This window comes from Sturnus vulgaris, chromosome 1 (assembly GCF_052056855.1).
Source record: "Sturnus vulgaris isolate bStuVul1 chromosome 1, bStuVul1.hap1, whole genome shotgun sequence".
Classification (NCBI taxonomy): Eukaryota; Metazoa; Chordata; class Aves; order Passeriformes; family Sturnidae; genus Sturnus; species Sturnus vulgaris.
Window position 1 is genome coordinate 47,527,544 of NC_142243.1, and position 60,948 is coordinate 47,588,491.

The 60,948-nt window shown below is 38.8% G+C and overlaps 1 protein-coding gene and 1 long non-coding RNA gene across 6 annotated transcripts in view; both read left to right on the plus strand.

Moving 5' to 3' along the window:
* The window catches only part of BMPER (BMP binding endothelial regulator), a 313,199-nt gene extending 303,975 nt beyond the window's left edge, over positions 1-9,224 (plus strand). For all 4 annotated transcript variants that reach the window (XM_088166083.1, XM_088166076.1, XM_088166078.1 and 1 more), the window contains 2 exons: positions 1,161-1,291; positions 7,306-9,224. In XM_088166083.1, the coding sequence (XP_088022209.1) occupies positions 1,161-1,291; positions 7,306-7,487 (313 nt within the window). In that variant the 3' untranslated portion in view covers positions 7,488-9,224. The remainder of the gene's footprint in view (positions 1-1,160; positions 1,292-7,305) is intronic.
* Positions 9,225-31,483: 22,259 nt separating this feature from the next.
* On the plus strand, positions 31,484-60,202 carry LOC148225189 (uncharacterized). 2 transcript variants are annotated; one of them, XR_015801600.1, is made up of 5 exons: positions 31,484-31,585; positions 43,794-43,923; positions 46,139-46,226; positions 57,591-57,746; positions 58,621-60,202. It is a non-coding gene; the product is annotated as an uncharacterized LOC148225189 (long non-coding RNA). The 2 variants fall into 2 exon arrangements; XR_015801461.1 differs by having other exon boundaries at positions 57,591-60,202.
* The last annotated feature ends 746 nt before the right edge of the window (positions 60,203-60,948 follow it).

The following is a 60,948-nucleotide window of genomic DNA, read 5'->3' on the forward strand; positions in this document are numbered from 1 at the left end:
TTATGGTCCATAGGAAGAGCAACTAACATGAAGAGCACATTTTTCATTTCAGTCCTTCATCTTTGCAAGTGGATTTCTGCCTTTGTCCTCTCAGAAATGGGAAAGCCCCTGAACATGCGTGGAGCAGGGGGGCCTTGACCATTGACACCCAAGGTTCATGCACAGAGCATCTTCAGTGGAAAGCAGAGGAACTGAGGGCATGAATTTTTTTCCTTCCCTTATCCTTCACCTTATCCCTGTCTTTTAATATTTCTGCTGAGAGCAGTAGATACTCAACATTTCTGAATTCACATTGCTACACATGCAGAAATGTCTAAGCATTTTGCATATGGAGAAACCACCAACTGCAAATCTCTTGGCTCTTGCCAGTTATATTTTAGGTCTGTGCCAAACAGGCACATGTTCTGAAAGAGCTAACTTGAAATATAGTGGTGACATCCACAGTAGTGGTTTCTCATAAGGCCATGTTAGCAGCTTTGCTCTCTATCATTGTGGTACTTCCACATAAGAATCCAATGGAAGAAGAGACTGGGCAGTATGAACCATGCCTGAGGGATTTCCCAGCATGAAACTGCTCAGTTATGCTGCATCAACCCTATTCCTTTGGAGTATCTTGAAGTCTGGCACTTAGTAGTGATGCTGCTGAGAAAACAGGCATACAGCTGTTTTCGCGCCTTGAAAGCAGGAAGAGTCTGGAGGTAACCTGGAGAGAAGGCATCATCTCTTGCACAGAGGGACATGTGTTCATTGCCTACAGAATTTTTACTTTCAACACAACTGTTATGATTGTTAGTAAAATTATTAAATTATTACTTTCTAGGAATAAAAAGTTTTTATCTTATGTTGACACAAAATTATTGCAAAAATGGAGTTTGCCTTCCCCCATTGTGGTCTCAGTCCTCTCTACCTGACATTTCTTGGGTCTTCTCAACTCCCTGTTTCTGTGTGGTTCCCTGGTTTTCTGAAGGCTTCTCTGCATTAAAGTAGCACACCAAAAAAGAGCTGAGTCCTTAGGATGTAACTGCGGGGATGCCTTTAACTTTCTTGCCATTTGGCACAAGTGGCTGTGGCATTGAATGTTATGTGACTGGAGAGTAAACAACTCCAAACCTCAGGCCAAAGCATTCCTTTCTTATTTGTTTTGGGGCTTTGTTCTGCAGGTCCTGTGTGACAGACATGTGTGAGTGTCCAATCCATAAAAACTGCTACTGTGAGTCGTTCCTGGCATACTCTCGAGCCTGTCAGAGGGAAGGGCTGAAAATCCAGTGGGTGCCGGAGCATATCTGTGCAGGTAAGCATTTTGGGACTGCTTCTTTGTAAGCCGTTGCATAGGCTAATAGGCTACGATCATACTATCCTTTTACTGATGGAGTAGGATCAAAAATGATACAGGAATTGTACCAGCTTGGAAGTTCTTGGAATTTTTTCTTTCAGGATATGTAAACTGTTGATTACAGAAAAAGTTTAAACTCCTTTGACCTCCTGTCAAAACATAGTTCTATTTCTGGGGACAACATGCACATATAATTGTAGTAGATTCAATAAGGAAAGAGGAGCAAATGTATTTAGTGGAAATACTAAAATGCAAACTAGCATTAATTATTGCATTTGGTCCATACTCACTGTATGATTGATTCAGACTGCATTAATTGCAAGTAATTGTGAGTAATTGCTTCTGTGAGAAGCAGTGGCCTGTGGCTATGGGCACTTGAACTAAAATGCAATATTGCAGATGAGTATTTCCCCTGATGATGGTCTCATTAATTTAGGACACTCTGTAATTGCATTGGTTTGCCTAGAAATGTATTCAGAGATATGTAAAGCAATTAACAGTAGCTGAAAAAAAACCAAAACAACAAGTAATGAAAGGAGGATGCTCAGTGCTGGTCTAAGAGCTGTCACTCTGTGGTCCATTTTGGTGATTGTGTGTGGTTCAGGGTCGACTCTCTCAACTTCAATTTTCTTTTCTGTTGAAGGCATTTTCGCAGGGATGGGTGAGTGACAGAGCAAATTATGTTTGATTGACTGTTCCCAAAAGATTCACTTTTTTTCTTACAAAGCAACAGGACAATCCAAACAGGGTGTCACTAAGTGAAAACCCTAAAACAAGTGACTGGTCTTAGACAGCACTAGTAATGTGTGTAATTTTAATCTATTGATCTGGTAGCAGATCCATGAAGAACCTGAAACAAGCATCATGATTTTTTTTCCAAAGCACTTCAGACTGAGACCTCACTATGACAGATGCTGTAAAAAGAATAAAAACTCCTTGCTTGCAGCCCCTGCCTTAAGGAGTTTATACAAGTGTTGACATATCATGACTTAACTAATTGAAGCTTCATTTCACGCTATTTTTTCTGGCATCTTACCAAAGAGAAGAAAATTTTCTGAGGCAAAAACAGTCCTTGAGATAACATTATGAAGGAATTTAAACACACAACCTCCATTAAAGCTAATGAAATAAGTTTTTAAGTTATAATGATTTTTTAAACTCTTCTAGAGGGAAAGGGGAAATCTTGTTAGGCAGAAAATATAGATAAGCCGTATAAGGCTAAGTATCCTCCAAACACTTAAATTTAAGTATCCAATATCAGATTTGTAGCACCATCTTCTAAGTAAGTAATACAGTAAGCATTAAATTAAAGTGCATTCACTACTTTCCATATGGTTCCAGTGGCCAGGATCAAGATTTTAATCTTTAACTGACTTTGTTTCTCTCCAAAACAAGTAGTTGCAATTATTGTGTCTCAATTACATCTAAAAGTTCATAGTTGGGAAACAACATTTCTGTGATAAAACTTTAGCATTCTATGACTCATTTCATGCTAGACATTTCATAACTGACGGGATACTTGAAAGAGTTGTGTTCTGATTAAAATGGAGTATACTTATTAGTAATGTCAGGTTTTAATTATACTTTTGTGTTTTTTAAAACTAGATCTTGTGTGGTTGCCAGTTGTTCTACCCTATCTGCAGTGGGCTTACTCATCCTTATGATCCTCAGGAAACTTGTGTTGTCTGGAGGGCCACCCAAATAGGATGCTCAGGAGCCTGAATTGCAGTCCTGTTCCCTACATGCTCTCTCCCCCAGTGCATTAGCTTATCCTCCTTAACATTATGCTGCAAAGCACTGCTGCTCAATGTTTCCTGTCCTATGATGTTGGCTCATTAAAGGGAATGTCAGCTGTCATTTAACTGGAAGAGTGAAAAGTGGAAGATAATGAGTAAGGAAAATGGTTAGGGTAGGAAAAGGTTGGTGAGATCCACATGGGAACTGAGAGGGTTAGAAAAAGGATATGGATTGCCATGGAAAGTAGTGGGGAGTTAGACCTGTTAGGATGGGCATAGGAAAAAACATGGTTTTTGAAGGAGAAATTAAAAAACCAGGAGAGCCAGTATGAGAGAAGGAAGAAATAAGAAAAAGTGATACTTGGAAGAGGGAAAATAAAGGACAGAAATGGAAGGAAGAGATTTGAAAAGGAAAGGAGAAAGAAAACATTTTTTTTTACTCAAGAAAGACTAAACAAGAAGTTTATAAACTACAATTAAGTAAACTGAAGTGGTGACAGGCCTTGGGATATAGTAATGTAACTCTCCGTTTCTCAGGATACCAAGAGAAAGAAGACTCAAGAATGGTAGAAGGCAATAACTCCATGCCATGGGCATGCCTACGCATGCAAAAACCCAATGAGATAAGAGCTATAATATAGTGGAATAATAAGTGCTATAGTAAGGGCTATAATGATGTGCTGACATGCTTCAACAGTTTCATAAAATCTGAACAATTTTCTCTTTTTGTCTGTGATCAGTCAATTGAAGTGGAGGGAGATGAGTGCATATCTGAATTTTACTCTTCTCCTTTGGGTCCCTTTTCTACTGGAGAATCTTCTGGCATGTGTTACTCTTTTTCCCTGCTATATGTTGCTTTCCTTTAACTGCTTTATTCGCTGTGTAAATGTATCAGGGGGACTATTCTGGCTTTTCAGTGGCTCCTTACTGAAAACTGAAAGTTGAAAATATTAATAGGACTTTATCATGGGAAGGTCAGTGTCCAGATCTACCACCTTTAGCTCTGTTAGAAGGAGATTTTGTAAATTGCAAGCCCTATGAGTGAAATGCCATTTGGAAATCTTATAGAAGACCTCCAAACTGTGTAACACTGACAGAAGAAGCCAGAAGAGTCATTGGTGCTCAAATATTAGTTCAGAATTTTCTGTGAAGTCAGATTTACCAGATATCATCAACCAAAGGAATCCTTCAGCAGTTATGCTACGTATTTTGACTTTTGTGTTGGGGAATAAGAGTTCCTCCTAAATAATTACAGCCATGTCTACAAAGACAGGTGCAGAAGCCTCCTCTGTGAAACTGCCAAAGTGGCTGGACTAAACTAGGTCTAGTCTGCAAACTGTAACCTTATTAGGCCGGGTTTATTAGCTCAGACACAGTGCTGTATTTGTGTGACGCTATGGCTTCTGGACTGGAGCTGGCTTTATCCCGCCAGCTCAGAAAGTCTGAGGAAGCTCACATCTGTCATGCCAAACACATGTTCTAGAAGAAGAGTGGAAAAATCCTGCTGGGACTGGTAATGTTTCAAAATGCAGTATTATTAGTAACTTGGGTACGTTGGGTTTGGATTTTTTTTTTTTTTTGCTAGTTTACTAAGGAAGTTATTAGTAACAGAGCTCAGTTCTTTAAGAGAGCAATTTGTCTTAAAAGATGGGTGAAAAGACACTACTTCTGTTTTCCATGTTTACGTGGTAGTGAATCACTTCAGCAGGTCCTGGGAAGCCTTCTGCAGAATGTCTTTATACTTTAAACTGTTGATGAAGTGGAATGTTCTGGATCAATCACACCACATGTTAACAACTGAATCACTCAACAATAAAATCCAGTTTAAGGAGACTTAAACAGCAGCCATTTTACTTTTCTGATTTTTCCCTTGACATCATGTTAATAATGCCATTATAGGCTGTAGCAGAAAATAGTCATCCTATCTTCTTCATGGCATCGGCTGAAGGATAAGGAGGTGTTTTGACATGCCACATCCATGTGTAAAGCAGAATGGGGAGTACTTACAGACGTCATGGCTGCGGAGGGCAGGCTGTAATAAGTTCTCCTTTGCTCTGGGGCAGAGATGAGAAAGTGGAAAGGAGCCCTTGGCCAGCTTTCCTTAAACCTACCAGCTGAGGAACTAAACAGAGCTCAGATGGAAGGAATGGGCCAGCTATTACTGCACTAAAGCTCTGTGGGATGAAACCTGTGTAGCCTTAAAACTGAAGCTCGCATTCCTTTCTATATGGAAACCACATGTGCTAAAGTCTAATGTTTGGTTTTGGTTGGTCAGTTAGAGATCCTACAAAGGGAAGCTCATTTTCAGAGAGGAAGGATAAAAGCTTCCAATAAACAGCTCCTGTAAGATAATTCACATTGAGTATGGACAATCACTAACTGTCCTTGAACATCTTGATCCACTTTTCTAGTCACTTAATGCATTGTTTGCAAAGCTCTGGGGAGATCTGCACATTTTCCCCTCTCACAGAGATTCAATCTCTATTCTTTACACACTATGTAAGTTATGAAACTTAGAGTTTTCTGGGAATCTAATATTTTATTCTATGCTTAATATTGCTTGCATGTTTTTCCCACCTTCTAAATTTCTTATTTCATTAATTTTTTTTAGTTTTTCCTTCTGTTTGTTCCTTCTTAAGTATGCATGGAAGTTATCATGCAGAGCAAGACAGAAATGTAAAGTTGGTAAAATATTCTCAAAAGATCTATGCTCACAAATGCAATGAGCCTATCTTGAACATAGCTGACAGATATTTATTTCCAGCCTATTCTAAAACAATGTTCAATTAAAGATGTCTCATGGAGTTTCTAGGTTGCTCTTGGTACTTTCTTATGCTTAAAGATAGAAAGTTGGATTTTTCTCCCCTGATACCTAATACCCATCTAATATTCAGCATTTAGTGCTCTATAACACCAGGGTAGTTTTCCTCTATCATTTTTTTTTACAGTCTTGTGTTTGTTTATTAATATCTGTGTCCTGAGAACTGTGAGAACTGTGCATAAATTCCATAAAGTGCACAAGACATAAAACTTGAAAGAAGCTGATGCTGTTTTGAAGATTCCCTTTGTGGTGAAAGAAACCCCTTAAATTTATGATGTCTTAGCAATAAGATATCATAAATTCTCTTTGATACACTCATATATATTTAATCAATGTATTTCTTTTCTCTTTATGAATAATAACAGTACTGTAATGGCACTGTAGGCCAATTCTCACAACAAAACAGTGGTTTTTGTCCATAACAGAATTGTCACTTAAAAAAACTTGACCTTCAGTCTTTCTCAAATTGAAGAAACCTTCCTAATACAATTACCTCTCTGAAAATAGCATGAGACAATTCTGGAGAGTCCCTTACCATATATGAACTATTTTATCACTCCTTGTTTTTGCCATCAGCACAGCTGTTAAAAAGAATAACAGACTTTTATTTGCCATCGAACTGTGTATTATTCTCCATACTAAAAAGGCATATAAATATAAAGGATATAAAATGTTGAAAGTTTTAATATTGATCTGGAGCAATTATAGTGCTTTTAGCTGAGCCTTCAGTGATCTTTTATATTTAAAATGCATTGAACTGTCAGCTACACAAAGTAATGAATAGATACTGGAATCATTAAGTACAGGAATCCTTACTGTCAGTGATCCCTTGGTAAAACAGGACAAAGCATGGATACAATTGATTTTTAATTTTCGGGGGTTTTTTTTGTTTTAGAAATGGTGCTTCTGGATTAACAACATTGATTTAGTTTGCCGCAATATCAAATACAGAAAGTATAATCATAGGATCAGAAATTCTAATGGGGTGAATGACTCTCCTTTCTCTTCTTCTTTCTGTAGGACCAGAACTGATAATAACTGTCTGTCCTTGTAAATGTTTCAGAAAACTTTGATAAAACGCATTGTAGTAAATATTGTTAATCCTTTAATATCAAGAGTAGATCTGCGTATAGATAGAAACTTTGCCAAAGCTTTATATACCATTAGCTTTGTTAAAATTATCGGAAAGTTCAATACTGCTGTGGACTTGATAGCTTTTGATAAGGAATTTTGCTACTTTTATATTTACTATGTAATATAGTAGAATCGTTTTACAAGTAATTTTTTTCCTCTGGATAATCATCATGCCAAATATGCTTTTTTATATTTGCAGTAGAAACTAAGCAAACAGATAAGCAAATTTCCTTGTGAAGCTCTGTGTAATATGCATATTTTGTTCTTTTAACTCCTTTCAGCAACCCAGTGTAAACACGGTGCAGTTTATGATACCTGTGGTCCGGGATGTGTCAAAACATGTGACAACTGGAATGAAATTGGACCATGCAACAAGCCCTGTGTTGCAGGGTGTCACTGCCCAGCAAATTTAGTTCTTCACAGAGGAAGATGCATCAAACCAGTCCTCTGCCCACAGCGGTGACATTCATTCTCTTTCCGTGGACACTAATGCAGGTGGTCACTGACCCCTTTCATGCTCACAACCAGTGAAGGACTCCAGCTGTTTGTGTGCAAATTCTGCAAAGTAAACATTTACTCACAGAGTGCAAATATGCTCCTCTGTGCATATTTGTGTGTCTCTAAGAACACACATGTGGCACCTAGAAAGATATATAAATGTATACTGTGTGTATTTGGACACGTGTCCATACACAAGTTCCCTAAACGTAAGTATGACCCATATATTTATATATATGTCCACACAATTATACATAATTTCTATATACTATAGAAGGATGAATTATAATATGTATATTTTTTGCTATAAATTTTATGTATTATTATTTCTAGGACCCTGATCTGTAAGTCGTTGTATAAATAAACCTGGTGTTTTTAATATAATATTGTGGCATGAAAAGATTGGATGACTTTACCATTGCATAAGTTTGTTGTTACCAAGGAAACTTTTCTAGGGCTATAGCACTGCCAGGCTGGATTAGTTTCAACACAGAGCCTGGATTTACAGTTGTACAGGAAACACATTTCTCTGGAGATGGAGGATTTATCTAGGAATATTTCATGTGTGCCTTAGAGCTGCATAGTGATTGGTGACAGTGCTTAATCAGGCAGAGAAAGCTGGGGATTGGCTTTTTTGCTTTACTGAAATAACTGTGCAAAATGGTTTCCAAAGCTGGTTGAACAATGGCCAGGATAGAGATATTTCTTTCTGGAACAGCACCAAAGAGTCAGGGCCAGATTTTTGAAAGTGCTAGGCACCCAACAGCTCACTTTGAAAATCTGACCACTTCCCATTTCATATCCTAATGCCCCATCTCTGTTGTTGTGCTTGGCAGTAACCGTGAATGCACAATGAGGAGCTTGAAGAAAATATTCATGTGCATATTACCCTTTTAACATGTTTGGAACACCTAGGTGTGTTTCATGTCTCCCCCAAATATTTTGCAGAAAGCAAATCCCACACTGAAACATTTGATTTCAGTGTACCGTAAAACATAAAATAATGCCAGGCTTAGTAACTCATTTGTCAGCATGGTTTAGAAGAAAGACAAATTCACCTCACCAAAAACCAGTAGAGAATGTCAAATGCTAATTGGATAACTGCAAATTATTTCCTTAGTGGTCTTTTGGTTGAGGTTTATGAACATGTGCGCTCTGTGAAGTTTGCGTGACTTTTAAAGTCTCCCGGGGAGAAGCAATAATACATGATTTCGTTAGAAACTGTTAAGAAAAGCCATACAACTTTCTCAAGCCTGAAGGGACAGGGCGCTAGTCTTCTTCAATGGAAAGCCTCTTGTAGAGACTGATGGAATGGTCTCTGGAGATGATAGAAATCTTTGTGCACTGATTTAGGTTAACAATGAAGTAATATCCTCCCACACAGCTACTTCCATCATGCCTTGCATTGAAATTGCACATTTTAATGCTTTGAACAACTTTCTCCTTTAATTCTTTTCTATCAAGGAAGTTAAGCAGGGCCCGAGTTTACAGTGAGTGAGTGGATAAACTCACTTGGGTTATACAATCGGTCTATGACTGCACCCTGGAGGAAGATGCTGAGTGAACCTGCCTAACTTAGGCACCACATTATCCAAAATGCTGTACCACCACAGTGTTAAAAAGAGCTGGGCTTATAATGCCAAGAGTGTTGCATGGATGTTCATCCAAATCTTAAATAAACTCAGCTTGATCTTTTTATGTCCCTTTGGTGTTTGTTTTCTTGGAATAATCAAATAATTCAGTTTTACTGGCAGAGAGGATTTTGAAGACTCATACACAAGTGCACTGGGAAGCAGAATTTAAAATGTGCAGATCCCATCAGAGCAGGAAACTAGAAGAGTTTTATGTGGCCCATGTGCTAATTGAATAGCAAAGTTGAAATTTAGAACAATTGCTGTGGGCTGAAAGAGTGAAAATATAAAATAGCAGTCATTAAAATAATTTAAAGTGTCAGACCAAAGAGCTTTTCAGCTTGTGAGCTTTCAGTATTGAGATATGGGGTCTAAACCATTAGAAAGAATGTTTACCTACCTTTAGTTCAGGGCAGATTTTAATTACTTACTGCTCAATGTTTCCACAATAAAAATACAGGCAACTTGAATACATGAACAGTGAATGCACCTGTCTTTCTCTTTTTTCCTGACTTATAAAGGTGAGTGAAAGGTGAAGGGAGAGTCCTCCAGCTCTCTCAGTCCACTGATCACATTCAAGCTATGCTTAATTGATTCTAGGTGAAGAGGTGTGACTCAGTCCTTCTGTAGGATGAACTCTATTTTTAGATCTTAAAATGGTTCAATTTGAAACCTGAGCCAGGTCATCTCAAAATGATTTCTTGGTTTAAGTTTTCATATCTGCCTAATTAATACTAGATCCATACTTTTTAGTTTAGTGATGGAGACTGAGGAAGAGAGGAAAATGGTTTTAACTCTAAGCCAAGTGCTTGTGCCCTTATGATGCTGTAGAGCTTTTTCCTCCAAAATCCACAGTTTTCAAGGCAAGAGTAAGCTATAATCTGTCTGCTCAGTTCACATGTACCATCTAAGAAAAGGTTGTTCTGTTTTTCTAGAAATTTTCCCCAAATTTCCATTGGAAGAAGTTTTACATCTGTATCTGTGGTTACCCTGTGCCTAACTGAACTATTGAGATCATATCAGGCCCAGGTGGGCCTGTTGTTCTCCACTCTTCACTTTGTCTTTCTCCTTCAAGGCCATTCAAAAGTTGAAGGTCTAGCCCAATACTATCAATACCATTATTACCACTGGCTTCACGGAGTTTGGGTTGAAGCCCATCTTCCTCTTGCTGTCTTTCCTCATGGAATATTGCCCCTAGGATGCTAGAGCTGGAAGTTTCCTGTTTATCACTGGGGATTTATTTTTTTATGAAATTCACTGGCAATCCAATTTTAGTATTCTAAATGTGTTTAATGTGGAATAATTTTTTAAATAACATAACATTGATAATTCATATGGCATATGATGTATTCACCATACAAAACGGATGGTTGTGTAAATTTTGATCTTGATAAGGCTTATGTCAATCTGTGCATATAACTTTGTGCCAGTTTGTAAGGTGAAATATATTTGAAGGAGCAGAGGTCCTAATTAAAGAATGATCCAAAAGGGATGTCCAAAAAACACCTCTGTAGTCCAATGGAGCAAGTCAAGTAGAGACCTGGATCAATAGTTTCACACTTAATCTGCTGTGCGTTCTCTGGCACATAGTTTAATATTCTAACTTCATTTGGGAAACAAGGCTCTAGATTTATGCAACTTTTTAAAGTTTATGAATGGAAAATGTTCTAAAATGCCTTACCAGGGTAATGTCAGCTGGTATTTTACCAGTCTACTCAGGTCTGCTTTGCATGAAGTTGTCCCATCTCTCCCAAATCATCATCACTTGGAAATCAGCTTTTAGTTGGCATATGTGGAGGTCAAATGTATTTACTTCCTCCCCATGTATTTGTGTTTTTAAGTTGTGTCTATTTTTGTATATTGAGTTTTATAAACCATGGAGACAAGCCATAGCCAAACAGAGCAATTTGAGTTGTAGCCCAGGAGTCCCACATCTTACAAGAAAACTTTTCTTCTATAGAGTAAGGCTGGTTGCACTTGGACAAAAAAAACACCCCCCCCAAACAAAAAAACAAACAAACAACAAAAAAAGAAAATATTCTTAATGTTTGATCCAAATGCAAACCCATAGCTGTATTACATAAGTAGTTTTTAGCAGATAACCTAAAAGAGATAAGTTCTTATATCTTCTGCTTTTTTTGAACAAAGGATTCAAATACAGTTTGACAGTGCTTGGCTTCTTACTGACAGAACCTGTCAGTTTCAATGGCTGGACTGATCTTGAATAACTGTGCAGGGGTACAGTGGTTTGGGTTTTTTTTGCCTTCATCAAAAGTGGACATGGTGATATCAGAGCTAACAGATATGGTAATTAAAACCCGTGCATTTTCAGCTGGACAGACTGGAAAGAGAGTCAGTCAACAGCATTTAGCACTGAAGTAGTAAGGTGTTCTACTATTTCAGGAGCAGTCCCAGCTAAAGGATATTATTATGCCAAGGTCTCAGTATCTGACAAACAGGAACTTTATATTACATAACACTCATCAAATGATGTTCTTCTAACCTAGATTTTGCCATTTTTTAGAAAGCCCAGTGGCAAGAGAGATGCTTCGGCTCCCTTAAAGAACCTCTTCTAGTCCACAACTGCAAATGTTTCAGGACACGGGCCTTACCAAGCTGCCATAGCAGTATATTCCTTTTCTCTGTATTAAAAAGTTGTTGCACGGATCGACATTTCTAGGCAAAATAACTGTGACACCTCAGCATGAGAATTTCTAACAATAAAGTAAGTTTCTTCTCCTGTGAAAATAAGGTAGCTCTTGATCCCTCACATGCCCATGACAAAAAACCACCCCCCAAACCACTCAAAACCCCAATTCAATGGCAGTGTTGTCATGTCAGTTGAGATCTGATTGGAAGAGACACATTGTTACGTGTAGAAATCCATAATTAAAATAAGATTATGAGTTTATTCCTAGTTTTTTGCAACTATTACATTACCTTTGAAGAAGTCACAAAAGTTGAGGAAAGGGATTTTATTTCTAGGGTTGGACATTTCCTGGCACATATTTCCTAGCACAACAAGCCTGCCTTGGTTTCCTCCAAGATATATATTTTAGTGAACACACATAATCACAACTGTCAGAACAAAAGCTACAAATGTGCTTTTATAACCGGTCTTGTTCCTGGCCTTGAGGTAAAATTGCAAGTTCTCCTTACTGCTGAGAAAGCTTAAGTAATTTTTTTCATAACACCAGTTTTACCAGGCAGCAACATTACTTGTCATCAAGCATCATTTTAGAAGCTTCAAGTGATGATAAATATGACGTGTAGCATTTGCTATTTGCATGACTTTACCCTTTTCATAGTGAGTTGAGTTAATGCCAGCCCTGCACACAGGAGGAAGTTGGCTCTAATGGGGTGCATATGTATGGTGGGAGTGCGATGGCATGATATCATTATCATTATCATTGATAACACTTTCTGTTTCCCAAAGAGATGCTTATACCTGGGCATCAATATAGTTTGGTTTTGCACATGAAAGTGAATTGATGGGAATGTAGGAAATTCCTGCCCAGACAGAGCCACCTTTTTTTTTCCTTATCCAGTGGTGAAGAAATGCTTCAAAGCACACTTCAAAGACCGTCTTTAAGCCTCATAATGGGACAGCTCTGCAACAACCTGCTCATAGCAGCAATTTAGCCTTATACTCTGGCAGTAAGTGGCTGGCACTTTAATGACCCAATCATTCAAAGCACTTATCTGTGCTCAAATTTTGAATAACTTCCTTTGCTTCAATGGGGCAAGATGCATACTGACTTCTAACCACATGCTTAAATGGTTTGCTGGGCTAGGGCCAGAGAGTTCAGCATCTGGCAGGATCAAATATTGAACCTTGTGATATTTTGTATTTCTTCATGATTTCCATGCATAGATCTATTTTAAGATCATGCTGCTATCTGCTGTTAGAAAATCATACCAGTTAAGGCTTTTTGAAACCTTTTGTTTTGAGACTTTAGAAGATTGCGGAATTTCTTTCTATTGATTTTCTATGTCAACGTAATAATTTCTTCCATCACTTTGCAATTTCCTACTCTATTTTATTTGTTGTTATTGTTAAAACAAAGGAATGTAGTGGTTTTGATTATTTTCTTTTGCACTGGTAAAAGTAAGGAACAATTTCAGTGAATGAACTGTTTCTAGCTGTACTAGTTTTAAACTGGGTTGAGTTCATACTAACACCGTTCTGAATTTATAGCTGTGGAGGTAATCCAGAATCCTGCTGTGGCTGCCCTTAGTTGTTAGACTCCCAATTGCTTCTAGCTATAGTTTATTATAAAACTCTGATAACACTGTATTAGAATAAAAGCATCTGTATCCCAAATCAGTATAAATAATTTTCTACAAGAGATCACAGTTTGTAAATGACAGGGAAAAAGTTAATTTGTTTTTGTCTTTTCACAATAGTTTTTATAAGTTGTATTAATAAGGAAAAGGAAATTATGACTCTAGAAAGTGATGAAGAAAGGATAATTAAGAAAATTAATAATTTTTTTTAATATTTAGTGCAAGTATTTAGCTTCTTTAACAAATATCCCTGAATGGCTTTCAAAACCCACAGAAAAAAACTTGATTGAGCTCTACAGAATATGAATCAAAACTCAGAAGTGGATATGTGCTGATGCAGTTCTGAAGTTAAAATTTCGCTGTCTTGAAGTGATTGAAATAAATAAGTAGAATTTGGAGGGAATAATTTATCCCATCTTAGGCATCTGAATGTTTGTTTTGCAGTTTGGGGTGCAAATATGCATGTGTTTGAACTCCACCATATTGAATATACAGACCTGACTTCTTCATGTTGGTATGCATCAAGAATAACTTTAGTGGAACCCATAGGATAATATCTATGTCAAAAAACTTTTGGGGTTTTTTATTTGTTCATTTCAATTAACTGCTACCATGCAAGTTATGAAGGGGAAGAGAAGCTGCAGGGAGAATTGCAGAGTGTATCACATTTATTAGAAGCCATTAATGTCTGGGTGGATTACACGAAAAATTTTATATGCAATTTATGGAGAATTCTCTGTAGCGTCAAGATCATTACTGTGGAATGTTTACATTTTAGTGTTTAGAATTGCTTTGCTTACTCATGCAATTTACTCATAAATTTTTAATAGATTTCACCTGCATTAATGTAAAATGATACCTATTTGAAATTTTACTAAATTTTTGTCTTCATCAGTATGTCTCAGTTTATATTTTTGTTGAATTTAAATTTGTTAGGTATTTTAATGTCTCACAAAATTGCAAACGTGCAGTAACCTTGCCATGGTGTGTCTTTGAGTGTCCATACAGTTTTTGTAAGAATATTATACTAATGCAATTTTGTAAAAGTATAATTGTGATGAGTATGTTTGTAAAGACATTATTTATGCCCCCATAAACTGAATTTTTTTTTTTTGCAGATAAATATTGATGTTTTATTATTTCATAGCTATCAGCAAAACTATTATGGTTTGCATGGTCTGACTCAGAAAAACAACATCTCCCACAAAATAGTTGATACTGTGTTCTCCTAAGAACTTAAATACTGTTATTTCTTGGGATGGGAGGAAGGAGCCATGCAAACTCAGTTCAGCTCGTGAGCCATATATGTGGTACTGCTTGGCCAAGTTACTTCACTGCTATTTGCCTTGTTTTCTCACTGGTGAAACAGAAATGGTGATGCTTTACAAAAATCACAGAAACTATGGGAACAATGAATTTGTTAGAAATCCACTGGTCTGTGTTTAAGCAAGACTCCTGTTAATGCCCATTGAGCTCTAGATCAGTCCTTAAAATTGTCAACTGTTGCTTAGCATTTTTTAAATTATTTTTCTTTGCCAAGAGCAGCCTGATCTGCTTCTGAAAGTGTAAATAGGTCATGAACCCAAACAGCCAGGACTGAGAGCAAGCCTTGCTCTACCCTGAGCAAGAAAACTTTTTTTGATGTGTTACTTCCTCTTGGAGGGAGGGGATGGGAGGATGAGAAAAGCACAGAAGGTAAGAGATTTGGCACTTTGCTGGAAATTCATAGGACTACTAGTGCTGCATCCTCTGTAGCTGTGTGAGTCCTTGCTGTACTAACTAAATTCCATGTAAGGCCCCCAGTGACAGGCTGCTTCAATATCACGAGACACTGAATGTTCATTTTGGGGTGTGCAGGCTCGTCCCTTCAGACTCTGTTCCATCACTGAGGTGTAAGGTCAATGCAGACATGGCAAGGGCAGTATTTCAAAGGCTATATGATCAGACCCTGCATGCTTCTTTGGCCTGGTGAAGACTCACATGGTCACACCTAACTTCTATCCCAGAATAACCACTCTGTGGTCACAGTTATTACATATTATTTTTCCCCACCCATTTTGGATGCAGCCTCTTCACCAAGAGGTGCAATATTCTCCTTCAAAACAGGGTGCATTTATGGATTTTATTCCCATTTCTCTCTTGCCAGGCTTCACTTGGCTTCTGGTGAGATCAAGCATATAAACAATCAACATTTTGTCTCTGCCCAATGTAGAGCTTTACAGACTGACCTTTTGCAGAGCACTTGCACTGTTTGTGGAGGCAAAGTATGCGTGCCATGGGCACCTCTAGCAGAGAATTTGGTGGGTTCCTCCACTTCTGCTGCCTTGCTCATTTGGGCAACCTGTGCCTTAAACACATCACAGCAGAAATCCTTCCCTCCCTCCTGTGACCTTTTCTGAGCTGAACACCTTGTGACACCCATTTTTTTTCATAAAAATGCTTAAAGAGAAAAATATTTTTTAAGAAAAGTATGAAAGAAAAAGTTTACTTGGAGAATGACAAAAAAGTGGTGTCTGTTTTTCATTTGAACAGTCTCAAGATTTATTTATTTCAGGCTATTTGCTTAATTCAGTCTAATAATTGGAGTACTTTTCTTCATCATTTACAGTTCATCATCAATAGAATTCCAATGTTTGAGAGTATTGGTAATAATTGTTTTTCTAATTAAATCATACTGATAAGCTAATAATCCTCATTCAGGATTTTTAACTGGTGCATAGTTTATGTTTATATGGTTGTGTCTTGTGGTTAGCACATGTTAAATTTGCCCTAGAAAGACCATGCTTTGTCTTCAGTTGTATTCATCCTGTTAGTAAATCTGGAAATCAGGCTCAACATCACTGTTATTTTCCCATCTCCTTCCAGTGTTCTGTTATACGATGTGTCTTGTAATGCAGTTTCTTCCTCAAGTGTCTATCCCAGTCTGTGGTCTATATAACTTTACATAGATAATTCATTTCTAGGACTAGATAAATACTGTTGTAACATGCCAGAGGTGAAACAATTTATTAGACAATTGACAAAATTTAAATAATTTATATTTTTTTTAAATCTGGAAAGAGAACAGCAGTTTTGGTTGCTATTTTCTGAATTTACAGCAGATGGTGCTTAACAAATATGCTTTACAACCAATGTCTGAAAATAGTTAGGCCTGGCAACTTGAATTTTAATGATGCTTCCCAGTCTTTTCAAAGAACCACTTTGAATGGAAGGTCCCCAACAGGACTGACCTACATCAATGTACACAATGTGCACACTGTTTGAATAATGGGGATATAAGAACAGCTCTTCAAAAAACATCTCTTGTGTCCTATAAGGAAATATGTATTTGGAAAGGAATTAGGCATTAGCAGAATTATTTCACTCTTGATCGTTGCACTTTTCCTCCAGGCTCATCATAGTTCACTTAAATAATGGGAACGATCTAAACCCCCAAGTACTACTTTCCACATGGACAAAAAGAGGTGAAGAAAATGGTATGATGAGACCTAGTCTGATGTCCCTGAACTCTCATTCACACACCTGCCAATGAGAGAAGTTACTTTTTCTTCTGGCACCAGCAGATGAGCCTGTGCTGTGATTCTGGGTAATCCTTTCCTAGCATGGGTGGAACCTGTCTCAGGACTAAGCAAGAACTTGCATCACTGTTTCCCCTCTTGATATCTTATTAGCAGGATAAGGAAGGTGCTGCATCTCTGAGGTGCTATTTCCATTCTGCAATGTCAAAACATCAAGATTTATCTCTAATAAGGCAGCTGTCATTAGATAGAAACACAAGCTACCATGAGCCAAGGGAATAATATGAAGGGATGCAATGAGTCAGAAAACTAAAGAGAATTTAATGACATGCTTAGTAAAGTTTTAACTAATCTTTATTATTTTTAAGCCTGTTTTTTTTCTTCCAAATGACTAATAATTTCTTTTTAAATGTGCATTTTTAAAATTACTGATTAAAGGGGTCACAATGAATGTCTCAGAGAGGGAAATTACTCCTGCACAAACATTGATAAGGTACGAACAGCAGGAATACAAACATTTACACCAGTGCTGTATCAACCCCAGCCTTGGTGGGTGTCATCAGAAGCCTGAAGGGTACTTGGCTGCAGACTCTGGGTTGTAGTGACAGCCAGCCAGCCATGCAAAACCCATTGGGAAGACATTTCATGCTCATGTAATCAGCCTAAAATCTCTGGAATTACTCTGATTTTCAGGTGCCCTGGTTGCCTGCTAAATAGGCAGTTGTGCCACAGTGCTGCCCCAATTTCTCTCTGGAGTCAAAACTTGATTCCCTACTAGAACTGAGACAACTGGCTGTCCATAGGAAAACAATAGATCTTATGTGCAGCTGTGGGGGATGAGTCCATATCTTTGCCTCTAGCAGTTTTAAAGGCAAGCCAGTCTTTAATTCAAGTTAATGCAGCTGCAGGCCGAGTGCTGGTGTTAAGACTCCTTTAAGAGTTTAAGCACATGAGTTGGGTGCTTTTCCAACACATCTGCATAGGGATGCACATGATGACCTGCCAGTTGGACTTGGATGTAGAAGTCCCACATCTGCAGTAGATTCACCAGGATTCAAAACCACAGTGATTTCAAATACAGACTTGATCAGATTAACTTTGAAAAATACATAGTGCCGTGAGATATTATGAATCATACCTACTAGTCCATATGGGGAAGAAAAAACATCAGAGTTGCTGTTTAAGCCAAGCCAGAATCCAGGTTTTAGCACAAAGGTGAGTGGTCCATTAATGACCCATCTCCTGAGACCTGAGTGGAAAAACTGCCATCAATTCAGCAACGAGGCTGAAGATCTATCAGGACCTTACATGTGCAAGCCCTGTGAAGGGGCCCTTGCTCCTTGCTCTGGGGCTGAGGAGGGAATGAGAGTGCATCTCTCTGACATATGATGGCACAATTGTTTATGGGCACTGGGAAATGATGTGAATTTATCTGAGGTGTTGCCAAAGAGAAATGGCCAAATTCTCTCTGAAGCCTTTATAATACCAGACAATTATAGGAGCCTCTGTTTCCTGATCCTGAGAACATTTTGAGGAGTAAGCGATTGCAGCCAGGATTACTGGGAGGCTATGTGCAACTGAGTACCTGTTTAAACACCATCTGCAGCTGTTGGACCACCTTCTCCTTTTGTTTAGATTTCTATTCTCCACAGGCTGCTGTGAGCAGATCATGGTGCTGCTGAGGCAATAATCAATATGGTCTCATTTTAACTCCTTTGCCACTGAGAAAGCCAAGTCTAATATTGAAGTTTCTAAAAACAAACTTGGGCAACAAACTCCATTGTTTAAGTTGCTACTTCATTACAATTACAAAGCTGTAGTAAAAAGATTAATTGATATATTAATCTGTCACGAATTTCCAGCATCTACTCCCCTTTCATCAGTCCCATTCTGTAGAGTACTGGGTAAATGCCAAAGCAGACTGTGAAAGAAATATTTTATAGGCTTCAGAAAGAAACTGTTATTTACCCAGTCCTGAAAAGGGTGCACTCTCAGGCATGGAGTCAGGTCAGCCCAAGTGTGTGTGCACATATGTGTTGTATGTGTACCTTCAGTTGGGATGGGGGAAGACAGAGAAGCAGGATCACTGTGGCTGTATCCTATGACATAGGATGCATTGTCCATTTTAATGCTGAAGGCAGTTTCTCTTTCCTCCTCAAATCAGAATATTCCTTTTTGCTATAGAGAACTGCAATGCTTCCCTGCTGTGAGTACTTGAGCCAAAATCCTCCTGGCTACTTCTGTCCCTACCACAGTCAGTAATGTCTTAGTGAGAGCTGAACAGAAATGTAGATTTGGGTCTCCACAAAACTCCACGAAGGGATGGTTAATACTAAAATAATATTAGAAAAACCACTAAGCAAATCCCTAAAGGAGCTAAAAGGAACAAATTTTACTGCCATATCTACTAGTACCTGACAGAAATTGTGTTCTAATATTTCATATTTAGGAAATTTCAAAGCTGCCACCCATCTAAAGGGAGGTATATTCAGTTCCACAGTTTCCAGTGGGGGGAAAAAAAAGAAAAATTGAAAATGGAACCAAACTAGTTTGCAGCATCGCTTTTAGTCTAAAACTTGTCCCCTTAGCCAGGGAAGAGTATGTTCAGACACTGTGAGAGGGGAAAGAGCTTCGCCGCAGGTGAAATTTAGAGAGGTGTAAAAGGTGTCCTGTTATTTAGGTTTCTATAATGGTTGCCTAAATGTAGCTAGATTTCACAAGTTTACCCTATTTTCTCAAAAGTGGAAATGGTAATGTGGAGCTGAGTGTAATAAGGGAGTTCTCAAGAGCAGAAGGTGCCATATAATTTAAAGTCTTAAGAACTGCTGTTTCTTATCTTTGGGTTTCACTCTACCACTGTGAACTGCACAAAGCAAACAGAAAGAAAGCAACTTACATCAGGGAAGATGAGTGATTGTAAACTCCTAAAGACTTGGAGACATATGATAGAAGCAAATTCTTAAATCTACTTCTAACAATGAACTGGCTCTTGGGGTGTCCTGTAAGGCTGTAGGTAGCTGTCATTCAGTGTACATCTAAATTCAGCTCTCAGTGGCAGTAAAAGGTATGCCACATACTTTTTATACAGAGAAAAGAGAAAGGCAATTATGCATCTTTGTTTAATTTCACTTCGATCAACAGAAATCCCTGTCCAGGGCACAGAGTGGAATGTTTAAGGTCTGAGCCAGAACTCTGTGGTGGATACTTTCAAACTGGCAGCAGGGAAAGGGACTGGGGCACTGGTTTCATCGTGGTTGTGTGTGACAGGAATCTGAATGTGAATGAACAAGCAAAGACAATGTGGGAGCAAGACTGAAGAGAAATCTCGACTGAATCATGTTTAAAATAACTGCTTTCTGCTGTCTGTGTTTGTAAACAAGACTACAGAATCAAAAACAGCAACTCCTTACTCCAGTCAGAAAAACATGTCCTACACAAGCAATTTTCAAGAAGATTCCTGTTGTGGCTAACTGCTTATAGACTAGTGGTTACAAAAGCAGATATTTAGACTAGACGCTTAGTAGCATAAATTCACATAATGTGTTTCTTGCACAGCTCCGGTGACGTACTAGAAACTCTACCAGCCTGTATCAGCTGACACATTCCTTTGGCTCCTCTCATTACTAACTAGCAAACCATCTAGGACCCTATCTACATCTCATAGATGCACCTGACCTGTCAAAAAAATTATCTTCTTCCTGCAAGGTGTACATTATAATCAGGAATCATTAGAAGAACAATAAATTCAGGGCTCTGATGTTTCATGTGTCTTCTACAACCCTTCCAAGCACAGGGCTTCTTTTCACAAGGAAAGGAAAAAGTCCTTTATTTTTCAGAGTGGTCTCTCATCAACTCCCATCACTCATTGACTGCTGTGACTGTGTTTGGGGTTTACTGTCTCTGATTCAGTTTCCCAGGGGGAAGATGGAAGAGTAGCTCACTCAGATGAATGCTATGTAGTGTCCACTGTTAGACACGACTGCTTTGTGTCAGTGCTCTCTCGAAAGACCCTGAAGAAATTTGTCTGGACCCTTCCTTTGTGGTTATGTATATCAAGACAATGAACAGGATAGAAATGGACGTCTTTAAGATAACTTTCCAAAAAGAAAGGCCTCCAGTTTTTTAGAAAAGTCAAAGTTATTAGTCAAAGAATCTATTTCCATAAATCAGTAATATTGACTCCTCCTGACATTTCCTGGCTTAAGGAGCTGGATTCCATTTGGAAGGAAAACAGATACAAATCCATCTTTAAAGCAGCCTAAACAACCAAGCTGGATCTGGACACTGGTCTGATGAGTATTTATTTGAAAAATCCATTTATACTGCTGTTGGACTATCTCCACAGAGGCTCTATAGGCAGCTCTAAACCAGAATCAGGAAGTTTAGGTCTTGCTCCAAAGCTGCTCTCTTTATATGTCCCTGTTGCTACATCACACATGTGCAAAGTGCAAACCTCAGATTATTCTCAAACCTGAGTTCTTGACTACAAATATTTACCTAGTAGCCTTAATATATTTATATACTATATCAAGTTCTTTCATTCTTGCCTTGTGCTACTTCTCAGCAGCCACATTCACCTACTTTAACTCCCGAACCTCTTCCACATAATCCAGATAGTCTAATTCTAGACATTTTTTAGTGGAAAAGGGGACAAAAGTGTTTCACAGTTCAGGGAAATTCCATGAGAAGAGATTCCTGAGATTTATTACAAGCAGTGTCCAAGATCTAGGACAATGCCAAATGTTCATCTCCATAGATGAATGAAAAATCTTATTGGAGTGATATGAAATATTGACTACAAACATCTTGTAAACATATTTCCTCCTGTAATTGTATGAGCAAGTTTAACTGAAGCTCTACACAGCAACTACATGTTTTGGTAGGAATTTTTAACCATGCTCTATTGATAAATTACCTATACCAAGAGGAAATAAACCAGAACAATTTTCAGTTGAACCATAAGCCACTGATGTGCATTACTAAAAACGATATATATTGTTTATTGCATTGTCCTGGTTTAGGACAAATGTGGGAGGAAACCTCTGAATGACGTCCCTCTGGAAAAAAAGAAAAAAAAAATTGGAGAAACATGCATTTAAAGTAAAAGTTGAAGGGGTTTTTTGTTATTTTGAAGGCAAGTTGCTTTGTAAATTACTTTTTGCAAGTTGTTTTCATTGACTGTAAACAAGATTTTCATATCTATGCATTTGATTATACAGAAAATTTGATTAGAATAGGGTTAAAATGCATTTCTAGAACACAGTTCCTCCATTAATTGATTTTAAGGTCTCCTTTACTCACTGCATAGAATAAACAACTGAAATAAAATTTTAGGTGGATAACTTTGAAGATTTTTTTATACAAACTGCTGTTATTAGATGTAAAGTATCAAAATTTTGCTCTGAACAATAAAAAGCCTTTTAAGTTGTTCATAAACCAATTAGTTTTTAACAAGTGGTAACTGTCAAGGGGGAAAAATTGTAATAACTCCTAACAGATTAAGGTTTAACTCTTGCAGAGTTTTTAAATTAATGTCTTAATTCATAAAAGATGAATAGATAAAGAGATTTTGTTTTGAAGACAGGAAGCTGAGGTAAGCTATTTTGAAGTCTCTATCTTCAGCTGTACATCGTGTGTTTTTCTTTGAGGACTGTCGTGCCTGGATGGCCACGTCTCAAGGAGCAGCTCTCCCAGTTTGGTAAGCATTTCACTTCAGGCATTCTTTCAGCAAATGAAGGGATGCTACTCAGAAAGGCTCTTAAAGTAGGAGCTGTCAGCAGACCTGCTGGAGTGGGTGTGTGAGTCAGATGAGGTATGCACATTTCCCTCAGTCAGATGCAACTAGCGGCGATGCCCAACCACACGTCCAGAAACATCCACCCAGATGAACAACAGGGGCACTTCATCCAAAACAGATTGTGTTTCCACTGTCTCTTCACACAGAACTGCTTCTCCCTGCTGTGCCAAGACTTCCCTTTTTTCTCCCTACCTGCCCTCAGAAATAAAATTAATCTTCTCTCTTGATTATTGCCATCTGTTTTGCTGTGATCTCCATCAGGGTGTGCAAAATAATTACCAGACTCATTTTTTCTGCTCTGAAAATACAAGTGGTTTCTCCCAGCATGTTTGAGGACTCCTCTGTCCTGTGGAATTCAACTGCTTTTATTTGAAGCCCCTGGCAAGAAATTAATGAAGCTTCCTTTACACAAGTTTTCAGCTGGAGTGAATATTTTTAAAATTCTGATCATACTGAATAAAACCCAGTCTTCTCTCTGAAGATTTTTTTCTCATTTATTTCCCTGTGTATTTAGAGGCCTCTTGGTCAACCTTTCCATCTGTCTCTGTGGGTTTCTGCTGCTGGTAACAGGTGAAATTTGGAGCTTGAGTGGATGCCTCAGAGAGAAGACTGAGCTTCTTTCTAGAGAATATTATTGCAATTTCAGTTTGTAGTGTTTTGACCAACAGTTGTAAAACTGCCAGCTAAAGCACATGTTGATTTTCTTTCAGCTCAGGGTCACCGTGAATATTTATCATGATGTTCTCCTCCTCAAGGGGGAAAAGAAAGGATTTTGGGATGCAGAAATGCAAGTTTTGCGTGCTTCTGTAGAAATGAAGAGCATTTCAATGTGACTCATTTTAGTAGTCAAAAGCCTCCAGCAGGATGGACTGCTATGAACAGCAAAACGTCTGAATTAAAGGAAAAAAACGATTTCCAGAATGAAATGTTCACCCTTGCAAATGGAGCATTTCTTATAAACTGTCTCCATTTGATATAAAGTTGTTGGGAACATGTACAGTTGGTGTATACATATGTAGCATATAGGAGAACATAACAAGTATTCCATAAAAATACAACAGCACCTAAATGTTAAACCACTCACCACGGTTACAAGAATGCAAAAAATTCAGAGTCTGTAATTGCAGTTTATTTGCAATCAGCAAAGAAGGACTCAGTATGGCCTATTTAACTTGGTGAAGAATAAATTTGAGTTTTGGATTAATGTCTCTGGGAATAGTTTTTCAATTCTCTCTAGCATCTGTGATTTGCATTAATATATGCAAAGCATTGTGACAGCGTATTCTATCCAAAAGCAGTTCTCTTCAAAATTAAATGCTCCATTTTTGAGAAAGGGGATTATCTTTTTTTAAAAACCCATAAATGTTTTTTTTTAAAGCCTCAATAGTCTAGATTTTACAGCAAAAAACAAAACCTCTAGAAATACCAGTTTTAGAAGGTTTTCATTTTTCCTGTTATTAAACTGGATAATTCCTTCACAATGTATGTGGTTACAATCACAATGTGCTGGTTCCACTGGAGTGTTATTGACAATATCTATGTGTGTATGCATATATATAACTATTTTCTACTTACTCAGTGTAAATGGCAGATCATGTTATTCTTTCCTTCAGTAAATCTGATTTTTCAATCCTGAGTTTGCTACTCAGCCTATTTAGGACTATTTCCAGCTGATTTCACTGAGAGTTTTACTCAGTTACATCTGAATAGGATGTTAATAGTGTCTTCAAATTCTCACCGTGACTTTTTTCTTGTGGGTTTCAGAGACCATATACCCTCATGTACTCAGCACTGGTGAGGCTGCACCTCAAATCCTGTGTTCAGTTCTGGGTCCCTCACTACAAGAAGGACATTGAGGTGCTGGAGCATGTTCAGAGGCGGGAGCTGGTGAAGGGTCTGGAGCACAAGTTGGATGAGGAGTGACCGATGGATCTGGGGGTGTTTAGCCCGGAGAAATGGACACTCAGGAGATACCTCATCACTCCCTGCAATTCTCTGAAAGGAGACTGTAGCCAGGTGGGAGTTAGTCTCTTCTCCCAAGTAACAAACTATAGAGCAAGAGGAAACGGCCATAAGTTGTACCAGAGAAGGTTTACTTTGGATAACAGGAAAAATTTATTTACTGAAAAGGTGTTCAGGCATTGAAACAGGCTGCACAGGGAAGTGATGGAATAACTATCTCTGAAGTATTTAAAAAAAAACATGAGTGAATGTGGAACTCAGGGACATGTTTTGATGGTGTCATGGCAGTGCTACATTAACAGCTGGGCTCAATGATCTTGGCAGTCCTTTTCCAAACTTAACAGTTCTGTGATTCCATAGTTGTTTCACATTTCCTGTCCAAAAATATCCAAAAATCTTTTTGTTCTGTTTGTATGGAAACACTCCCAGTTTGTTTCTTCAGATTTCAGCATATTGTCAGTTTGTACCCTGCTGTAGGTTTCTGGAATGAAGAAGAATAAAAAAAAATCAACACCTTCTGGGGACTGCACCCTACTCTTCTTTTGTACATTTAAGTACTTTTTTCAGATTTGAATATGTCTTAACTGCATAGATCTCCTCAAAAGGTCAGAAGAATGGCCATCTGGAAAGGTAAAATGCTCTATTTAAGGCTGTATCATTTTACATCTTTTTGATTTTTAGTTTGTTCTCTGTGACTGAAGAATTCATAATCATCTTAACATTTCCCACACTTAGCTTCATGAAAGAGCCCCACGGCCTGTAATTAATGAGAAATTCTATAAATGTCACCACTATGCTCATGAAACAGTTCTATTTTTAGTTGATTCTTGACATTCAGATTTGTTAGCATGCTGACAAGTGTTTTACAATATTTCTTGTTTTACAGCTAACACAGCATCTCAACTGTGCAGGCTAAATGGCAAATACATTTTCTTTATTATCAGATTACTTTGTTATCAGGGACCTTTTAGTCATTTTTACTGTAAGCTGAAATTTTTGCTGAGACAGCTACATTAGCAACTCACCTGGAATAAAGATATCTATAACTGGAGTATTATTGCCATCTCATATTTAGAAAAAGAGAGTGTGAGGGAGGTTCCAGTACCAATGCCTTCCTAGGAGCTGATCTATGGTGCATCTCTATCACAATAATATAACATAGAGAGTCCTTGAAGGTGAGGACATGGATGTAAGGCACACAAAAAACGGGACTAGTAGCAACCCAGAACAAACAAAACTGTTCCTTGATCAGTATGTTTAGAGAGATTTTTTTTTTTTCAAAAAAATTTTGAAGGGAATCACACAAACATCTAAGCTTCTTAAACATGCAACTTTAGTCTTAAGTAGCTTCTCTATGATGAAATAATGATATGCTATCTCTGAAATGTAGAACATGAATATGCTCTTGATACAGCTATTTTTATAAATTAGAACATCATTTTTCCTATTCCAAAAGCATGTATTAAACCCTTCCAAACTGAACATCTTTTACGATGACATTTTAAACTATTCAATCAGCTGGGAAGTTGTTTTCAACAGAATTTATGGTTTAAAACACAGGAACAATGCAATGTATTCATAAATAGCTTGCTGCCATTGCTTAATCTGGTATTAATTTACATGCAGAAGGTTTCTCTCTGTTCATGATGTTCATGTTTCTAATTCTTTTTCTATTAGAGGAGGAAAAAGAAGCTAAATTTTGACTCAGAAAGTATATGAAATTATCACCCAAAATCAATACTCTGCTTCCAATTAGTGTTTCTAATGTTGCATCACTTTTCTCATCATTTGCTCTTAATGAAAAAGCAAGGATTTTAACAAGAATTTCTTTATTTACCTTGATCATTCAAACCATCCAGAATTTCATGCAGGGACCATAAATCTGGTAAAATGATAGTGCCTGCTATTCCTCTAGGGGGTCTGGGAGATAGAGACCTTTCTTCCCCTAAAATCCTCCCCTTCAGATTTTGGCAGTGAAGGTCTTCTAATATTTTTCATTCTTCTCTCTGTTTTCTCTGTTCAGCCAGTGGAATAGAAAATTTAAAAAAGCACGTACTCCCTCCGGCCCAGGTGGCAGTGCCTGGGAGGAACCAAGGCAGGACCAAGAATTTGTGTGTGTGTGTGTGTGTGCGTGTGAGGATATTGAGTACTGATGGATTTGTGAAGGGCTGTGCAGGGATGCAGGATGTATATCCAAAGGAAGCCGGTGTCTTCGAGTTCTGCTTCCTTAGAACCAGGTTTCTTCTCTATCTGGCTTGCTCCTGCCAGCTCCACGAAAAGCGTAGTGCTGGTTGTTGCCCCCGCCATGCGCTTTCTAAGGAAATAAATAGTCCAGAGATACACGGTAGCAAGCCTGTTTTCTGACAGCTGCAATTCTGATGTTTAATTTCAGAGAAACTTTACAGATAATATTTCCATCTGAAGTCAGTAGGGAATGTTTGCTTCAGTTAGGACACCCACTAGAGGGAGTACTGATAATGTTTTAATGTTGAAGACATTTAAATAGCATTAGTAGCATTCGTGTAAATCTGGGGCACTAAGTAAAGATTTGGGTTCCTGCCTCTCTTGAAAGCCCTATTACATACTAAATCAGGTATCAGAGGGTTTCTCAGTGCTCTGGGAACACTCTGGATAAAATGGTTTTGAAGCAAGGCTGATGTTTCCTTTCTAACTCACATAACTGAATTATTGAAAGACTGAATTGAAGAGCATTTGCAATGATAAAATGAGCTTTAATTGCAATCAGAAATGACTTAGGGGTGGAATGTAAAGTCTTTTTTCTTCATGGATAAGATTTGCATGTCAGAGTGTAGCCCTTCTGATCTCCAGAAGTAATTTTTTAAAACTGAATTTAGAATTTAAAATTATGTTGGCAGTTTCATGTCGGGAGTTTTTTCTCTCCAGAGTTGAAATAATTTATAGTTGGAAGAGAGAAAATAAACTAAATCTTTCTTTTCCTTCGAATTGATTTTTTTAAAAGCAAACAGCTTAATATTAATATGCTGTGGGTGAAAAAGCAAGGCAGCTTCTGAAGAGCACCTACATGCTAAGGGGACTTGAGGATTGCAATGCCTGAGTATTTATGTTTGCTATGTGTTCATCCAGCCCCCTGGTGGGAAAGCTGACGATCCAACATGGGATACCTACACTCTGCATACAGATAGGGGAAGAAGTGATGCATTCAAAGGGGGGCTGTAAAAATTTCAGCAGTGAGTAGAAACCAGTTAGCACAGGTTGTCAGCTACGCAGTGCTGGTGGGAATACACGAGTAGCTGTCACAAATATTCTTCTTTTTACTTGGTCAAAAACCTTTTACCTCTTTGGAAAGGGTTACTTATGTGAATCAATTTTTATTTCACTCCCACACTTCTTTCCCATCCCTTCATCTTTTTGTAGTTGTGTGAAATATGATGTATATACCCACAGCTATAACGCCTATTTGAGTGTTTTCTCTTCTTTTATAATCCAAACACTATGAAAAACAATTTTATTAGTATAATGCTGAGCAATAAGTGTGATAGTAATAGATCATTTCACAAGATAGACTTCTGTATTTTTGGACACTCTTCTACAGCTAGCAGACCGGGTAGCAGTGTAATCAGTGATTTACTGCCATGGAACTATCTCTTTAACCTGTTTGATTCCACTTCCCCCCTTCCCAGGCTCTCCTTCTCTCTTGGGATTTCTGTCTCTGGCAGTGTGCACGCAGGGAGAAAGGGATGTGGTGCTATTTGAGCCCTGCTCAGCCTGGCAGACACCTTACCATACACTGTGTTCAGAACAATACCAACCCTCTGAAATTTGAAGACAGCAGTCAGGAAAATAGAAGTAAACAAAGCATGGATTTTCACAGACAGTGAAAGATGGAAAATAATGAAGTGCTTGTCCTGAATTTTTTTATATTTAATTAATAAAATATTTTATTCTGAGATATGGAACAACGTTTACGTAGTTACTAGTCTATTTTTGACCCTGTATCAAAACTTACTGATATGGAATTCTATACACAACAGCAAAAAGTATTTCTTCATGCCAAGGAGCTTCACCTTCCTGGTTAGAGATGGGAGCAGCATCTTCCTGCTTTTGACTCTTGTTTCTTTGCAGAGATTTAGTCTCTCAAGTTTCTGTCTGTCACCTTTGAGCATGGACCAGTCAACAAATCTGCACAGCATAGCAGAACCAAGTAAAAGCTGAGCCTGGCAGGGAGATTGTACAGTCCAACCTTTTGTTAAAAGCAAGGCTTTAAATTGAATTATGCAGGTTCCTGTCAAATCTTGCCATTTCCAGCAAGACAGAACCTATAGGACTACCCATTCTAATGTGTTTTTTTTCTCATTTTGCACAATTTTTCCCTTTCATATGACATTTCTTCCAAAATAATTTGCTTATTTTTTTGTCCCTATGCATCCTTGTGGAAGGTATTTCTGTCTTACCTCTGTAATTACATTTCAGGTATTGGAAAAATGTAATTAGATTCTATCAAGACTTCTCTAGGTCGAACATACCCAGTTCCTTCAACTATATTTCATCTGTCAAGTCCTACTACCCTCTCATCATATTGGTAGCCCTTCCCTCTCCTAGTGTCTTTCTTGAAGTGAGTCTAAACCTTGGCCTAGTGTTACAGGTGTGCACTAACAAGTGCCAAATGGACTAGAATAATCACAGCCCTCGATTAGCTGATTGTCCTCTTGTTGATGCAATCTGTGATGAGGTTTGCTTTTCCTGCTGCAAGGGGACCCTACTGAAACATCCAGGTTGCCATCCATCAGGACCACCCAAGGTGTGCCTTCAACTTCAGTGTGAGATTGCTGCATCCCAGGTGTCTTTAGGGTTTATCTTCCTTAAACTTAGTACAGGGGTTGTTGGCTTCCTTTTTTTTGTGCTTGCAAGGTGTCTCTATGAGAAGGCTCTTTCCTCCAGCAGATCTGCCACCTCTCCCAGTGTGGTGTCATTTGTGCACTTTGTGCATCATGGTCTGATATGTGAATGTGTACTCTGGCAGGAGGGGCTCTGGGATGCTCACAGGTACAAGTACAGTTGTTTGAGTGGACAGACAACACCGAGTTGGGCCAGAGATGTATCATGCGGTACTCAAGTGTGACTTTAATGCTCAACTTCCCTGAGAATTGAGAGAAAGAAGACAGCATTTTGATAAAAGCTTAAATAACCAAATAGATTTTATTTTCAAATCTGACATAAAGTGACTGCATTTTGCAAAACCAAAGTACTGTTAGATAGTACTATAGATAGAGAGATAGAACTATAGATAAAACTATATTAGTGTAGCTTTCAAAAAAACTTTTAAAAAGCGCCGTCTTTCAGCTGCCTTTGTAAATGCACATAGCATCAGTCTGTTGTCAAAGACTTCTAATCATAAAAAGAGAGAACATGATAGATGGGGAAAACAGCATTTAGGCAAGTTATAATTTGAAGACCAAAAAAAATTTCACTGATATGAATAGATTGTGTGCCTAGAATAGACCAAATAAGTGAAAATTGAATTTAAAATAAAAGGATCCCATAACCAAGCACATGATTTGCAACTAAATCAAAATCTTCACACAAAAAGTGAAGCACGCTAGAGTTAATAGCATAATAGGAATAATAGCATTAGGGGTGTTACTTTTCACATTCTTCTAGAAGGGAACAAGAGAAAATTAGTCTATATATTCAAGCCTGCTTGTGTCACTAATTGTTTCCTCATTGTAAATTCAATCTGATCTGAAAGAACTGTAATCTGAGTGTCAGGTCTGCATTTTGTCAGAATTGCTGTATCTGTTTTTTGAATCCTTGGAGTGTATCTGGTGCATCCTCATTAAAGGCTGAGTATCCTGCTGAAGTAATGGTACATGTATCAAAACCACATGCTTCAGTTAATGCATAACATCTTGAGATATTTACTGTTTAAATTGCAGATAGATAGCCTGGCTATTCTCTTTTCTCTTTATTCTTTTTTTAAATTATTATTATTTCATTTTTTTAATGTGTGTGGAGAGCAAGCAGGCTGTTGTATTGCCAGATGACATCTAACTGCCTACTTCCTTGTCAACACAAGAAGACTGTAACTTTGTTAAATGAAAGGAACTGGTTAAAAAGAAAAAGAATTATTATGCATTTGGAGGAATAGACAAGGTTAAATGCAATATGGCCATGTCATAATTATTGAACAAATGATGCAATAAAATCTCTCTAAGAAATCTTCAGAGTGGGAGAAGAGGGAGTTTTTAGTACATCACGAGTTTAATGTGGAATGAGAAACACTAATACATAATAATTGTTCTGCAGCCATCTGTGCATAAGCTATATTTTTAAGCATGAATTTATTTGCTGTGGGACTAGTCATGCACGAAACCACTCCCTCTCATCTATTTTCAGAACAAAACCGTAAGACTTATCAAATGTTTTACACTGATGCTTTGTGCTTAAACTAAAAATTCCTGCTGTTATTGTTTTCTTCTTCCCCAGCAGATTTCATTGCTGTTTTCTACTTCTTATGGACAAATGTTACAAAGGTTTTTGGTTAGTTTAAGAGACTTGCTGTTCTAACAATAATTTGTTAGTCACGATCTCCTTGACCTTTGGATAAAAGTAGATTGTAAACTGGTATGAGATTAAAAACTCTTGCTAAATGTAATAATTTTGATAAAGAAAAAATGCAGTCTGAATTATTGAGTATTATTAGTGATTGCTCAAACAATCCAGTACCTTGTAAATTTTTTTCCATTCACCCTCACAGGCACACAAGTTACTACTCTTTTTTCTGCCCCAGATTTCTCTGCAGGTCTTCAGAATGCTACTCTCCGTTGGCTGAATGATTGTCAAGACTTCCCAAAGTGTTCCTGCCAGATCAGCCTTCTGCCCAGCCAGAGTATGTATGTGGCACAGATGCACTGTGGCATCTCTGCTTGGAAATGTGTTAACGCGTTTGTCTTTTCCACAGAAATATGTTCTCCGCTACACTGCATTTTGTTTTTAGAGGAACAACATGGGCCTGCTTCTCACCTCGTATGAGCTAACAAGGTTAAAATACTGATATCTATCTGTTATGCGATTAAACTGGAGTTTTGATTTATAGAACACAACACTTAAATTCTTCTAAATATTAGATGACATGTATCAGCTATTTTAATTTAAGAATAGGCCATTTTTAAGGCCTATTCTTAAGTTAGGGCTTAGTAAACTACCCTATAGGCAGTAGTGAAAGGCAGAAACTGTGATGAGCATGTTAATGAGATGGGTGGTAAATGTATGTTATCTACATGCTGGATCTTTATCTCTGTCTTCAACAAAACTTTAAATAATTTCAACAAGGTGTCAAAAAAAGATTTTTCCCAGAGAAGTATTAAAAATATCTACAGATCTGTCAAATTTCCATTGCTTGTCATACTGAAAGAAGAAATCTCAAAGATGACTCTGAAGGATATGAACAGGTATGCTGAAGAAGCATATCTCTCAATGCTGCTTTTCAAGCCACTTTCCTTGTTTCTGGTGGAGGAAGAGGGTGATGACAGGATTGTCTGTGCTGGGTTATAAGTCTTGTACAGTACTGCAGATTCCACAGATGTGTGACATGACCTGAGCAACACTGAGAAAGCTATGGCAAAGGGTATTGAGTGAAAATGTACTATCTCATCTCTCAGCCCTAGTACAAAGAAAATGTTTATGCAGAAAAAGGGATTTTCTACCAGAAAGGCTTTAAAGATCACAAAGTTAAATTCTCAAACTCCCAGTCTCAAAAGGTAAAGTAATTGTGATGCCGTTTGCAGTTGTGAATTTTTTTTTACTTATGTATATGTACTACCAGTGAGATGAGAATGAGGTGTCCTACAGTCTTTCTTTTCTGCCTGATACTTGTGCAACAAGTAGTAATACATAACACAAGGTAGACATGCAGTTTTTCTCTGTGCTTACTGGCTATGGCTCAGTCCCTGCTGCTTCATAGAACACTAACCAGAATAAAGGCAGTGCCTTACAAACAGGATTTATGTCGTGTCAGGTCTAGATGTTTGTTGATTTTTTTTATCTTTTGGGGAGAGTAATAGGCAGTCTAAACAACCATACTGAGAGGAAAAAAGTCCCTGACTTTTTAACTGTACAAATAGAATTTTAGTACAGGATGTTGCAGGCCATGTTATTCACAAGTTGATATCTCTGTACACCTTCAAAAGCTGAACAAGAACACTTATCTTTTGTCATATGCAGAGTTTGTCACGTTCAAATTAAGGGATTTTGGTAGTCACCCTTGATAGGTGTGAGTGTTTATTAGAGGATAGCTTGTACAACAGTTCTTGCTCAAGGTTTTCTATGATCTAGTGATGCAAACTCATGTGCAAATAAAATTGGAAGCAGACTGTCTGGCTTTCTGCATTGCACTTGGAAACAGGTTTGTCCAAGGCACCAGGATGTCTGACTCGCAATTATCCCTTATGAGGAATTAAGATACAGTTAGCAATGATGGCATTAGAAAGCACAATTGAATTGTGCAACACTACACTGACCTCAGCTCATCCAAACATTTAGTTTATGATGGATAACTTGGCTGCAACACCAAATTCAGTTACCTAGGAGGAGTTTACTGGTGGTACATAGGGCTAGATCAGTTTACACCAATGTGGAGGGTATGTATTTTATTGTTCTTAGGGCTTCTTTGGCTCATCACAGGAGTAGGGAGAGATGTATCCTACAAGGTTGTTAATGAGCTCAGACTAAGAGGGGATTGGAAAAGAAAGACTTTTGATTTGTGTAGTTTTAAATGTTAGGTGCAGAGGAATTCTGGAGTTTGTCCAGAAGAATAAGTGGCTTTCCAGATACTTAATAGACTACCTACAGTTAAACTGCGGTATTGCCATGTACTGATTGGAAACATAAAAATCTTGTCTGTGTTCACTAAAGTCATCCATTATTGTCATCTTCCCATAATAGCATCTTAAATAAATGAAATCACTATTAAAGGAAGGGGAAAAAAAAGATTACAGTACTATATGTTCTGTTTTTGTTAGACATCTTTGAGGTGGGAAAGATGTTACAAGTTAGGTAGATCAGGGGATGATTTATTTTAATACGGACCTTTGATAATTGAAAGAGTTTCTTTCATAGAAAGTGAAGGCATGCCCAAGACTTACATCCCTGTCCTCTGTGAAATTCAGGGTCTCATAAGATGTCTGTTAAATACCACATGGAAGAGATGCTGTATTCTGCTGTATGGGAACACAGCTGTTTGTTCCCTATGTAGAAAATGGATGAGAATCACAGAGATCTACTGGATATGGAAGGAAAATTTTCAATGTGAGAGCCATTTACTGTCCAAGGGCTTTAGAGCTCCTAACATCTGAGATTTCTATTAGGAAGGATTATAATATTGTGATGGGACTTTTGAAGGTGTTGACAGGTTGGATGGCCCCTTCACCACTTGAATAGTTTGCTCAACATAGCCATCAAACTATAGGAGAGCTTCTCTCCAGAGCAGAATGTCAATTTCCTGTCAGCTTAGTTGATTCCTTATTTACAAAATGGATTTGGAAACCTGCTCTAAGGAGAGGGGCTGAAACTTGATCTCCATTAGCAAATGTTACTGGAAAAATAAAACAAGGTAAAGTCTGTTTAATAAAATATTGACAAAATGCCCACAGAAGACTTTTTATTCTCTATTCAAAGGTATCATGAATGAGAATTTTGGAGGCATAAGGTAATGGAAAGAGACCTGAAGTATAAGCTGTGTCAGCCTATATTAATACTTCTAGAAACTGCTGGTCATCTTTTATAACCTGAAAGCTGAAGATTTATTTAATAATCAGACACTGATTACACAGGAAGTAGGATGGTTGCCAGTGCATAGTGTCAGGGATTAGTCCTGGGCACTATGGATGGTCTGTGGTACTGTTGAATTCACAGGAAGGCCTTTGACAGCTATAAGTGGCAAGTAGAACTCTCCCAAATTCCTGAGCAGGGGCTAGAGGCCAGCTAGGGCCAGGGGCCACTCTCAGTAGGCAGTTTAGATGGGACTGTCTTGCTTTGGAGGGTGGGAGAGATCAAGAGTATAAATGCAGGTGCTCCTTTGTACATTAAACAAGCTGGTTTTAAAATACTATTTGACCAAATAGTATTTTAAAACTTTCTGCCAAATGTATGTTCACTTTTATCTTTGAAAATACTAGTACTAATACTAACACTAAATACATACTACTACTACTACTACTACTACTGCTGCTACTGCTATGATATTATTATTAATGATACTATTAATATCATTATTATTAAGCAATAAGAATAAACCATAATTTAAATTTCCATTACATTATAATTCATCCATTTTCCCTCTTACATGTAAGAAATGCTTCAAGAAATGTTATTTCTAACCACAAACCAGACTATATTCATTTGCTCATTTCTTTGTTCTGACATTATACCTGCACTGCACCCTTTAGGGAATTACTTCCTCCCCTCAAGCAACTTACTGAAATGCCACCTTGTGGCACAAAATATTGCAGTATTTGAGTAAAAAAATACATCTTATCAGGAAATAGTTTTGCTACCGGTGCATTGCTTATTGTCCCATTCCGTGACAGCTGGTTTCACAGGGTTAAGCAGTAACATTTCTCTTCATGAACCAATGTTGAGTTTTTTATTTGTTAACAGAGATTGTGAATGTGATTTGAAACATAAAGATCCTGAAGTGCAGGCTTTGACTACTGTTGCCCTTGATCTTTCTCAGTTGTTTTTTTCATGGTTTTGGTGTCAAGGCTGTAATCAGTGCTTCTGCAGACAAGAGATGACAATGATGTGCCCTTTCTGTATACTTCTGAATCATTGTAGTATATACTTTTTTCCCCAATTTTTAAAATTCAGCAGATAAAAGATTGACTGAAAGAGGAAATCTAAGCATTCTGAAACTGATCAATATAAGCATCTCTTTGTTCTCTAGGTGTTAAAAGATTGTGTGCTTTGTTAAACTTTCAGTAGCCACTCTGTCTGTAATATACCAACTTTTCATACCAAGAAATCAACTTAATAGAAGGCACATATAAGAAACTCAGCTTAAATTTCCTTTTGACTTCTCAGTGAATTCTTCATTCTTTCAGCGATTTCTTTTCTCTTTAAGGAATTTGTTTGTTTGCTTGTTTGTTTGTTTGTTTGATCTTTTTCTGGTATTTGTGAGTATTAAATGGATTGTAGAATCCCTTTGTGATGAAGAAATCCTACAGATTATTATTACTTGGTAGCTAAGGAGACTATGACTTCTAGTCCATCTGTCTAGACCAGTATGCCTGATTGATGAACCTTGGAACAATGTATGATGTAATATTTTTACCTAGTTTCTATGTCTTTTTGCTTTTGTGCAACTTGAAACTTATGTCAGAGACAGAAAGAGATAATTACAATATCCAGGCAAAAAGAATATATGTGTTGAATCCATCTTTTTAGGCTGAAAAAAACTATGTATCAAACTTTCAAAGAGCATTTTTACCCACAACTCTCCTTACTGTGAGAACTTTCTATGAATTTCCTGTTCCTGACTTTTCCTCACATCCATAACCTCGGCTAACCTCTTTTGCCATCACAAAAAAGTGCATATATTCCTTCCTCTGTGGGTTAGAAATGGGATCCCTGTCACACCTTTAGTGCAACATTCCAAGGATATTGTGGAGACCTTGAAAGTCACTCCCAGTTAGAAAGATAGGAGAAGCCTCTCAGTTATCTCCTTTTGATAACAAATCCTGTTCTATCAGGTCAAGACAACCCTTGCTCTGTTCCTTAGGATAGCCCCCTGCCCTCTCTCTGTCTCTCAGCCTTTTGGTCACTCCCACCCTGGTTCCCTGTTGGCCCCTACACCCTAACCCCACCCTTGTAAAACCCCCATGTACTTAACCCAAAGTCCCAGAACATTGCCCTTTGCCTTTGCCTCTGAATGCTGGACTGTGCTTAGTCATGGCTGAAATAAACATCTCTGTGCAACCCTCGCAAAGGTCATTCCTGTTTCTTCACCTGTTTCACCTCAACAAGAACCCCGACCACACCAGGATATAATGCACGGTACTGAATGCGTTCCATGCCAAAGGTGATGGGCGGGGTCACTTTCCTGTGTGTCCACAAATACAGGAGGCCATTCAGAGTAGGTGGAATAAAATGCATCAGATGCATCTCCCAGGCTGTGGGACCAGCAAGCCCAGCAGCATCTGGCTTTACAAAGAAGCAGTATCCTTCAATCATCTATTTGAATGTTTTATATTATTATCTATGAAGTGGGTGATCAACACACATAAATGTGTAGTCTGAAGAGAAAAACTGTAACTATAATTATTGTTTTCATAGATGTGTAATTTCTGTAAGTGGATATTTAATCTGAAATACAAGAAACCCCAAACTGTAGAAAGTCTGTATCTATTGGAGACATAGGCATTAAGAGAGGAGGAAAGATGTTGAAGCCGTTGAACTACATTTCCTTCACTTCCATTCACTGCTATTGTAGTCTTTGGGTTTCTTTATTTGGGTAATTTTAAATAGAAAAAAAAAATTGTACTGGGTGGATTTCCCCCCCAAAACTGACAACAGAAATTTGGCAGTCGACAGTATGCTGGCATTTTAAATTGATCTTGTAGCACCAGATGCACAGCCTCCAGTTGACAAGCTGAATTGTTGCCAAGAAGTACAGCTGGAAGGTACCTGCTGTTACTGTGATGCATGTGCAAAACCAGATGGGGACATGTTTGGAAATTAGTGTCTTTGAGCCCACTCATTATTTTCTGCTAGCCAGTACAGTCAAATTCTGGGTGGCATCTTGCTATTTGTAATTCTGACTACTGCCATCTTCACTTTTTTCTTCTCTGTGGTGGTGTCTTGATTGCCTATTTCCTGTCAAATGGGAGATGAGTTAAGTTAAGCCTTTTTAAGACTCAGGTTCTTTTCAGAATGGTACTGTTCTGAGAGATAAAATGTCACTTGTCTATGCTTTGCTATCATTTGACTTTTCCGGAAAGCACTAAGGCATGTCTGCTTAACACCTGCAAAATACTAATTATAAGGCTTTTGATACTCAGCAACTATTCTAACAATGCACACACTCACCAAACGTTTAATTAGAACTGTTTTAGTGCAAATCCCTTGGTCACAGAAAGAATTCTAATGATCCATGTCAAATTAAAGGAAAAGCTATTACACTGTGCAAATATGACAACATGATTGAAGTCCCTCCTGGAAATGTAAAAGAGAAAGCCCCAGTGTGTTTTGTTATGGTATCTACATTTTAACATATAATATTGTTTTATCATAAAATTTTGATTTGAGAAGCTTTCCATAAACATGCTGTTTTGCAGAATGTTGATTTCTGATGCCACCAAGCTTTGAAAACAACTACACAAAGTACAAATGTATATCTTTCCATTCTACTAATCTTAGAACACATCCAAAAGCATTTTGGATGACAGTTATGTATGCAAAAGTTGATTAACTACTACAGTTTACTGTCGTTATTGTCTTACTCACATTTACAATGTTAAAGTGCCTGAAACGCTAAATTGAGATTTTGGGGAATAGATGAGGAAACTCCATCATCTTCATGAAACTGCTCTGTGATGCTGTGATGCTCATTAAACAGCATAAAGTGATACTATGCAGCCATTTGATAGATAAATCTGGGCTTGTGTAAGTCAGCATTTCTTTCATTTGATCTAACTGAATGTACCAGTTTGCTTGACCTTCTGTTCCATGCTATGTAGTTATACTATTTTAATTGCTTCAGTGGTCCAGTAAAACACTCTGGATGGAAACTTGCATTCAATCTGTGTCTTGCAGTAAGTTTGACAAAACTTGAATTTGACACCATTCTTGGTCAAACATGAGCAAACTTTGATCAATCTTCTGTATAACTTTTTGTAGTAGCTTCCACTAGAAATACATAGGAAAAAAGATGGCAGCTAAGGGTTTTAATGACCAAATAATTGATGATCCATGATTGAGATTATGATGCAGACTCAGGATTAACTTTCAAGCATTATGAGTAAGACAGATGTGTTATATAAATGTCTATCTGTGAAGGTATAAACCTGTGTGTGTGGATACACTGATATCCCAGTACCTTTTCCTAGTGCTTACCCGTGTGTCCTCCTACTGTGAGCTAAGAACGTTCTTCTCCATGCCTACTTAGTGGGGCACATGCTTCAGACCACATGGTGTCCCACAGGAATATCTCAGAGAGAGGGATCTTGTACAGTCATAATCTCACTAGGACAAAAAGACATAGACACCAGGTGGAAGCAAGGTTATCAAGGACAGGCTGCTTTTCTCACCTGCCTCTCATGAGCCCATGTAATAGCCATGTCCATTTGCACTCCAGATGGGCAAAGCAGTAATGCACTATTGCTATACGCTTGCTCACCTACCAACAGCTCTCTCCTTTAGTCAGTCTTGCTTTTCTTTGGGACTCATGGCTTCCAAAGCAGACAGATGTGAGGAAGATTTGCATTGCATAGGAGGCTGAGATACCAGTGCAGTTTTGAAGACAGAAAGGCCTGGTCCAGGTCTAATACTTTTCTGCTGCAGTTTCCCTATTTGAAAAAGAAAAAAAACAAACAAGATTTCCTTTTGTTCTTTTATTGTCTACTTGGTTTAGGGAACATTATATATCCTTAAGGAAGTATGTGAATGATTTTAATTATCTGAGAAACAAACAGGTGCCTCCTGCATGTAGTAGAGTCATTTATACCTTTCAGGAGAAATCCCTGAAGTCCCAGTTTTGCTGTTCCATGACTGCAACACTGTCTTCTCTGCTGAGGGGCTTCCAGCCACATGGTAAATGGCCCAGAATTGCCTATGCTGTCTGCATGGCAAGGCAAGTAACAAGAATCCCATCTGGGATGAAGGAAAACCTGCCACCCATTTGCTCCAGGTCTTCTTGAACAGAGGCTGTGCAGTCCTGCAGGGTGCCAACCACCTTCTCATCCTCATGAGGCTCATGGAAGCTGTGAGCACTTGAGAGCGCTGAGACTCAGCTGGCACTTCATGGAGTGCATGAGAGAGACCAACCCATCACAGCTCTGTTCACATAACCTTCAGTGTTGATTGCTACAGAAACAGATCTCTTTTTTTTTTCACTTTGAATTTCATGCTACTTTCCAGCTTTCATTGAAAATCATCACTTCAGGAGAATCTCCAAGTGTCTTATGCTTTTGGCATTGGCACAATAAATTGGAATAGACTCTGAATCCTGTGAAGAGTCCCAGAGAAAATTCTAGACTGACACACAGCCAAAGGAGGTAGGGATTGCTAATCTGTGGACCTAATTTTTGCACAGCAAATACCAAAACACAACTCTTAGAAAATCATGTGGGGAAGTCATTACCAGATACTGTGATAAATCACACTCCCTTTCGTAGTTTTCATGTAGACTTTTAAATCAATATGAATCTAGTGGTGACTCTACCACATTGCTGGTGATGTTTAAAATACTACCTTCATCTACACTCCTTGCCTGAGCCTGTCTTCTACAGCATTTGGCTTTGCAGAACAACATATGGAATTGGAATGCTGGGTTTGACGCTTGCCAGTCAAAATCCCATTGCTGCCATCACCTGTAATCATGCTCTCTGTCAGCCTCTTCTTGCTGTTCTGTTGTCTCTGGTGTAAGTTGTGGAACACCTCACCAGTGCTTACCGGCACAGAATAAACAATAAAATGATCGTCGCTCTTTGCAGCCAGACTGGCATGTTACCTGTGCCAAAACATTGCAAAGCTGTGCCATTTTGAAGAGATAGATTTGTCCCTGGAAGGACCTGAGGGGTGGCAGAGTTTAAGCTGGGGAGGAAACAGGACCCTATGGACAGGAACAGGAAATGATATGCCAAAAAATGTGGATGCAGCATCCTTATCTTTTGACTGCAGGGAGCCCCTGTCCTGGCTCTGATGCCTGCTGAGCACTGGCCTGGGCGTGCACAGTAAGCACCTGAATCTCTGAAATGAAGATAGGAGGACTGTGTAGCCCGAAAGGCTACAGTGAAGGTAGCACTGTAGTGAAAGGCCTTTTCCAGCAGAGCAAGTGTCAGACAGTCTCAGTTCATTCAGTTGGTGGTCTTGAACTTACCCCAAATTCTCCCTAGGCTCCAATGATGTCATTCTCTTAAATGAAACAGATCTGCAACAACTCTGAGCCCAACCCCAATGAGCAGCTCTCCCTGTTTTCCATCACAGGAAATCTGTGTCCCTGCTTCCTAATATGTGTATGTACCTAGCATAGACATCTGTCAACTGCATACTCATTATCTCGCGTCACATCTGTCAGGCAGATTCAAGTATCTCCAGTGGGACTTTCTGCACTTGCAAAATGCGTCTACGCCAAATGAGGCTTTGGTAATCAGAAAAATGAGCAGAATGAACCAGGGGGAAAATGAGAAATCAAGAGAGTTTGTTACCATTTCCAAGTTCAGTGCTGGAAAGACTGTGTCTCCAGGTTTTTGGGAGTGTTTGCAAATACTAGGCTGTAGAATGTTGTGGAAAGAGAGGATGCTGGAGACCAATCAGACAGTTGGAAACATTTAACTGTTTATTATCTGTCATTTCCTTCTTTTTGTAATTCTTAAAAAAATGCAGTTTAATCTTACAAGCTTCCTCTATTAATGACTAAGTGCTGTCCAACCTTTTGAAGTCTGAAGTGTAGGTATGGTTTTGGGTGCATGTATATTTGATTTTTGCACTTCACAGTTCAGTATTCTTACAAACCATTGTTAATGTACAAGGTTGTGCTCTGCCTCCAGAATCTTTCTCCAGATGACATGAAAATGAAAACAGCCTTTGCTACCTCACAGGGCAATATATTGCAGCAACAAGGCTCCCTCCTCTTGAGTCACCTTCAACTGAAAACGCGGTATGAGAAACTTTGGCACCTGGCTGACCAATAATCACTGTAGGATCACTGTAGGGAATGTGATGGAGACACACCAGCATGCACAAGTTGCCTGTGATGAGCAACAATGCAGAAGTGTCTCTCTACACCTTCAGCAATCTCACTGCTGCTTGGGGTGGCCACTGGTGCTCACTCCACAGCAAGGCAGAGCAGCCTGGGACTACCCCAGCTTGTAGCAGGTAGGCAATGTAATGCCATGATTTCGTACTAAATTAACTTCTGCCTTGAACTCTGAAAAGAAGGAAATGCAGCCCTGAATACCTGATAAAGCAAAAGAACTAACAGGAGTCAAATACTCAGCTCCCAGGTGGATTTTACATATTTAGCATACCTGCCTGTACTCAGTGTTATTGCTTTGGACCTTGAATCCTAGCAGGAAAGAAATTCAGGTAGCAATCCCTGATTAGGAATGACCAAGACCTGTAGACAATATGAAGGCAGAATTTTGTATTAGAAGATTCTGAAAAGGAATTTACATTGTCAAGTAATTTAACTCTGCTGAAGTCCGACAGTTTGCACAGGTGCAACATAATTATTATTAGTGGAAAGATCAGTCCTAAACTGCCTTATATTCAGGCTGGTTTTAAATACCTTCCTTGGCTTGACTTCTATGTGAACAAGATAAAGGTGCCACATGACACATAAAGGTGTCACATTATTTTTTACATTAAATTTATTTGACAATCCAGTTTTGTGTGTTGAACAGTTTAACACAAATATGGATATTCTAAACCTCTTTTATAAAACTAATTTTATGATCTAGGACTGCCAGGAGGTTTTGGTTTCAGGAAAAAGAATTTTGTGGCATCTAATTATAATGCAATTTTAGTATCCTTCTAGGACTAGATAACTATTCAGAGGCAGGCACAGTAACTTAATTAAAAAGTTTTTCCCAGTGGATCCGTCATGAAAATGTTGCTGATATCCAGCAGAAACATTTTCTTTGAAGAGGAAATTTCATCTGGCACATTCTTACCAAGAAGATTCTCCACTCAGCTGGGACTGAACGGCAGAGGGGTCTCCTGTTGCAGTAGCAATGCTTTGTCAGGAGCCCAAGCAGTGTAATCTGTGGTGGTGTCTTTTAAAAAATCTTTAGTCCTGTGGTACTTGGTATAATATTTTGCGGCATTATTTTTAACATTCTAGGAGCTTAATTCATGTTATTATGTGAAAATCTCAGTCACAGAAGAAGAAAAATGCCTATTTAAAGATATGATAAAATTTGAAGTCTGAAAATGAGACCTAAAATCATTACCTGAACCAGAGACTAATAACTGCACTCCTTTCCAAGATTTTACCAGTTTCCAATGTTCACACTTTCCAGAGTTCTGTCAAATTTTATGTGAAAAGAAACAAAATCAAGAGAATTTAAAAAATGAGAGCTTAGCAGTACTACCAATTTTATCCCATCCAAATCACAATTGGCAGAGTTCTTGCTCCTGAACATATGTAAGGTTATGCTAACACACCCCTGCCTTTTTTTGTTGTGGTACAAAGAAAATTTCACTAAAATGTCCGCCTGCCAAAAAGAGCAGAAAGTCTGAACCTCCAAAAGGAAACAAAACTGTGGAACAAACTTGTCCATGGCCCAGCTGTTCCATGGTCCCTGGGAACTCTTGTCCTGCTCTTCCCTGTCTCTTCCGGCTATAAGGCTCTTCTGAAAGTTCACGGGAGCTTTCAAACATAGCTCAGTGCCCTGGAGTGGTCCATGTTCATCAGGAGAAAGAGATGTCCCATTTTCAGCTGTAATTTTTATGTATGCAATGTATTATTAGGTAATTTCAGAACAAGCTTAACAGACACTTGAAATCAATTTAAGCAGCTGCAGCAATTTGAGCTAAGGTGCTTTGACATCACTCTCAGCTTCTTCTGTGTCTTCACTAGGTTTAAAGGCTTAAAATATGAAGCCCAAGTATTTGTTTGTTGTAGGAATATGTTTATGTTGTACATATGCTCATTCTTTTATGTCTGCAGCTGCAGCCCTGTGTAAATTGCTGTTTCTTGAATTCTCCCATTCATGGTCATGGTGGTAGATTACACATTTCCTTTCTGGAGGGCTAATTAAAGTTATCCAAATTTTGCACAGTTAATTTCTAGGTAGTCTCGAGGCAACTGCAACATCTATAACCAAAGAAACACTCTTTACTTGTATAAATGGTCTGTATCCTCTTTGATATTTTATCAGGCCAACTTGGGAAAGGCAGATGTTTAACACTCAGATACTGTTCTCGTGGATGGGGTTCATGTGGTCCCTGCTGAAATCAAGAGGATTCTGCTTAATTTGTGAAAATGTGAGATTAAAATCACAGGAGGAGGTAAGTGAGGCAGTCAATTCAGTACTTTTTTGGCAGAGCTCTTCTCTGTTGGCAGTTGCTCTGGCAGTATGCATGGGGGGAAAGGGGTTTTGCTGTCAGAGCAGTCCAGAGGTCCTGACAGCCTTTGTGTCTGGGCTTAGCCCTTGGATTTCCATGGCTGCTTCAAACTAGGAAGCATACTTGTAATCAGAGACTTCAGCTACACATCAGTTATTTATTTCTGATTTTAAACCTGCCTTTTGGGAGAGAGCTTCTACAGTCTATTTTCTTTGCCAGATGATTTTCTTCAGTGAAACAGCTGCCTTATTGCAGATGAAAGAAAAGATTAACAGAAAAGTGCACATATTTGATGTTTAAATTTAGTTTTAAAGTTTTGAAATGGGTATTTTTTATGAACCCTGCTTGCATGGTGTTATGAGATTCCTGTCATTTCAGCAGTCTCTTTACTTCATGTTCTCCTTTTAACAGCAGTAAAATACCTACTCTTTCTCCATCTTAGAAGATCACCATATTTTTGTTTTCTTTTTCCCTCTCTGTGTTGCCACAGAGTAAACAGGGAACAACCAAGCTGTCAGGTGGCCTTCCTTCTAGTACATAGATCCCCTACTGGTTTTTCCAGCACTGCAGCTGAGAGTAGCCCAGTCAGTAGCTACTCCTTTCTTTAGCATCCTGGCAGGAACGAGTTGCTGTGAATCCAAGGAACAGACTAATATTCTTCAGTTTAGCATTTAAAAGCTGGATGTCCAGACTGAGTTTTCATCTAGACTCTCTCTGCTCTTGGCTAGGCACAGAAAGGCAATTTCCAAGGTGATCCAAGACATCCAAGGAGTGGGGGGGTAATTGCCTATAAAACTTTCTTTTTCCTGAAAATTTGGGGTTTTTTCGTCTGGAGGTTGCATTTCCTATTAGGGTAGCATTAGCAGGACAAATGTTCGTTCTGCTCAGTAGCCACTGTCTTCTGGAATTGGAAGCGTTCAGTTCCTTCAGTCCTCAGATGAAACCTTGTTAGGCTAGATCTGTCGTAGCTGAAAGCAAAAGAGGAATAAAGGAAACTATTTTGTTTACCGCATTAGTAGAAAAATAAACCTTACATCAGAGTGATAAACAACAAAACAACAAAAGAATGTTTAAGGTTTCCAGTTCAGGTTTCCCCTGAACTTGCACCACTACATTCATCAGTGCAATCAATATAACAATTTGTATGAACACATCAGCAACACCATCACAAAAATCCCTGCATGTCAGAGCTCTTTAGCCTTGCCTTCTTATCTAAGTGAAGATAATAGTATTTAATTTTTATCACTATATTTTGAAATTGATACACTTCAACACTGCCTGTAGTTTCAAATACAGACTACTAGAGATAATAAATCTGCTGGGCAAAATTTTCGTTTTTCCAGAAGATTTGTTATTGTACAATAGAAACAATTCCAGGCAATACTGATATGTTAAAGTTCTACTTTAATACAGTGTAAGGATTGGATTCCTTTACTGGGATGTCTACGAGAAAGGGGATCGATTGTTTGAGGCTGAGAAAATACTAAACAATGAAGCATAAAAGACAAAAATAGTAAATCTGATAGGTTGTTTTACAGGTCTCTCGAGGTAATTCCATCTTGATACACAAACGCCTTGACTGTGAAGACACAAAAAGTAGTTGAGTGAAATCAGCAGATCTCTACTTGATGAGGCCACAAATTTCAATCTAAACTATTGGAGAAAAAGTTGCTTTGGGAATAATTTGCTTTTGGCAGGAACACTGCGGATATGCTTGGCACTGATAAAGCAGGAGTGTTAGCCATGGAAGGGGTCAAGTCAGGAGGCCAGTGGGGTAAAAGAAGACACTTAGAATTTTTGTGTATAGGTCAGCAGGAAATCTGAATGAGCAGAAGTGCAGGTGAGTGAAGAGTAGTTGCATAGTGCTCTCAGTTCCCAAGTGTGCAGCACAAGAATACTTTATCTATATGTTCGTCTCCCACTTGTAAATGGGAGATAGTTTCATTTATATATCCCTCCCCGAGGTGTGAATTTGGACTCTCTGAAGGCTGTGAGCTATGTGCACAGGAATGTCTTGGGTGGATTTTTTTTAAAAGTCAAGGTAAATGCAGAAGTAGTCAAGTAAGCTGCTAAGTCTCTGAAAGGAAACATACGTTCATTTTATGTATTTGTTTTTTCCCCTGAATATATTGAATGTGTGCTTTGTTTTGTATTGCAGCTTACACTGTGGCATATGCTTTACTGATTACAGCAAGTTGGGCCTGCAAAATTCATTACTTAACAGAGGAAGGATATTTACAGCAAAGGTAAGAAAACTGTAATGAAAGGATAGATATCGAGGTTAGTTTTAAATTTATCTCACTGCAAAATTAAGTTGATAGGGAAGTTCAGGGAACAAATCTGAGCTTACTTGTTAGCAAATCCATTTCAAAAGGCTGAGGTGAATTTTCAGAGTTCAGTCTCAAAGTTTTTGTTAAGGTTGTAGAGCTGTGCAAATATTGGAGGCACTTAATGCTTTTAGGCAGGACTCAGTGGACTGATTCCTTACCAACTAGGTGATCAACAATTCTGCAGTGACAAAGCTTTAATCTGGATATGTGCACCGAACCATCACAGCACTGTGTTGGTGGTTACTGTTCTGAAGAAAAGATAGATAAATAGCCATTTATGTCATCTATACTTGCATTTGCTGAGCTTTTAAGCCACATGGAAGTGTTTGGTGCTGAACTCTTTGGTTATGAAAACTGGTAGTGTTCTCTGATGCAAGGGCCAGGGAGAAGAGGGATGGTTCTTTGCCAATAGCAAGAGAAGCTAAGCTGATGTTCTTCCAAGACCAATGCCCTAAAAACTTGCAGTGCCTGTAGGTAATTATGGCATAGCTGGAAGTACTGTGAGAGGCTATACATTGCACTCCCAGGACAGTAGCTACTGTGGGCAGCAAGCTGCTAACTAAGTTCTCAGCTCCTTTTAAAAGAAAGATTAAAACTTCCCTTTCTAAGCAATGTGATTCACCTATTAGCACCAAACAGCCTATTAGCATTTCTTTCTCTTGATGAATACATACTCAGGGTCTTTTAAAATAAGGTAATACAAGCATTGTGCACTATTTGCCTACTTTTGGGTCAACCTAGCAAAATGGGCCTCTAGAAATTGGTATAGTCCTGGGGACAACGTGTGTTGCCAACACTGAGGTGTTACAAGCCACCCCACCAAAACTTTCTGGCAGCATAATGTTTGTTGTTCATTAGAAATAAATGCCATTATGCCCACTGAAAAATGTTTTCTTTTTCTTTTATATATATATATATATATATATACAAGGCTGTATATGTTGGTGGAATTGAACTTAGGTGAATTAGAAGTAAACTACCTTTCTCAAGTCATCTGTGATTTGATCCAAAAACCTGAAGGCACATATCAGTGCTGATAATTAAATACATGGGTACCATACACCAGCGGAGTCCAGGCAATCTGCCCCACTACAGACATCCCAAGTAGACCACCAGCAGATTATAAAACTCTGAACCATGTCTTAGGGTTTAAATGACACCCCAGAATACTGCAGAGCTATGGTAGACAGGGTAATTAGATAGGAGGAAAAGTCTGACCTATCTGCCTTCTTTGCTGATTGCTCCATGTCCTAAGGGCATTGGGAGGGGGCAAGGTTTCATTAAGCAAGTTTTTGGTGCTGCTTCATTGCACCTTCACAGCACTGATTTAGAATTTGCTGTTTCTGGCATTTGGTCACTAAAAAGACCAACAGGATCAACAGAAATAGCATCGCTTCAATTAAAAAATAAAACTGGTGCTTGGCAGGAAATGCTAATTACTTGTATTCCCTTTAGCCCAGATGTTAAAGGTATTTAGATGTTTAAAGACACAGGTAGGTACATGGAAGATTTTTCCAACGTAGTTATTTGCTCAACTCTAATTATTTTTAATGAGGCTATTGTGCCTCTTTATTTCAAAGATGTCTGGTAGGAACATATCTGTTATGAATGGTTTTCTATTTTTCCAATTAAACAAACAACAAAGATTAAAAGTAACAACAAGTTTTAATAGTAACAATTATAAATGAATACAATCAGAAGTATTAAAGATGATTACAAAAATTATTGAAACTAAATACCATCCAAGTAAAGTATTACAATTGTATAATTTGGGATGGATAAAATTTGAGAGTAAGTGTTTTAGTATAATTGAGGTTCGTATAAAGCATAAGCAAAACCGACCGGGGGTACGGGGAGGGGCCTGCCCTTCCTCTCGTACCAAAGCATTTGGACTAACAATCCCACTTATATACTATAGGCTACAAAAGTTTCTAGAAAGCTCCTCCTAGTTTCTATTCCTAAGATCTACGTAACTATACTGCACGGCGCATGCTCTACTAATGGGTTAGGGGGTCTCTTATCCTTTTAAGGGTCTTATTTCCGGTGAAGGCTCATCATCTTCATCAGTGACCTAGGTGTGACCTGCAGGTAGCGCAGGCGCCCTGTGTGACTGAGCAGATGTTTTCCATAACATGACTTTAATTAAGTCCCATGCTTGGGATCATTCCATTTTTGACAGCTTCAAGGTTGAAGCTGTATTTCTAGATGCCGCTTATCAGACCTCCGTCCTTCTACTATTCTTATCTGACTTTCTTCTAACCTCCTTCTTCGACTCCCAACATCTGGGAGATGTCTTTTATCCTGTATCACCCATCTCCCCCCCTTTCACTCGGTAACAATAGTCTTTTATTGATCTAAATACAATTTTGTTAATATAGTTACAATTTAATTAGCACGAATCACATTTATCACATATCTGAGGGCTAAAGCACTGGATGCTTTTACAAATCTGCTACAATGTCACTATTGAAAAAGATACTTCATTATGTAAGCATTACAAGACTGATCTGCCATTAAAGTGATCTGTAGATTGTACTGATGCCTTTAACTTTTTAGTGGGCTAACGGCATCCAACACTGAATAGGCAAACTGGAAAAAATACTATTTTCCAGCTCCTCAGAAGAATAATTGTATATTACAGTTATGGTCTGAAACTATGGAGCTGTAAAATGTGGGGGGAGAGGAAGGGGCATGTGTGTCATAAAACTGGAGAGTTTTGTTCTGTTAGCACTTCAGAGAGCCACAGTACTTTCATGCTGCTGTCTGAGAAGTGGATCTCAGGTTTGAAGAATCTCCTTTCAGTGGCCTGAAGGTAACACTTGGTAACACAGTGCAGCAAATGGGGCATGGACTTGGCCCCAGGAGAACGAGGGGTCTGCCTGATCACCCACACTCTTCTTTGCTGGTCCAACATCACCTCCGTTGGAAGCTGTTTTGAGATCTGGTGCATGAAGCTACTTGCAAAGAGTCACCTTCATGTGGCAAGAATAGTCAGTGAAATAGGGACATCATCAGCTGAAGAGGCCAGGAAGGTCTGGATGTCCCCACAAGCAGGGGCTGTGAGAAATTTGCCTGTGCTCACCCATACTCATGGCTCATTTTACACTCACACACAAACATAGAGATAGGCACACATCCTTTTCTCACCCTGGCATACTCCCTTGCATATTTAACAGTGTAAATATGAATTTCAATGTTAGAAAAAAGCTCGGCTGATAATGATGCCATTAAATGCTATGGCTTCTCAAAAACATTTTTTTTTAATAAGAAATGAAAAGCAGTGATGGAGGTGGGGAGGAAAGATGGCTAAAAGCAAACTATACTGGTAGAATATTAAAGCATGAGGGTACACAGGAAATGTGTGTTTTGATTTGATTCTAATTCTTTTGGAAGAGGGGATATTGAAAAAGAAAGTACTGCAATCTAAAACTGAGACAAACATCAATATGCAGTTAAATAACAACAGAAATTGTTACAAAAATCAGGTTGGTAATGGTAATTAATGAGATCAAAATCGTGATGGTGATGATTTCTTTCTTTACTGACTTAATTTTGATGTGACTCTGAAGCTGCCTGCCACATTTTGACCTAAGAAATCATTTTCCCTAAAATTGTGATAGTAATATAGTATTACTGCAGTTAATTACTTAGTCACGATGTTGCCATGGGTGTAAGATGGGCTTACAAAGGGGTGGCAAGGGCTGTGGTATTGGTGAATTAGCACTGTATGTGCCTGTATGGAGTTTGGTGAAAATTTGGACCAAGTAGCCTTTTAGTTTTAAAAGATGTCTGCTTTCAGACTAGCTGAAATAATTTGTCCAGAACTCAGTGAATAATTTTATCTATAAGCAAAAATAAAAATGAAAGCGGAAGAACTATGACTCTTTTTGTATAAAAAGATTGCAATACGATGTGTCAAAATTGCATTGTTCAAAGCCTGCACTAGTGTGCCCTGGAAAACAGTGCGAGACCCTCCTGTCATTAGTGAAACTATTTGATTTTGTATGAAACAAAATATGAGTAATATTAACATATTGTTTACAATTTTCTATCTTGACCAAGGCACAGAAATCATGGTTTTGTGTACCAGTGTGTGGCACAACTGAATTAAACCAAGGTAATAAAGAGCAATGATTTGAAAAGAAAGATAGCAAGAGTAGAAGCTTATGATGGTTTAGCTGATGCCTTTTTTGTTTTGGTTCCTTTTTGACATTTACTTCTGACCAAACCTAGAAATTAGCTATTCCTGATTTGCTTTTTTCCTTTTATCTATTATCTCAGAGGTACTGTCAATATATCCCTTTGAAATATTACAGTGCAGAAAATACCTTCATGCTTTTTCAGCCTGGGTCTTGTTTTCATATAACTGACATTTACAAATAATGCAAAACATTTCCATAACAACAGTCCAGTGCATCTCTTTAATTCCAAGCACAAGGACAGATCTCTTTCCATTTCCATAAGAACACTATAACAAATCATTAGTGAAGGGCTGGGGATTTTTATATATCCATTAGCAGTAGTTGGTAGTTTTCTGTAAGGGTAAAATCTGAGATTGTGGGCATTTGAAAGCAAGTAGGACATTGGAGCCAAATTAATCTTCAGGCAGTATTGTTTGAAAGCCCTGTGAGATAGTGCAGATCATTGATCTGGTAGGAACTGACATTGCTGGGAGTCTGGTCTAAATCTTAACAGATATGTGGCAGTTCACAGTTTACAAGGAAATGCATTTGCATGTTCCCAAGATAGTAGTGTTATTCCCAAAGACAGTAATCTGCTTCTTGGAAAGCTGGAGCAATAAACTCTGTAGCAAGAGATCTATATCCAAAATTGGAGCTAAGCCCACAAACATCTATCTGTATGCCAAATAAGGGGGCAGGCAATGACTTCTGAGATGTGAAGAGTTCTGTCTAATGCTGTGCTTTGAGTGTCCACAGCACTCACCCAGACAAGATGGAAACCCACCACTCTTCCACTTTGAGAGCAGAAAGATCACTTCCTTTTGTGTGGGAGTGAGTTGTCCTTCATGTCCTTTACTTATTTTGTGCTTTGATGCAATTCTTATGGAACTTGGAGGGACTTTATGATGGTAGTCCAGCATTGTAGATGATGGTGTCTGACAGTTTCCTCTAGGAAATTACTGAATTTCACCGGAAAAAAGTGTCCTGGATTCTGCTGGAAACTAGTTCCACGTTTCCAGTTCTCCAATGATTATAAATCTCTTGTTTTTTAAAGACTGTTTACTCATTGCCATTTTGTGTCCTTTTGCTCTGGTTCCAACGTCATATTTCAATTTTAAAACTCTCCTTTCTGGTGGAGAATTAGATGCTGCTTTCCTCTAGTGTAATTATTGAAAGTAATCATTCCCTCCCAGCTGTATCCCAACAGTCTTTAAATGCTTGATATTGGGTGTGATTTTTCTATGAAAAGCACAGCCAGTAGTCAATGCAATAAATGACAAGAGAAAAAAGTTGGGCAGCTCAGTAAAAGGAAAGATATATTATGCCATTATGACCTGTTTGATTAGTTCTTCAGTTCTTGACAGAAAGATTTTCAAGTTGGCCAGAGTTCCAAGTGTATTCCTCTATTCCAGCCTCTCTCTCCTGTAACCCTTTCTCCCTTGCACACTATGTATCATGGATTAAAGCTGCATTTTGCTAGCATCAATTAAGCACTAAGGGTCCACTTAGATTAATGTTTTTGTTTGGAGCAGAGTGAAATTTTAAGTGAACCTCCTGGTTTCCCACACTTCCTGCACCTAATTTTGTACCACGGGATGGCCTTAGAGCTCATGAGCTGTGCTGTTTCAAGAGGAAATGAAGGTTGAATATGTGCTGGAGTGCAGCACTTCAGCCACAAATGGGCATCCTGTCCAGGAGGCCAGACTAGAAATAGTCTGAAAGTAAAACCAGTACAGTAGAATTGGGAAATCAGGTCCTCAGCATGTTTCACTCTACACGCCCACCCCCATGGGTTACATTCCTCACTACTGCAGACATGGGATCAGTGTTCTGCCCTTGTTTCCTGGGTTTCTGATGTATGGTATAAGTAGATCATACCTGCATGAAGTTTTCTTTAACCTTATAATATCTTTGCATCAATCTTTATCACTTTTAATCTGCAACAGGGATTATCCAACATTTAGGCAAGCAGATGAAACTGTCAGAAGAGTACAAACCAGCTATTCCTGCCATGCATGACTGCAGTCTCACAGAAACACATCACTGGTAATCAAGATTAAGATCCAGCAACACATTCACATCCTTGAAACAGATTCCTTTGGATGGTATCCCTGGGTAACATACTGATTCGTGAATAGCAATTTGAGGATAAAGAAGACAATTGTACCAGTAAAGCAAGGGGGTAGATTCAAATTTAAAGGCTTGAGTCAATACGACAGATTCAAACCCTGCATTTGCATATATTGACTTTTCTTCCTTTGGTGCTGAAAGCATAAAGATTTAAGTCTTCCTTATCAGCTTAAAAATGCTCTTTTAGCAGAAAGAACAACAAACTGGTTATCTGTGTTTTAGTCAGTTGCATTTACCAGAGCATGGAGTAGGAACTGGTACTTTATGACGGTTTTCCATCTCATCCAAGGTGAGCTGTTCCTGTAGTCCCTACATTTGGTGATATGCAGAACAGGGCTTGCCTGACTGCAGCGCTCAGGACCTGGTTCTGTCTTAATGTATTCTGACTTGAGAAAGAAGGATTACATGCTGAAGGAATGTTTGCAAGACAGAATACCTGTATTAACAGCTGATTAATTAGTCTAAGACGAGCCGTGGCCTGTGGCTCTACTCCTGCAAGTTTATGTGTTTGCTTTTCCTCTGACTATCTGAAGGATTTGTGATATGGTTTAAATGGAAATTTGAGATCTCTGTGTGTGGGCAGGAGCTGGTATTCCTGCTGCAGTAATGACAAGATTGTTCCTGGTGTTGATACAACAGTGAAGACAAGCCTGAAGCAATAACATTTTGTACTTAAAATAGCTTCATTGTGGAATGACCACCACTTCCAATGAAAATGAATCCTAAATGCAGTACATTGTTGGTTGTCTGCAAAATTGTACTATCAGTCCTTCCTTCTTTTAGTTTATTAAGTTTGTGGACTTGGTTATGAGATGGGAATGAGTGATTATGCAGGATATGAACAAGCAAGTTGTATATCTCCATGTATATCCTTGTTCATGAAACTTCTGCTAAAGTAATTTATTCTTGAATGCAGAGAACATAAGCATGGCCCTCTACAGAATATCTTAGTTATGAGTATTGCCCAAGGTAACATCATGTTTAAATTATAGACTTTTATACAACTCTGTTCTTGGAGTATGCTGTGTCTGGCACAGTAAATCTTTGTAGAGTTTATTTTATTGTTAACACTTTGAAGAGGAAGAGCAAATACTCTCACCCTCTTATCATGTTCATTGCAGGGGCTTGTGATAAAGACTGAGATTGTAAGTTTGAAGAGCTCTCCTCAAAATCAGTGTAAAAAATAATAAATCAAACATGGAAAATCTGATTGTTAATCCCTGAAAACTACTTCTTTTCACTTCCTGACCCAAAGCTTAGGTGTAGGATTGGTGGCATTTTGCCTTGGTTGAGTTGGTTTCCTCTTCTGTAATCCTGAATTATTTGTAAAATTTGGTTTTAATGTTAATGCACTGAATACTGTAGGAAAATGACTCTTCTTGGATGACATACTTTTCCCTTGGTTTGTACAATTTATGGACACTCAGAGCCCACAGGATGGGCCCCATATGAACAGCAATGCTGACTGGCACTTGCTTTGGGAACCTCTCAGAGCAAGACTGCATCACTGCTCTCTCACTGCCAAAGGGAAGGCAAAGGAAGAGGGCACTAGTGTAAACCTCTTCCCTCCTCATCCCAGGACAGGAGGAGGCCAGGCTGGTGTGGACTCTGTGGGTCTCTGCATTCTCATGTGTTGGTTTTGAGATTGGACAAGTAAGGAAAAAAGGATGTAGGAAAAGAAATTTTTCTCCAGTCACCTTTGCCTGGGTCTTACCCAGTTGGGAATGGTTTTACAGAAGCTGCAGTGAAGGGTGAAGGGCCTTGAGGGGAAGCCATCGAAGGAATTTGGTCTGCTCAGCCTGAAGAAGAGGAGACTGAGGGGAGACCTCATCGCAGTCAGCAGATTCCTCATGAGGGGAAGTGGAGGGGTAGGCATTGATCGCTTCACTCTCAGGACCAGTCACAGGACCCAAGGGTCTGAAACTGGGTCAGGGGAGTTTTAGCTTGGATATCAGGAAAAGGTTTTTGACCCAGAGGGTGTTTGGGCACTGGCATAGGCTCCCCAGGAAAGTGGTCACAGCACCAAGCCTGAAAGAATTCAAGAAGCATTTGGACAACACTCTCAGGCACATCGTGTGACTGTGCCAGCTGCTCTGTGCCAGGCCAGAAGTTGGATATTAAGATCCTTATGAGCCTCTTCCATCTCAGAATATTCTGCAATTGCATGGAATTGTTAAAACAAAGACTGTTACTCTTTTCCTATGATACTAGTTATGGTTTGAGCTAACTTTCTTTCTTGTATGTTTTTTAGTGCAGATATTATTAGTTTAGAGATATCTCTTTCATGGAATGTTTCTCCTCCTTACATTTAAAGACTCTTTTCTCGCTACTATAATCCTGCCAGCTGGCGGCTCAGAGGACAGCTTATTTTCTCACCTTCTCACCTTTCTCACCAGGCTGACAGATATATCCTTTGGGGTTACTGATAGGAACAACCTAAGAAAAACAAGAGAGGAGGTGTGGTGGTGGAAAGAAAGCCAAGTGATACACTGAAGATGGTGTCTCCCAATAATTCCTAGCTGTCCATGGGCACTTGGCTACCTCTGAGCTGAGGTTGCAGACTCAGCATGGGAAAAGTCCCCTTGTTGCTTTGGTACTCAGAGGTTCTCATGAAGACCTACCTTCATTAATTTTTCCCCAATTGCATGCACTAATTACAGCAGCAGAATTGTGAACAACATTTTCTATATATAAATTATGGAAGGAAATTAAATACAGCTCCCAGCTAAGCTCAGATTCCCAAAAAGTATTTTAATGTGTTCATCTGTTTCACCACTTATCGTACTTGATAATTTTATCCTAAGCTATATGTTTTCTTGGAGTTCATCCTACTGCAGACTTTGTAGAGATCTTTGCTTTGTCACAAAGCTCATATGCAGCACTCTGGCAGACATCATGGCTTTTATTCCAATTTAATACAAATTGACTGCCTTTACTGAGCCATCTTTTTAGTAACATTACTCAGTGTTCCTGCCTGAGTCTCACCAAGTGCTGGAATTGCATGTGGCAACCCTCATGTCATATTAGTAGAATAAAGGTTATGCATCCATAAAAAAATCTCCAAATTCTGCCACCCAGATGTTAACTTCGCTAGTGTCTCTCATGTCTTCCTATTGTTAAGTTCTCAGATGAAAACCAAGATTTTCAGAACTGACGGGTGTTTTCTAAACTAGGTGTGTTGAACTTAGGATGACAATTTAAACGGAATTAATTCTCTATGTTTGGCAGCACTTCTTGGACAAGCTTTCCCAGGTTGCTCAGGCTGAGCAGGGAAAATAGAAGTATCCAGTTTTCTACAGGTTTCTCAGACTGACATTCAAATTTAATTTATGGAAATCTTTCTTCTCTCCCTTGTCCTGATACAGTGGTTTCTGAGATGTGAAAGAGACATTTTATTTTTTTGGATTCTTATTTACAGCTGGTTGATATTTGATTTGGTCCAGTGCCCTGAATTTTACTTGTGATGTTTTCCTTTGCATTTTCAATATTTTGTAAAGAAGTTTGTTCATTTAATCTTAATGGAGCTATTTTAAGAAAGCTGGTCACATGCCTCACAAAGGGACACATGTCCCTGGTGAGCGAGTAATCTTGCAAAGATGTATTAACAAATGCATTTATAGCAGTGGTATTCATGGAGGGCTGAGAGGGAGCAGAAGTCATCTGTATGAACCATCTGGAGTAAGTCCCTGATCCTGAGTGACCAGTGCTGGATGCAGCAGATACTCACTGGGACTGGGGCATCATGGAACTCCAGTCTGAGGCATCAGGCACCTCCATGGGGATAGGGATGGGAATGGGGATGGGAATGGCGATGGGCTGAGCCCAGTCTGGGACATCAGCCCACACGACAGGTGGGGGACAGGATCAGCAGGCCTCATGGCCAGGCAGTTCAGGGCTGTGTGAAGCTGAAGACTGGCTTGTTACACATTAGGACATGGGATAAAATGGGGTCCTGACCCATAAGCAGAGGTAGGAGTGTCACCAGGAGAGGTCAGAATAGGACAAAAAGGTCTGTTCATATGCTCAAGATGCTGTCTGCAACTCTAATGTTATCAAGAGTTACAGAGCCACCAGTAGTTTGGAGTTTACAGATGTTTGCAGATAATATACTGCAATAAATGAGGTTGAAATTTGCTAAAGAAGTTGGTCACTATTAATAACTTCCCTTGATCAACTTAATGCATTTCAGGTTGATAGCGCATGGTAATCTCTCCTTGGAGGCTGTTCTTGGCAGGGGATAGATGCATGTAGCTCTAGTTTCTCTGTGTATGTGACAGGATGAGATGAAATAGTAGTGGTGAGCTGCTTATATGTGGTTATATTTGTATTCCCTTGCTTAAATGAATAAGCCATTCTGCTTTGAGTTTGGCATATTGATGGTATTAAAAGTGCTTTATAATGATGCCTTTCTGAGTCTTTCTTGTAAGGATTATCAGGCTGTGTGGCTTGTGCCTAGCTGTTGCTTTTTGCTGTACACTTCTAAGCTACTGGCAGTGCTTCACCCCAGAAACTGCTGCTCATTGAGCTCTGATAGAAGTGTCCCTGCTCTGGTGTTACATCCACCAGAATGTACATTCACCCCCTGGTAAAAAAAGTAACACAGCAGAAGTAAATGGGTGCTCAGAGATGTCCATGAAGGACTTGGTTGACTTAAAAATACACAGTCTTCTCAGCATTTGAAGGCTTCAGGCTGATCTTAAGCACTACATGGCCATATGTTTTTCAGCTGGGGCCAGAAGATGAGCATTATGTATCTCCAGTTTTACTGTGTATAATGGTTCTTTCTAGCCAAACACATTAAGGGATGTTAGTTATTTCTGGTTTATTGCTTTGTGTTTATGCCTTTACCAGGTGTGCAAGGAGAATTGCTCCAACTTCAGAAGTGTCTCCTTCACATTACATCCGGCAGAAATGCCACATTTCTAGCAAGTGGGTAAATACACACAGTCCTGTTTTTCTGCCTTAACAGTCACAGATGCATTTGAAGAAACACCCAAACCTTTTGAGGCATAGCTGAATTCCAGCCCTGAAACTTCTGAAAGTTCACAGCAATGAAGCTAAGCAGTAGAAGGAAATGCTTGAGGAGCAAGAAATCTGGGTTGACCTAGGCTGTCCACCTGCATCAGTAAGTACAGTGGAATAGTAGTGGTGGATCTGCAGAGCAAAAGAGCTGACACTGCAGACTCAGCGGGCAAGATACACATATTTCAGGGACATACGCTTTGGACTAGTCTCCTTCTGTAGGGTCCACATCTGTCAGTGACTGGAGTGCCCTACGGGCAGTTGTGGAAAGCTTCTTACAGGTAAGTTTTATTTGAAAGACACCCAGTGTGTGTTTTACAGGACTGCTCATCCATGTGAAACAAAATGTGTTAAGTGGGAAAAATTGGGAGGTTCACTTCAAAAGGGCGCCCTTGATCTGAACTAAAATGCAAACACAGATGGGCCTGTGATCTTTCCCTGTCTGTCACAATTTCTAGTAAGTAGTGTAGGAAACTGCTTCACAAATCTGAAAGCTCTACAGAGGTCTCCCATTTATTTCTTCTCACAGTGCTGGCAAAGGAACTATTTTTTCCACGTTAAATGTCCAGTTATGGCTCAAGTACTTTATTTAATCGGTGATAAAACCCACTGTGTGTGTTGAGGTTTTTAGAAAGACCAATTTCCTGCAGTTTAACAGCCTACACAGACTGTTTGCTTGAAAGCCAAATTACTGGTTTTATTCAAATATCATTAAGGGTATGTGAAAACTGAAGGAATTTCTTAAGACACGGGAAGTAGAGAATCTGCATTAAATGAAATTTGCCAGAGGAAGAAAATTCTGGTTTATATTTTCTGTGGCACTGTTTCTGCAGTGAAATTTCTAGGGGGATTCTTAGGGAACTGTAATCCAGCAGCAAATGGCTCAGCCTTAATTGTGTTTTCCTGTGGAGCAGAAGCATAAGCTCAAACGCCCGCCAGTGTTTCTTGACTGAAGCTTTCATCTGTTTTTACTGCAGGTTTTTTTCACCAACTGAAGGTGAATAGATTTGAAGAAGCCTTTCAAACATGTAAGAGCTGAGGGATGTGAATAGGATGCAAGGATGAATTAATGTTTATGTGCTAAACTTGCTGAAATTTTGTGCATGATTCCAGAAGGTTGTTATTTGTCTGTCACAGTCTGGGTGGTGGGATGAAGCTGAAGCTACTGATCAGAATTCAGAATGTAAAATTGTTTCTCTTCTGGAAGTTCAGTGGGGTTTTGCTAATGACCTCTGAAAGCCAGGATCTCATGGAGAATATTTAGACAGTTCAGTTAGGGTATGGCAGCTTGAAAAAGGTGAAGATAGCTGGGAAAATAAAAAAGAGGAAGAGAGATAAATAATCCAGTTTCAGGGGTTGCTTTTCCGCAAAGACAGGGAAGGAGCTTGGATCATGTGACAAGACACTTTAAGATATTATCAGGACAAATGTGTAAACTTGCAGGCTTTCCTCTACAAAGACTAAGTCATACTGGGACAGTCACAGAAGGGGTGATGAGTGAAATGAAGAGCCTGATGCCAATGTAGAGGACATAAAAGACATTGTTTCTTAAACAACGTTATGAAAGAAAATTGTTTCTTTAGCCAAACAAAACAAAAACATGGTGGAACGCTTGCATGTCAATACTCAAGAGGGTTAAGTTCCCAACGAGAAGGACAAACCTGAGAGAAGTGACAACAGAGGCATGTGAAAAAATGGTTATTAAAAAGCCATAAATAAAGTGAAGATGCAAATTGGATTCCCAACCATCAGAAGCGTGATGTTCTGAACCAGTTTTCTGACAACAGTGAGGGCAAAAATCCATGTCTAAGACTGAGCTGGATAATACTTTGTGAAAGGAATAGTAAGAGGCTGTGCCTGCAAGAGGAGGGGATCGGATACAGTAATCTTTCAGGATGCTCCTTCAAGTTCTGTGTTCAGACATAGAGCTGTTTGAACACACTGAAGAAAACAAAGGGAAAATTCAACTCGTGTAAAAGCAGATATTTTTATAAATAAAGAAGTAAAAAAATCTGTTTCCTTAGGATCATATTGTGAATGTGAAATACAAAGTAAAGGCAGTGTTGTTATCTTTGCAGGTAGAGTTGCATTATCCAATGCAAGAGGTCAAATGATTATTGTATTCTTGCTTGTGCATTAGGTTTGGATATGTTATGGTTTTACTTGCCTGGAATTTTTCTTGAGAAGTGTACATGTTGTAGCAATGCTGCGTGTGCCTGTATACAGGAAGGCTAATATTACAGCAATATGCGTGAGATAATGGAGCGTGACTGCCAGGAGTGCAACTGGTGAACAGCCAGATAACTGGCTAACAACTGAGACCTTGTCAAAAAAATGAGAGTTCTGTGCGAGATGCCTGCAGTTGTGCACTGGGGATATGGAGGCTGTAAGTGGGCAAACAGCAATTGTTTGGACAAAAAGACACATGGTTTAAGGTGAACACATATTGCTGGTGATAACTGAGGCTCAACTGTGTGCTTAATGAAATGAAGCATGTTAACTAATGCGAAAGTACAAGATGCATTGCTTGAAGATTTGATTAAATATATGCAGACAGGAGCTGTGATCTGGCTGCTTTCTTGGTTAGCTACATCTGGACCTTCCTACATGCTGTTTGATCAAACAAATGTAGAATCACAGTGTCACAGAATGGTTTGGGTTGGAAGGAACCTTCAAGGCCATTTTGTTGCAACATCTCTATCATGGACAGGGACAACCTCCACCAGATGGTTCAAAGGCCCATCCAGCCTGACTTTGGTCACTGGGATGGGGCATCATTGAGCTTCTCAAAACAACCTGTTCCAGTCCCTAACCACCCTCATAGTAAAGAATTTTTTTCTAATATCTAGTCCAAACCTGCCCTCTGTCAGTTGGAAGCCATTCCCCCTTGTCTTATCACTACATTTAAAAAGTCCCTCTCTAGCTCTCTTGAACGCCCCCTTCAGGTACTGGAAAGATGCCATAAAGTCTCTTCTCCAGACTGAACAATCCCATTTCTCTCGGGCAGTCCTCATAAGAGAGGTGCTCCAGACCTCTGCTCATGTTCCTGACCTTCCTCTGGACTAACTCTACAGGTCCACATCCTTCCTTTGTTTGGGGCTCCAGAGCTGGATGCAGCACTCCAGGTTGGGTTTCACAAGGGCAGAGGGGCAGAAATTACTCTCTTGACCTGCTGGTCACATGCTAGATGTTGAACAAAGTCTTCCAGGTGAAGATGGTCTTGGTTAAATGGGACGAAGGATGTAGGATCTATCTCTTCTCAGTGTGAGAGAGACAGATAATTGATCTACTAATTGTGGCTAGTA